At 36.5% G+C, this 72089-nt stretch overlaps 1 pseudogene; it reads right to left on the bottom strand.

Moving 5' to 3' along the window:
• Positions 1 to 16068: 16068 nt before the first annotated feature.
• Positions 16069 to 57636, bottom strand: LOC114505224 (annotated as a pseudogene).
• Positions 57637 to 72089: the final 14453 nt, after the last annotated feature.

The raw sequence follows: 72089 nt of genomic DNA, 5'->3' as shown, positions 1-72089 counted from the left end.
TTAGCATCTATTATGATTACATATGGTTTTTCCTATTTAAACAAATAATGTGGTTTAATAATAGGTTCCCCTATTATTAATAGTTAGCATTGATTATATAGCTAACTAATAATAACAATTATCATTGATTATGTGTTCCCTCTTTAGGTATTTTACATACATTATCTCATTTAATTCTCACCAAAAAAAACCCTGTTAATTAGATACTGTATTAGTTTCCTAGGACTGACATAACAAATTACCACAAACTAGGCAGCTTAACATGAGAAAAACTTATTCTCTTAAACTTCAGGAGCCTAGAAGTCCAAAATCAATATATTGAAAAGGCTGTATCCCCTTTTAAGTTTCTAAGAGATCATTTTTCCTTGCGTCTTTCACTCTTTGGTGTCTGCAGAGAATCCTTTTTGTTCTTGGCTTGCAGATGCATGACCTCAGTCTCTGTGTCCATCTTCACATTGCCTTCCTCCCTTGTGTCTCAGTGTTTTCTCCTTTTTTATCTGTAACAGGGACACTGTCATTGGATGTAGGATCCCTCCCTAAATCCAGGATGATCTAAACTTAAGATTCATAATCACATCTACAAAGTCCCCATTTCCAGATAAGGTCACTTTCACAGATACTGGGGGTTAAGACTTAAACATATCTTTTAGAGGTGACTAATCAACCCACCAAAGTTACCCTCTGTCCCCCACAACAAATCCATGTTCATCCCACAAGCAAAATATATTCTCTCCATCCCAACATCCCCAAAGTCTCAACCCATTACAGCATCAACTCTAAGTCTAAACTCTCATTTAAATTACATCAGCTCAGAAAGTTCCAAATCTCATCTTCTAAATCATCTAAATCAGGTATGAGAGATACTGTGCATATGGTCCATCCTGGAGCAAAATGTCTCTCCATCTGTGGAGCTGTGAACCTAGAAAACAAGTTACCTACTTCCAAAATACAATGGTGAGACAGGCATAGGATAGATATCCCCATTCCAAAAGAGAAAATGGGAAAAATAAAGGGGCCATTTGTCATAGGCAAATTTGAAACCTAGCAAGGTAAACTACATGAGGTTTCAATGTTTGACAATAATTTTATGTGGCTCTGTGTCTGCCCTCTAAACCTCCAGTGACTTCACCTCTAAGCCTGTGATGGATCTACTCTCTGGACCAGCAGCAGCTCCATTTTTGGCCCTTGCTTCCAGGCCCACAGGCTAGCTCAGTTGGCTTCTGCATCTGGGATGGCGGTTTGGTTGGCCTCTGCCTCTCTGGCCTCTGCTTCTGCATCTGTGACTGCCCTCAGAGTCATTCTTCCTTTTTCTTTTTACTTGTTTGGAATAATGTTGCTATGAACATTCTAGTGTGTCTTTCAGTGAAAGTAATCAAGTATAACTACTGTATTGAAACACCATTGATTTTTTAGTGTTGAACTTGTATTCTGCTACCTTGCTAAACTTTCTAATCATTTCTCAGAGTTTTTTATAGAGTACTTGGGATATTCTACATGGACAATCACATTGTCTGAAAATAAGGACAGTTTTATTTCTTCCTTTCTGATATGTGATGCTTTTTATTCATATATTCGCCTTATTGCACTAAGAGTTCTAGTACAATATGGAATAATAGGAGGGGTGAAAGTGAACATCTTTGTCGTATTTCAATCTTAGGAGGGAAAAATCAATATTTCACTATTAACTATGAATTTAACTATAGGGTATTCTTAGATACACTTTACCAAGTTGAGGAAGGTCCTTTCTACTCCTAAGTTGCTATGAGTCTTTACGATGAAAGAACATTGTATGTTGTCAAATACTTTTTCTCTCTCTTTTTATTTTGAAGGCTGATTATATGCTGAATTACATTGATTTATTTCTGAATTTTGAAGCCAACTTGCATTTCCTGGATAAAACCCACTTGATCAAAACCCACTTGTTATAATATGATCATGTCATATATATATGATTATTTTTACATAATCCTCAATTAGATTTGCTATTATTTCACTGAGTACTTTGCATCTATCTTCATGGGTGATGTTGGTCTGCAGGGTTTTTTCAGTCTAGTTTTTGCTATATCACATTAATGCTGAATTCACAAAATTACATGGAAATTATTCTCACCTCTTCTATTTTCTTGTATAGGAAAGAGCTTGTACAGAAGTGGTGTTTTTCTTTAAGTGTTTAGTAGAATTCACACAGAAAATTATATGAGCCTAGATATCTTTATTTTTTATGGGTTTTAACTACTAATTGAATTACTTTAATTCTAATAAAACAATTTAGACTACCCACTTCACACTAGATGACTTTTGTTTGTAGTTGTATTAGTTTTCTTGTTACTTCTGTAACTAATACCACAAACTTAGTGACTTAAAAAACACAAATCTGTTTCCTTACAGTTCTGGAGGTCAGAATGTCTAAATGAATCTCACTGGGTTCAAATCAAGGTGTTGGCAGGGCTGTGCTCCTTCAAGAGACTCCAGGGCAGGGGTCCCCAAACTCCAGGCCAGGGACCTAGTGTTGGGAACCAGGCCACAGAGCAGGAGGTGAGCTTGAATGTAATGCGCTTGAATCCCAAAATCATCGGCCTGCCCATGGCCCATGAAAAAATTTTCTTCCACAAAACAGGTCCCTGGTGCCAAAAAAGTTGGGAATTGCTGCTCTAGGGGCTTATTCATATCCTTGCCTTTTTCTGCTTATGAGCTGCATGCTTTGTAGTACTTAGCTCAGAACACCTACCACAATCTTCAAGGCCAGAATTAAAACTTCAAATCTCTCTGCCTCTGTCTTGACATCACTTTCTCTCTTATGAGAGACCCTGTGATTATGTTTGGATTAACTGGATGACTCAGGATAATCTCCCTATATTAAGATTCTTAATTGACTATACATTTGAAAAATCTCATTTTGCCATATAAGGTAACATTCACAGGTTCCTGCAATTATGATGTACTAATATTCTGGGAGGTGCATTTTAAATCCAACCATAATGGTTTTCTAGGCTTAGAACTTTTCATCTAAGTTGTTGAATTTACATGTATAGATTTGTTTCTAGAATTCCCTTAATATCCTTTAATGTCTGCAGATCTGTTATTATATCCCCAATTTCATTTTGGGTATTGGTTATTTTTTACAACTAAAATAAGGTTATTTATTTTTTCATTTTATTGTTTATTATATATTTTTTCATTTTATTATTTATGCTACTACAATTGTCCCACTTTTTCCCCTTTCACACCCCTCTACATGGCCTGCTCTCCACTTCCATAATCAGTCCCTTCACTGTTGTCCATGTCCATGGGTCCTTCATGTATGTTCTTTGACTAATCTCTTCATCTTCTTTCAATTAGTCCCCAACACACCCCCACCTTATAGTCATCAATCTGTTCAATATTCGTATGTCTCTGGTTCTATTTTGCTCATTAGTCTATTTTGTTCATTAGGTTCCACTTATAGCAGAGATCATATGGTATTTGTCTTTTACCAGCTGGCTTATTTCACTTAGCATAATTGTCTCCTTTTCCATTCATGCTGTTGCAAAAGGTAGGAATTCCCTCTTTTTTCTGTTGCATAGTATTCCATTGTGTAAATGCACCACAGTATTTTTATCCACTCATTTACTTATGGGCACTTAGGCTGTTTCCAAATCTTGGCTATTGTAAATGGCACTGCTATGAACAGATGGGTGCATAAATTCTTTTGAATTGGTGTTTTAGCCTTCTTTGGGTATATTCCTAGCAGTGGAATCCCTGGGTCAAAAGGCAATTACATTTGTAGCTTTTTCAGGAAATTCCATACTGTTTTCCTCAGTGGCTACACCAGTCTGCATTCCCACCAACAGTGCACTAGGGTTCCCTTTGCTCCACATCCTTGCCAGCACTTGTTTGTTGACTTATTAATGATAGTCATTTTGGCAGGCATAATGTCATATCTCATTGTGGTTTTAATTTGCATCTCTGATGGCTAGTGATGCTCAGCACCCTCTCATATGTCTCTGGGCTCTCAGCATGTCCTCCTTGGAGAAGTGTCTATTGAGGTCTAATGTCCATTTTTAATTGGATTATTTGTCTTCCTGGCATTGAGTCATATAAGTTCTTCATATATTTTGGAGACTAAACCCTTGTCCAATATATTGTTGGCAAATATGTTCTCCCATACATTCAGTTCCTTTTTCATTTTGATGATGGCTTCTTTAGCCATCATCAAAGATTTTTAATTTAATGTAGTCCCATTTGTTTATTTTTTCCTTTATTTCCCTTGCCCTTGGAGATATATCAGCAAAAATATTGCTACACGAGATATCTGAAATTTTACTACCTGTGTTTTCCTCTAGAAGTTTATGGTATCATGACTTATATTTAAGACTTTTATCGCTTCCGGCAAGATGGAGGAATAGGTGGGCGCACCGTACCTCCTCGCACAACCAAGAACAAAGCAACAATAATTTACAACAATGATTTGCAGTCATAATATCAGAACGGTCAGAGGATTTATCTAAATGGAAGACGGACAGCCTAGAAGTTGAAGTAGACCCGTACATCCAGACTGGTAGGGGACTACGAGCCGAGCGAGCAGGCGTGGGGCTGGCGCGGGTCGCAGGCGCGCGGAGGTCGGGGGAAATTTGGCGCAGAATCGGCGCGACAGGAATCCGGGACGCAGGAGCGAGCGCAGTGGTGTAGCGGTGATCCCTGAGTACGCAGGCGGCGGCTGGGGGAATCAGTGGGGCAGTGACTGGGGATCAGGGCAGAGCTCACAGCCCAGAAGCCCAGGGAAGTGTCTGACTCCAGGAGAACGGAAGGGTCACCATTGATCCCTCCTGTCCCCGCTCCCGCCCCTGCCCTCACATATAACGTCACAAGCTAGCGACTGGGGCGCCCAGCCCAGGTGAACACCTAAGGCTCCGCCCCCCACCGTAACAAGAGCGACCAGACCAGAGAAAAAATAAATAAATAAGTAAAATAATAGGAGAGAGGGGGAAAGACGTAAGATATGTTTCCAGCAGAACAGATCAGACCCCCAGGACTCATCCTTTTGAGTGACCAAGAAATAGCCAATCTATCAGATGCACAGTTCAAAACACTGGTGATCAGGAAGCTCACGGAACTGGTGGATTTTGGATCCAAATTACATGAAAAAATGCAGATTACCATAAAAGGGATGCAGGAAGACACACGGAGAAGAGCCAATTGTGAAAGGAAGGAATCTGAATCTCAAAACAACACAGTGGACCAGAAGGAAGATAGAATCAACCAAGCAGGAGAGCATGATGAAATGAGAATTCAAAAAATCGAAGAAAAGCTTAAGACCATCGAGGACACCTTTAAACGTTCCAACATCCGAATTATAGGGGTACCAGAAGGGGAAGACCAACAAGTGGAAAAGTTATTTGAACAAATAATAAAGAAGAACTTCCCCAAACTGGCAAAGGGAACAGTCTTCCAAGAAATCCAAGGAGCGCAGAGAGCCCCAAAGAAGTTGAACCCAAGAAGAAACACACCAAGGCACATCATAATTACATTAGCCAAGGTAAAAACGAAGGAGAGAATCCTAGAAGCAGCAAGAGATAAGGGGACAGTCACCTACAAAGGAGTTCCCATCAGACTGTCAGCTGATTTCTCAAAAGAGACCTTACAGGCAAGAAGGGGCTGGAAAGAAATATTCCAAGTCATGAAAGACAAGGACCTACATCCCAGATTGTTCTATCCAGCAAAGCTCTCATTTAGAATGGAAGAGAAGATAGAGTGCTTTTCAGATAAGGTCAAATTAAAGGAGTTCATCATCACCAAGCCCTTACTTTATGAAATGCTAAAGGGACTTATCTAAGAAAAGAAGATAAAGAAAAGACATGTATAGTAAAAGGACAGCAAACTCAAAATTATTAACAACCACACCTAAAGCAAAACCAAAAGAAACTAAGTAAACAACTAGAATAGGAACAGAACCACAGAAATAGAGGGCACAAGGGGGGGCTAGCAGTAGGGATGGGAGGAGGAGAGAGGGGGAAAAGGTATAGAGAATAAGTAGCATAGAATGTAGGTTGAAAATAGATCGGGGGAGGGCAAGAATAGTACGGGAAATGTAGAAGCTAAAGAACTTATAAGTATTACATATGGACATGGACTAAAGGGGGGGAAGGTGGGTGGGAGAGGGGGCACAGGGGGGAGGGGAGTGAAGGGGGAAATGGGACAACTGTAATAGCATAATCAATAAAATATATTAAAAAAAAGACTTTTATCAATTTTGAGTTTAGTCTGGTGTACAGTGTAATTTGGTGGTCTAGTTTCATGTTTTTTTGCATGTACCATTCCAGTTCTCCCAACACCATTTATTGAAAAAACTCTCTTTACTCCACTGTATGCTCTTGCCCCCTTTGTCAAATATTAATTGACCACAAAGGCATAGGATTATTTCTGGGCTCTCTATTCTGTTCCATTGATTTATGTGTTTGTTCCCATGCCAGTACCAGACTTTTGATTACAGTGGCCTTGTAGTATAATTTGATATCAGGTATTATGATCCCTCCAACTTTGTTCTTCTTTCTCAAGATTGCTGAGGCTATTCGGGGTCTCTTTTTTTTTAATTCCATATAAATTTTTGGAATATTTGTTTTAGATCTGTGAAATATGCCATTGGTATCTTCATTGGAATTGTGTTGAATCTACAGATTGCTTTGGATAGTATGAACATTTCAATGATGTTAATTCTTCCTATCCAGGAAGACAGTATATGCTTCCACTTATTTGTCTCTTCCTCAATTTCTTTCTTCAGTGTCCTATAGGTTTCCCAGTACAGGCCTTTTACTTCATTGGTTAAGTGTATTCCTAAGTACATTAAAAAACTACTGCACCTAATAAATTAATTCAGCAAAGTAGTGGGATACAAAGTCAGTGTTCAGAAATTAATGGCATTTTTTATACACCATCCCATTTACTGATACTCATTATTTTTGTTTTCTCTCTTTTTTCTTTGTAAGAGGTTATTGATTTTTATTATCAACAAGAAACAGTTTTGGTTTCATAGATTTTGATCTTCTGTATAGCTTTTCTGTTTTCAATTCCATTAATTTCTGCTGTTATTTTAGTATTTCCTTAACTCCTCTGGATGTGTATTTTTTTCTCCATATTTTTCTAGTTTCTTAAGATGATATCTTTCATTATTGATTTGGATCTTTCTCACTTTTTTCATGTAAGCATACAGTACCATATATTTCTGTCCAACAACAGCTTTAACTGTACATAAATTTTGATATTTGTATTTTTAACTTTTATTCAATTAAAATATTTTCTAATTATCCTGTTGTTTCCTCTTTGACCCAGAGATTTTTTTAGAAACATGTTACTTAATTCACAAGTGTCTGGAGCTGCTGCTTTTATAATTACCCCTTTAATGCCTTAGTATTATTTCATTCTAATTTATCTATTGTTATTTTGACTATATCACTTTGAATATTTTTATACTGGTTTCTCTAGGTATTAAACAACATGTACTTACATTTTCACAGTATACTTAGGATAAATATTTTACTAATAGGATTAGAATATAGAAAGTTTATACTTTTATAGGTCCTTTTATGCACCATATTTATGTCTTTATACCTTTATTCATTCCTGGTGTATATTTTCAAGATATATATAACTCAACATTGACAGTACTTGTAGTATGTCATCCCACTTCCTTCCAGTCTCCATACTTTCTCATGAGAAATCAGCAATTATTGGACTGTTACACAATCAGTAACACTTCTTTGTTCTCTGTATGCATTCAAGATTTTTTCTTTGTCTTTAGTTTTCAACAATTTGAATATGATGTGCTTAGGCATGGATTTGTTTGGTTTATCTTATTTGGAATTTTATAAGCTTCTTGGATGCATAGGTTTATATATTTAGAATTTTCAGCTATCGTTTTTTCAAATATTTTTCAGCATTACATGCTTGTTCCCCTACTTCAGAGACTCTCATAACATGAATTCTAGAATTTTAAAAAATATTATTAAAGATTTTATTTATTTATTTTTAGACAGAGGGATTGGAGAAAGAGGGAGAGAATCATAAATGTGTGGTTGCCTCTCTCACACACCCCCTACTGGGAGCCTGGCCTGGAACCCAGGCATGTGCCCTGACTGGGAATTGAACCAACAACTCTTTGGTTTGTGCTGGTGCTCACTCCACTGAGCCACACCAGCCAGGGCTACCTAGCCCTTTTATCACTGCTCCACAAGTACCTGAGAATTTGCTGATTTTAATTTCAAAAATGTTTCTCCCTGTTTTTCATACTTGGTCATATCTATAGATCTATTTTCTTGTTCACTGACTCTTTTCTCTGTCATCTCCATCCTGTTGTTGAGTCTATCCAGTGAGGTTTTTTTCAAATTTTAATTAATGCAACTTTCAGTTTTGTAACGTTTCCTACATATCTTCTGTTTCTTTGTTAAGACTTTCTAATGTAACGTTAGTATAAGGTTGCTCAAAATTTATTGCTCAAGTTTTTTTTTGTAATAGCTACTTAATTTTTTTGTTTTCACTTTGATTATGTTTCAGCTTTATTGATATATAATTGACATGGAACATTGTGTAAGTGTAAGATGTACAATGTGTTGATTGATACATGTATGTATTGCAATATGATTACCACTGTAGCATGAGGTAACACCTTCATCACATCACATAATTACCATTTCTTTTTTGTGGTGAGAACGTTTAAAATCAATTCTTTAAATATTCAAGTACGTAATACAGTATTGTTAACTATAGTCACAATCTTGTGCTTTGGATCTGAAGGACTTATCTTCTAACTGGAAGTTTATATTTCTTAACCAACATCTCCCCATTTCCCCCACCTCTCAGCTCCTGATAATCACCATTCTACCTCTGTTTCTATGAGTTAGGCTTTCTTAGATTCTACACAAAAGTAAGATCATACAGTTTTGTCTTTCTCTGACTTCCTTTTTTAAAGGATTTTATTTATTTATCTTTAGAGAGAGGCGAAGGGAGGGAGAAAGTGAGAGAGAAGAACAATAATATGTTGCTGCCTCTCACACACCCCCCACTGGGGATCTGGCCCACAACCTAGGCATGTGCCCCAACTGGGAATCGAACCAGAGATCCTTTGGTTTATAGGCCAGCACTCAGTCCACTGAGCCACAGCATCCAGGGCTCTATCTGACTTATTTCACTTAGCATAATGCTTTTCAGGTCCAGCTATGTTGTCACAAATGACATGATTTCCTTCTGTCTCATAAAATATTATATATAGCAATATAATATAATATATACTATATGTTATAATATATAGAATATTCTATATACTTGTATGTATACATATATCAAAGCTCATGTGTACATAATATGTTATTTATTCATTCATCTGTTATCATACACTTAGGTTGTTTCCATATCTTAGCTGTAGTGAATATGCTACAATAGCCACAGGAGTGCAGATATCTCTTCAATATTCTATTTTCATTTACTTTGGGTTTATATCCAGAAGTAGGATTGATGGATCACATGCTATTTTAATTTTTGATTTTTGTAGGAAACTCCATATTGTTATCCATAATGACTACAACAATTTACATTACCACCAACACCAATGCATGAGAATTCCCTTTTCTCCACACCCTCACCAACACTTGTGATCCCTTCTCTTTTTTATGATAGCCACTCTAACAGGTATAGGTGATATCACATTTTGGTTTTGATTTGTATTTCCTTCATGATTAGTGATGTTGTTTATCTTTATGTACCTGTTGGCCATTTGTATATTTTCTTTGGAAACATGTCTCTTCATTTCCTGTGCCCATTTTTAATTGGATTGTTTGTTTTATTATTATTCAGCTGTATGAGTTTTTATATATTTTGGATATTAGCCCCTTATCATATAGATGGCTTGCAAGTATTTTTCCCCATTCTATAGGATGCTTTTTCATTTTGTTGTTTCTTTTGTTGTGCAGAAGCTTTTTAGTTTAACGCAGTCCCACTTAATGACTTTTGTCTTTGTTGCTTGCATTTTGGTGTCATGCCCAAACAATCACTGTCAAGATCCATGTCAAGGAGCTTTTTCCATTTTTTGTCTAGGAGTTTAACAGTTTAAGATCTTAGGTTCCAGTATTTAGTGAATTCTGAATTAATTTTTGTATGATGTAAGATAAAGGTCAGGTTGCATTCTTTTGAATGTGACTATATAGTTTTCTCAGCATCATTTATTGAAAAGACTATCCTTTCCCAACTGAATATTCTTGGCTCCTTTGTCAATTATTAGTTAACCATATATGCAGAGGTTTATTTCTGGGTTCTTAATTCTATCCCATTCATCTTTATGTCTGTTTTTATGGCAGTTTCATACTGTTTTGACTACTATCACCTTATAATATAGTTTGAAATCATGAAGCATAATGCCTCCAGCTTTCTTCCTTCTCAGGATTGTTTGGGCTATTTGGAGTCTTTTGTAGTTCCATACAAATTTTAATATTATTATTTCTTTTTTGTGAAAATTGACATTGAAATTTTGATAGGTGTTACATTGAATATATAGATGCAATATCTGGGTAATATGGAGACTTTAAAAATATTGATTCTGGTGATCCATGAACACAGGATATCTTTCCATTTGTTTACATCTTCTTCAGTTTCCTTCATCAAGAGTCTTATAGTTTTCAGTGTACAGATGTTTCTCCTCAGTTAAATTTATTCCTAAGTAGCCCTGGCTGGTGTGGCTCAGTGGATTGATTGCTGGCCCGCAAACCAAAAGGTTGCTGGTTCAATTCCTAGTCTAGGGCATGTGCCTGGGCTGCAGGCCAGTTCCCCAGTAGGGACAAAAGGCAACCATACATTGATGTTTTTGTCTTTCTCCCTGCCTCCCCCTCTTTAAAAATGAATTAAAATCTTTAAAAAATTATTCCTAAGTATTTTTATACTGTTATGAATGCAAATATTTTCTTTATAATAATAGAGTCTTTATCAGATAATTCCAACATCAGTATCTTCTTGGCCTTTGATACCTGTTAATTGGCTTTTCCAGTGGGATTTATATCTTCATGTTTATTTATATGACAAATAATTTAGAATTTTCCCCTGAACATTTGGTCATTAGGTTATAAAACTATGTGTCTTATTTAAATTCTATGGTAAATGTTGATTTATTTTTTTCAGTCCTGTTAGGTTCAGGCTGCAAGTTCCAGATTATGGCCTATGGTTTCCTTGTCAGTTCACTTTTCACAGCCTTTGTAGTGCTCTTCAAATATGTCTTCTGTTAAAATATATGTCTTTGGTTTACAGTCTGTAATCTAGTTGGTAGTGTAAGGTTGGGTCAGCTCTCCAGTGATTTTGGTATTCTAATTTGAATTGGTTCCTCAAATGTATGGCTTGAGGTTAATTTCATAAACTTTATGGGGTCACTTTCCAATGACTTCCCTAGTATTTTCTAGGTTCAAATGAAACAACAACAGAGACCCACCCTGTTGGAACCACAGCTCCATTACATGAAAAGGAAGGTTACCCTTCCTCAAAATTTGACCCCTGCAGTCTCTCATTATTGGCTATTGGCTTTGCCACCACAAGATTTCCTGATTGCTGGTGCACAAAAGAGTAGAGGGAAAAAATGTGTGATTTCTGCTGAGCATTAGATATTCCCTTTCCTGACCCTTAATCTAAAGCTAGAGGGCTTATCTGGAGCTATCTGTCTGTATTATAGTGCTTACATTTAGGTGTATTGCTGTGGTGAGTTTAGGTTGAAGGAAAACAATAGTAAACTCACTGCCAATTTGGTAGTACTTCAAATTCTGACAGCCTTCCCCAATTTTCCTTCTATTCAACTTTCTCAAATAGCTGTGACATGCATTCTGTACATGTTTTATAGGTGTGTTCAGTGAGAGAAAGGAAAAAGTGTGCTTGCTCCATCTCCCCTGTAACCAGAACTGCTCCAGCATAATTTGAATATAAGTGATAATAAAAGCTATTTTTCTATTGTTTCTGAGCCTAAGGAGAGTTTGCAATCATTCAGCATTTATTTTTATGTTAGCTGTCTTATTCTTATAGTTTTCATTAGATTAAGAAGTTCTCTAATATCTTTAGTTTTTTAAGAATTATATCATAAATTTTATCAAATCCTTTTTACATATCTATTGAGATTATCATATTAGTTTCTCTATTATTCAGTTATGATAGTGAATTCAACTGATTGATTTTTAAAATATTGAACAATTTCATGTTTCTACAATAAACTCAAATCAATTCAATTGTAATTAATTATCCTTTTCATATCCTCTAGGATTTGTATTGCTCTTATTTTGTTTAAGGATTTTGCATTTATGTTTGAGAGCTTGATCTGTAATTTTCTATTTTGCTAATGGCCCTGTCAGGTTTTGGCATCAGTGTTATTCAGACATCACAAAATACATTGGGATTTTTCCTATGATTTTCTATTCTCTAGAATGTTTTGCATATGACTGGTATTATGTCTTCATAGAATTTTAGAACAAATTACTGGTTAAGCCATATGATTCTGGAATTGCAAACTGAGTTCCTTAATTGGTATAGGACTATTCACACTTATATTGACTCATTTTTGTGTTTTGTACTATTGAAGAAATTCATTCACATATCAAAATACACTGACTTGTAGCTATTCATAGTTTTGTTTAAAAAATTTTAATGCAAGTCTCTGGTTCTATTTTTTCGATTTGTTTGTTTTGTTAATTAAGTTCCACTTATAGCTGATATTATATAAAGAACAAACTGACAGTAACCACAGGGGAGGAGGGAGGGGGATAACAGGGGAAAGAAGGGGAAGGGGCTAGCTAAGGAACATGAATAGAGGACTCATGGGCATGGGCAATGAGGGGCATTGACTGTGGCAGTGGGGAAGACAGGGTAGGAGTGAACAATGGGGAAAAATGTGGGACAACTGTAACTGAACAGTAATAAATTTTTAAAAATTAATACATCTGTAGTAACATTCTCTTCTTCTGCTTTTATATTGCTTTCCTTCTACTTTGTCTGGGGTTTTTTATTATTTTTCTACCTTCTGAAGATGGAAGCAGATCATTGATTTTTATGCTCTCTCCTATTCTTATTTAAGTCTATATATGACCATCTAAACATGGATTTTAGCTGTGTAGCCCACCTGTTTATATATTTTATATTAACATTTTAAAACATGTATTCTAATATCCATCAAAATTTATTATTTTGGCTATGAGTTATCTAGAAACAAAATTTATTTCCTAATTTACAGACATGAGGCTTTTTTTTAAAGGCCAAACAATTTTTATTTTCTTTTTAAATATATTTTATTGATTATGCTATTACAGTTGTCCCATTTTCCCACTCCACCCTCCTCAACCCTGCCCACTGCCTCCCACTCACATTCCCCCCCTTTAATTCATGTCCATGTGTCATAAGTGCTTTAGCTTCTACATTTCCCATACTATTCTTGCCCTCCCCTGTCTATTTTCTACCTATTGCCTATGCTACTTATTCTCTATACCTTTTCCCTTTCTCTCCTCCTCCCACTCCCCTGTTACTAACCCTCCATGTGATCTCCATTTCTGTGGTTCTGTTCCTGTTCTAGTTGTTTGCTTAGTTTGCTTTTGTTTTAGGTGTGGTTGTTACTAACTGTGAATTTGATGTCTTTTTTTACTGTTCATATTTTTATTTTATTTTTCTTAGATAAGTTCCTTTAACATTTCATATAATAAGGGATTGGTGATGATGAACTCCTTTAATTTGGCCCTATCTGAGAAAGCACTTGATCTGCCCTTCCATTCTAAATGAAAGCTTAGCTGGATAGAGCAATCTTAGATGTAGGTCCTTGACTTTCATGACTTCAAATACTTCTTTCCAGCCCCTTCTTGCCTGCAAGGTCTCTTTTGAGAAATCAGCTGACATTCTGATGGGAACTCCTTTGTAGGTAACTTATCCCTTATCTCTTGCTGCTTCTAGAATTCTCTTCTTCATTTTTACCTTGGGTAATGTAATTATGATGTGCCTTGGTGTGTTCCTCCTTCAGTCCAACCTCTTTGGGACTCTCTGAGCTTCCTGGACTTCCTGGAAGTCTACTTCCCTTGCCAAATTGGGGAAGTTCTCCTTTATTATTTGTTCAAATACCTTTTCCACTTGTTGTTTTTCCTCTTCCCTTTTTGGTACCCCTATAATACGAATGTTGGAATGTTTAAAGATGTCCTGGAGGCTCCTAAGCCTCTCCTCATTTTTTTGAATTCTTGTTTCTTCATTCTTTTCTGTTTGGTTGTTCCTGTCTTCCTTCTGGTTGATTCCATTGATTTGAAACCCAGTTTTCTTTCCATCACTACTGGTTCCATGTGCATTTTTCTTCATTTCACTTATTATAGCCTTCATTTGTTCATCTAATTTGCGACCAAAATCATCCAATTGTGTGAGCATCCTGATCACCAGTGCTTTGAACTGTGCCTCTGATAGGCTGGCAATCTCTCATTTGCTTAAAAGTACTGGCTAAGGGGCTTTTAATTCTGTTTGAGCCATCTCCACCCCCCTTTGGTCTGGCCAAGCCTGTTACCTATGAAGGATGGAGCCTTAAGTGTTCACCAGGGCGGGGCACCTCAGTTGCTGGGTTGTGACATTGTAAGTGGGGGCGGGGTCCGAGAGGGAACAATGGTGCCTGCTCCACTCTGTCTAGGACTTCAGTCCCCTCTGCCACTTCCCACAAGCAGATTGGGCCCTTCTGGTGCTAGCTCCCAGGCGGGTGGGCTTGTGTACTTTCTAGGACTCTGTGGGTCACCCCAAGGAGCTCTCCTGTGAGGCTGAGAGATTCTCCCGGCCTCAACCCCCACAGGTGTTTTCAATGGGTGCTTGCTTTTAGGCTTCGTTTCCCGGCACTGGGTCCCTGAGTTGCGGGTCTGTGTCGCCACCCGGTTTTTGCCTAGTTTATCTGCACGTGAATGTGTGACTGTGGACAGCTAGTTGCCTTGCGCCCCTCACTGGGTCTGCGCCCAGGGTCTGCCACCCAGTCTGTCAGCTGCCCCTGTGCTTCTGGGGTCCTCCAACTGCTGCCTGCACCCTGCCCACCCACGTGTGCCAGCCACCACTTTTTCCTGCCAGGACCCCTCGACCACTCTCCGTAGGCCTCTGACTCTGCCCTTCCTTACAGGTCTGGATGAATGGTTGTCAGACTTTCGTTCAGTTCATTTATTTCTGTTCTGGTTGTTTTTTTGTTTCTAAATTTTTGTTGTCCTTAGTTTTGGTTGTGCAAGGAGGCACAATGCGTCTACCTACACTTCCATCTTGGCCGGAACTCCCACAATTTTATTTTCAAAAACAACTTTATTCATGACACATATTTTTTAAAAAACTCCCACCTGCTGAAAATGACCTAAAAATATAAACACAATCCACCTCCCACCTCCCTGCACACTTCCTCCCATTCCTTCCACATGAAAGAGGAGAAATTGCAAAGAAAAAACTGAAAAAGAAAAAAATGCTCCCAAACCCCCAAAACAAGGTAGTGCATTCCCCCAGGGGGTAGGGGAATTTACACTGGAGCAGCTGGAAGCAGAATGGAGATCTTCCAGCTACAGAAACCTGCAAAGAAAGACACTCAAAACAGAAAAAGACACACAGAAGGAAGCAAAATAGATCAGCAGGCAATCTGGAGGAACAAGGAGCCAGAAAAGAGGGATGGACTGGGTGGTTGACCTGGCAGGACAAGAGCAGGCAGGAGGGCACTGTGAAAGTGAAGGAGAAGTAACAGGAGGGAAAGTAACAAGCAGAACAACTTGTGTCCTTCCAGAGCCCTGGGTACAAAAAAACAAAAACCCTCCTTCCATCCATGCCTACTTATCCTTGAACAGCCCCCGAGGGGGTGAAGTGAGACAAGGAAACCGGGAGCAGCTTGCACAGTTGAGTCCATGGCGAATCTCCAGAGTGAATGAGCAGCCCCCTACCCCACTCCCTGAGCCTTCTCCTACCCCCCAAAGCAGGTCCTTCCTCAGCAGTTAGTTATGATATTCTCACCCCTTCCACAGTATATCTTTTTTAAAATATTTTTCCATCAAGGTCATCTTCTGGGGTTTTTTTTGTAATTATTTTTCCTTCTTTCCTATTTTTCCTTCTATCTCCTCTTTATACACATTGTTTTATTAAGGAGAATACCATGAAGTCTCTCTAGCCCAGCCCCTGTAGATGCAACCTATGGCTTAGTGTTAAAACCACTGTAGATTGAGATCGGGAACTGCTGTACTTAGTGGTCCGTGCACAGTATCCGGCTCATGGGAAACCTCGGTGTGTTGTGCTGATGCCTGGTCTGTTGGTTTGCTTTGAGGTCACCTTGATTTGTCTCCCTCTAAACAGGGACTCATCTGAGGCCAGGGAAGTCCTCCCTGACTCTGTCTGAGAACTATATATGCAAACCTTTTGGGATGGCCACTAAATTTGTCACAGAGTATGGTAACATAGTTAACTGAACCACAGCCATGAAAGTGTGCTTCCAGCTCCTCTGCTGTTGCACCATAGTCCACATTGCCAACATAGATGGAGCAGGCATCAGCCTCCATCTTCTCAATAGAGATGATCACTGGGCCAGCATTGCCTGGAGGTGGACTCATATTCATCTGCTTCTCTACTTTGTTCCATGGCTCCTTTAGCTTCTCCGCTTCTTCCTCCATCTCCCTGAGTTGAGTTTTGATCACTTCCAGCTCTGGGTCTTCAATGGCACCATCCCCCAGATCACCCTGGACCAGTCCCAACTCCTCCTCCACTTCCTGGCTGACAGGGACTCCTGAGCCAGGCCCAGGGCCCAAAGTTCCCACTGGGGTGCAGGGCCAAGGCAGCTCCTCTTCAGGCTCAGGCTCCTGCTTGGGCTCTGGCTTGAGCTCCAGCAGCAGTTCCTCAGACTCCAGGCCATTCCAATAGTCCCCTGCACCCCCTCACCCAATCCTGCCCCCACTCCAGGCACAAGATGGCACAGCCACCTGACCCTGAGCCCTGGTGCAGACATTGCCCCAGACATGACGTTTTTATAGTTATTATTTGTTATTCATTTGTAGTTTAATTCTCTAAGGAAAAAGAATATACAATATTTATTATTTCAGTCTTTTAAAGGTGTTGGCATATGCTTTATGGCCTATACTCATGTACCTGGAATATAATGTGTATTCTTTTATTGTTTATCTCCACTTTCAATATATATAGCAATTAAGTTAAATTTGTTAAAATGTTATTCAAATCCTCAACATTTATATTGCCTTTGTATATTTTTCTATCAATTAGAGACATATGTGTTAAAGTCTCCTATTGTGATTACTAACTTGTTTATCTCTCATTTTACTTCTCTCCATTCATAAATTATATATTTTGATAATATGCTATTAGGTAAATAAAAATATATTTTTATACCTTCTGGATAGGTTGGCTTTTTTATTATTATAAAATATACTATTGTATTAAATATGTATATTCCCATGCAGGTACTAGAAATATTGGGGCAATCACTTAGTAAATTATATAAATGTTTAATCTCTATGCTATAAACCTGACACATATATAAATAATACTGAATGTTCACTGTCATTGAAAAATTTTAAAAATGTTTCTGACTTTAACATCTAGTTTGTCTGATATTCATAAAATAGAACCTCATCTTTCTTTTGGTTAATGCTTGCATAGTATATCATGTTGCACCCTCTTACTGTGTATTTATATTTATAGAGTGTCTCTTACAAGTAGCACTGAGGGTTTTTTCTTTCCTTTTGAAAATTCACTCAGACAATTTTTCTTTGATAATTGGAATATTGACTCATTTTTAAATTTTATTTTTCAATTACAGTTTACATTAAATATTATTCCACATTAGCTTCAGGTGTATAGCACAGCTGTTAAACAATCATATCATTTACAAAGTGTTCCTTCTGATATTTCCATATCACCATACTCTTTATTCAATTTTTAATGTACTTACTAGAATAATTAGATTTAACCATCATCTTAGTCTTTATGTTCTATTTGCATTACCTTGACTATTTCTCTTTTTAATTTTTTTTCTGTCTATTTTTGTGTCAACATTTTTATTAGCTTTGTATTTATACATTCTTTTACTATTGTTTTGGTATTTACCCTAAAAATAACCAGTATTTTTGAGTTATTGGAGTATAATATATATTAGTTTTTCACCACTTTTCAACAATTTATGGTCCTTTTTGCCTCTCTCACCTCTGCATTGTCATTGTCTTGTACTTTAGATCATATATTTCAACATCACAAAACATTTTCATTTTTCTTATTTCATATTGTCAGTATTTGTTATTATTTACATACAGTACTTATTATAAAGAAAATTACTATTCATTTAAATATAGTCCCTCCTATGCCTCATACAGAATAATTTTCACATGAATCTCAGATTTCTCTAGCAACAAACAACATTTGTGGGCCCAGACCTATTTATACTCAAAAGCAACAGACAGAACATGAATAGCCTTTTCTTTATTATCATGAGGTCACATGTGTGTTTGCTTATACATTTCTACTATGAAACATTAAGAAATAAATCACTTAGAACAGCTAGTACAGAACATAAAATCCATTTTAATCTTTATATCAATTGGACTTTGTACAGTGAAAAGTGGATCATGTTTATCTACTTGATCCCCCTTAATTTTGTATGATCTCCTGATTTCTTCCAGCCTATTTTGAAATATATGATTCTTCCCTTCTACATTAATTTATTCATTGATGCTTCCTATATATCTGACTATGGTGACTCAGCATACTTAGAAATTATACCTGAATCTTTTTTAGTCACCCATAGATGATCCTTCTTACACTTCAGATAGAGGAATGGAGTTTATACAGTATATATAGAAGTAAGACTATAAATGCACATAGTCATGTATTTTTAATTTTTGAACCATATACATATGTTATATATTCAAAAATATAATTAAATGAAAAGGGAAACAGTCCTGGCTTGTGTGGCTTAGCTGGTTGGAGCATTGTCCCATAAACCGAAACGTTGCAGGTTTGATTCCTGGTCAGGAAACATACCCAGGTCTCAGGTTCAATCTCTAGTTGGGGCATGTATGGAGGCAACCAGTTGATGTTTCTCACATTGATGTCCCTCTCACTTTCCCTCTCCCTCTCCCTTTCTCTTTCTCTAAAAGCAATGAAAAAATAACAAATGTCCCCAGGTGAGGATTTAAAAAAACGTAAAGGGAAACAGTGAAATCTAAAATTGAATATAAGCCAAAATAAGCAAACATAACTGCATGTAAAATTGGTAGAATAACTACACACAAAAATAACTTTAATTGACTTTTGAACATAGGCTTCAGACTGTACATCTTTAGTAGAATATATTTTAGAGGCAAAGAAAAAGGCCCTGGCTGGTGTGGCTCAGTGGATTAAGTGTGAGCCTGTGAACCAAAGGGTCTCTGGTTTGATTCATAGTCAGAGCACATGCCTGGGTGGCAGGTCAGGTCTCCAGTGGGGGCCACGTGGGAGGCAGCCACACATTGATGTTTCTCTCACTCTCTTTCTCCCTCCCTTCCCCTCTCTAGGAATAAGTAAATTAATTGTTTTAAAGAATTTAAAAAGCAAGGAAAATTAAAAATCCTCTTAGTAATTTTACTCTTAGCAGCAATATTGGCATTGTAATTTTGAAGCTTGTATGTATATTGTAGGGTAAATCAAATAAAATAATGTTTATGTGCTAACCTTTCTTAAGAACCAAAGAGAAAAGACATACATTAAACCAAAACAATTTAAGAAAAATTGATTTAAAGTTTAATTTTAATTGAGCATATCCTTAAGAATTTATGATTTTCTTTATTGTTGTTGTCATTAGCATATTGCCTAGCTTGCTCCAGTGAAGGCCCAAATACAATGACACCAGTAACAATGTGCACACCTGGTCCCCAGAACTTCGTTTCAAAATACTATTTCTGATAAAAAAAAAAAAAGGCTATGGCTCCTTGTTGAAATGGTTTATTCCTGGGGTGGAATAGAGAAAGTGCAGGATTAGATATGGACATATGACTAGGGCAGAATGCAATGAAGAATATCGATAGTTTACAAATAACAGAAATTGGCATTTTTATAAACAGAGCTTTCGATGTTCAGCTGTAATCTGATAATAAAATGAAGATTTCAGACCTGAGGCAGTGAATTAAAAGTAGTAACAATGTATAACACATTTTACTTGTTTACCATATGAGGTTTTTTTTCTCTAATGAAATTTTATTGTGAATCAGCTTTCAATATGTTCTTAATGTTTCACATAAATCCACCTCAGTAATTATCTGATCCACTGAATCATTTAACAGTATTTTTGATCCGAGTTCTAGGAAGGGGGACCCCCCCAAAAGCTGGAATTATCTTCTGGATGGCAGGCCCTGATAGTACAGGCTTTCCCAACTGGGTGAGTGTTCTACGAACCCATCTGTATCAGTGCACCAGCTGGTTGTGTTGTGAGAGGCTGCATTCAGCTTCAATGAATTTTTTTTGAAAATTCGATGTGTTTGCCCATCTCATGATGGATGATTTATGAACACACCTGCCCACACCACATTGAGTGTTCAACAGTTTTTGGCCACAAACAGCATGACCCCCATGCCCCACCTTCCCTTTTCACCCAATCTTGCCTGAGGCAACTTTCTTTTGTTTCCCAGATGAAAAATTCCTGAAATGGAAATGTTTTGCTGATGTGGAAGAGGTGAAACAAAAAACAGCAGGAGCAAAAAATAGCATCAAAATCTACAAGATCAAAAACTGTTTTGAGCAGTAGAAAAAAGTCTCAATAGGTGTAGTGCATCAAATGGAGAGTACTTTGAAGGTGACCAAAGTTTAACATGTAAGAATAAATGCACAACTCTTTAAAAGATTTTATTTATTTATTTTTAGAGAGAGGGGAAGGGAAGGGAAAAAGAGGGAGAGAAACATCAATGTGTGGTTGCCCCTCACACATTCCCAGCTGGGGACCTGGCCCGCAACCCAGGCATGTGCCCTGACTGGGAATCAAACCGGTAACCCTTTGATTTGCAGGCCAGCACTCAATCCACTAAGCCACACCAGCCATGGCAAATCACAATTTTTCTATAAATAAATTCCAGTTTTGTGGGGTCCCCCTTGTATATTTCTACATTATCTTTGTAATAACTGTTTATTTGAGGTTGGCATGTCAAAAACATATTACTAAAGCTGTAATTAATGTTTTGGATGGCTCTGAGTAATCATATGGTATGTGTTACATCCCTCAATTATCCCCTGAATGGTATAATGGATATATTGTAAAATCTGTTGAATTCTAATTGTGGAGTAGAATGTGTTTGCATGTATGTGAAGGTATGTATTTATAAATGAATAATGCTGCAATTTGTTTTTCAAACAGCTATTCCTACTTTGTATCATTTATTGCCAGTGAATATATCCTGCACATAAACAAATTCTTTCTTAGTATAATTTGGTAACACACTAGTAATTCATAAAATTATCTTAGCCCTGAGAGTTTGATCTGGTTGAAACTACATTGTTAATTTGTTTAGATATTAGCCTTAAAATACATAGCTCCTTCCATACTTTTACTAATGCCTACTTATCTGTATGTTGAAAAAATGCATTGAATATTCACTTTATTGTTTTCTAATGTCTTTATTGCAATATAATTTATATAACACAAAGCTCACCATTTCAGTGTACTATTTAATGGTTTTTGGTACATTTACAGATGTGTAACCTTGTCAGTACCTAAATTTAGAACATTTTTATCACTCATACAGAAACCCCATACCAATTATAGGCACTCCCCATACCCTCTGCTCCCAGCTCCTGGCAAGTACATACTAATCTGCGTTCTGTCTCTATGGATTTGCCTATTCTGTACATTTCATATCAAAGGAATCATATGATAGGTAGTCTTTCTTGACTGGTTTCTTCCACTTTCCATATTTTAGAGATTCATCCATGTTATAGCATTAGTACTTTATTTAATTTTATAGCTGAATAATAATCCATTGTGTGGATACATCACATTATATTTATCCATTCATCAATTGATAGATAGTTGGGTTGTTTTCACTTTTTGACCAATATGAATAATTCTGTTATAAACATTGTTGTATACATTTTTATGTTAGCACATGTCTTCAAAGCTAACATATGTTTTGCATGCTATCTTGGGCATACACTGAGGTCTGCCCAGAAGGTATCCAGCCATGTAATGTGAAAAATAGACATTAATTGAAGAAGATGCAAGATATAAGAAACATTGTACATAGGACAATGATGTCTCAGTCCCCTTCAAAGTAGGGACCTTGGGACCTTACCCAGTTCCATTCTTCATCAGCTGCCTCCTTGTATTTTCCTGAATCTAATTGATGGTCTGAAATCTCTCCCCTTCATTATGAAGCTGACAATCACCAGTTGGCCATAGCTGCAGCCTCATGAATCATCCCAATAGTTTCAGCAGAAGAACGGTCAAGTTTAATGCACAATTGAATGCAAATTCATTGCTCCACTTGCTCAGTCATTTTGAATGTGACAGCCACACAGTACACATGCTCACTCAATTGCCCCCACTGACTAGTACAGCAAAGTTGTCATTGTTCACACATGCATATTCCAGTCTGCTCCCCTTGGCTGCCGAGTTACATCAATGTCACCCAAACCATTCTCATTATATTAACAATGGCTGGACTTTTTCTGGACAGACCGCATGTAATTATGAGTGAAATGATACTGTTGCATACAGTCATGCACCACATAACAATGTTTCAGTCAATTGCAAAAACACATTTATGATGGCAGTCCTGGAAGTTTATAATGGAGTTAAATTTACTGTAAGAAATGCGAGGATATGTGCTTCAGGAGAATTTTTTTTCTCTGATGGGCACAGTATCTACGAAACCTGACAATAGATTCCCTCTCACCCAGAGCACCTAGGTTTTGAGTGTAGAGATCACATCCTAATCAATCACTGACCTGTTTCAGCACAGAACAGCCTGTGCCTCCAACACTTCATATTCAGAGGGCACCATAGCCCTCCCAGATCTAGCTTGAGGGTCTTCGGTGTACATTGCTGTAAATCCTTGAAGACCTAAGAACCTGTAAAAGGACATAGGTCCATAGGAGCTACCTTAACATATAGTCTAATAAGGTGCACATAACCTTCCCATGTGCTGATATTTCCTGTATTTACCAGGCACAGTTGTTAGTGAATGGAGAATATTTAGTTTCTCTGTGTATCTTTTTGGTGTCTTTCTACACATTGTGGCTAAATCTGAGGGAGGGGAAACAGAGCACTTATAATCTATTAGTTTTTGGAATAAAATTTAAAGGTTTCTATATCCAATATTAAAATCATTTCGTATAACTTTCTAATAGCAATTTTTAAAGAAGCTTATGTGGTGGTGCATTTCCTTTAAAGGCTTACTTTCCTTCCTCCTATTTCCTTAGTTTGCATGACTGTGAAAATTCAGTATTCAGTTTTAAGTCAGCTGCAAATGACTCTTCTTTGTAACATAGGGATGGCGGAGAATTTCACAGGTCAACCATAGCCATTGCAAAGAGTCAGTTCCTTTTATGCTTTTCAAATTAACTGCCTTTCTGTCCCATCAATTGTCTCCTGGTTTTCAGGAATAAATTCAAGCCTCTGAGCAGCTGTGGATACTGATACTCAATTTGTCCAGAGTTTAAGGGATGTCAATCAAGGTCCTTTTTGTCAGTCTTAGAAGAATTTTCATTCCCTTCTAAAGACTCACATTTTTCTATCTCAGCAGGAAAAAACATGAAATACATTTATTACCATTTATGGGGATAGTACTACAGTACATACTTTCTGGAACTTCTTTAGGGAGAGTATTTTCAGTACTTGATTTTATTTGTAATTGTTACTGTTTGTGTTTAGCTAGATATTGAGATGGGGAACAAAAGGGATTTAGGCACTGAGCTTAATAACATGGGAAGAATGAGCCTGTTTGCCTCACCAGGAAACTACAGCTTCACCCCCCACGGGATTACAGCATCATGCTCTACCAAGGGGATTAATATCCCTCCCTTCCTCCCCCTGGTACCTGATTTTTGGGGTGCACAGGGAGTGGTGCTGGACAATAGAAGCCTGCCAGTCCAACTGGGTGGTGGACCCTATCCAAAACCCACAAAAGTTTAGGAAGTAGATGGGTCATTTTGAGAAAGCACCTGGTCCACACCCAAGCTAATATAACCCCTGGAAAATAGAGAAGTTTCTCTCTATCTCTCTCTTTCTCTCAACCCGTACTGCACAGTGCATGTACCTATTCTTTACATGGTCATGTGGCCCTAGCAGCCACATGGCCCATGGCCTCCAGCAGGGAGCCTGAATACCAAAGCACAGCAAAGACTTCAGCTGGAAATACACCCTAAGCTAGCTGGATGCTAGACTGTATTTTAATCTGAAGCATAGACTCTGGGCAGTGGTCTTCATCCTGGCCCTACTGAAGACAAGATTGGACATTTTCCATGGTGAAATAGATGGAGATGGCACATTTGAAGGTCAGGAGGGGAACCCCCTTAATTGTACATCATCCATAAACCATACCACAGGGCTCCATCCTCCCATGCAGGTCTCAGGAAGTTCTTTTCCTTTAGACACTGCAAGAACCCTACTTCCACAGAAAACATAATAATAAAATTTCAATAACCACTGTTGGCTTCTCTTTTAATAGAAATTTTCAAACTTATATACTAAAAATATGTTGTTGAACCAACTAGTATGTTTTAATCAAATAACAGAGGACTTATAATGAAAACAATCCTAGGCTCTACACTTCCCCCAAGGGAACCATTCCTAATATTTTAACTCCCTCTTCTGGTCCTCACTTCTGTCTCTAAGTAATATGCTTATACTGCTGAATCTTGACTGATCAATCTTTTGACTTCCTGATATAAAAGATTAGAAATAAGTTTACTTATACTCGACCAAGGAAATACCATGAAAATAAAATTACATCTTTATTTTAGTACCTGTATTTATTGTTTTTATAAATAATATACCCTACTGTCTTCTTCCATCACATATGAACAGGTCTTTCAATTTGCACTTTGTGAGATAAGAACATTAGTAGTTGTATTTCCAATTGAGTTCTCTTACTCCTTTCCATTACCTCACATTTGTTATGTATACCTATACTTTTTCACTGTAAATGTTAAGAACATTTACATAATTTTCAATCATAGAATGTAAATTGTCCAGACTTTGTCTACAGATTATTCTAAAAGTTGAAAATAAAAGAACAGTGTTTACATTAGTATAAGAACATAAAGGAAATGAATAAATATATATACTGTAACTGAATTTCTTATTTCACTCCAACTTTTTACTTTTGCTGGGGTTTCTTATTAAATACTCTTTATTGAGATACAAATCACATACCATAAAATTCACTATTTAAAGTGGACAGTTCAGGATGTCAGTATATTCACAGAGATTTGCTGCCATCACCATAATCTAAGATTAGATTTTTATAACTTCAGAAAACCCCCAAAAACAAACACAAAGCCTGTACCCATCACCACTTACTCCCAATACCCCTGAACTAATTATCTGATCCTCTTAATCTTTTCCTGTCATGTTTTCTTTTTGAGTTCCTTTCAGTAGTTTCTGCCCTTCTACACATTTGTCTGTTTTATCTAGTTAACTGATTTTTTGACATATAATTGTGTATCATATTCTCTTACAGTCCTTTTTATTTCTGTAAAGTCAATATTCTATTTCAGTCAAAGAATATATATCATATGATTTAAATCATTTTAAATTTATTGGGCTTTTTTGTCTTAAAATATCATTTATCATAGAGAATATTCCATCTTCATTTCAGAAGAATGTTTATTCTGCTGCTATTAAATTGTGTTTTATACATGTCGGGTAGCTCTACTTTGTTTCTAGTGTTGTTCGTGTCTCATATTTCCTTGTTTTAAGCCATGTCATCTATTTAGCAAAGGGAGGTATTTATGTGCCCTACTGTTATTACTGAATTGTCTATTTCTCTCTTAATTTTTTTCAGATTCTAATTCTTAAATTTTGGATTTAGGTTGTTAGGTAAATTTATGTTTATAATTGTTATATTTTGTAGAAAACAACTATTCTTATCATTATAAAATTGCATTTTTTGCCTTCAAGTGTATTGTATCTTGTATTAGTATATCTATCTACTTCAGCTCTTTTTTGCATATCCTTTGCATAGTAAATATCTTTACATCTTTATACATTCAAATAATTTGTGTCTTTAAAATGTATTTCCTACAGACCACATATTTGAATCATTCTTTTATCCATTAATGCAAAAATTCTAAACAAAATATCGGCAAATTGAATTTTGATGTATGAAAAACATAATATATCAAAACCAAGGAGGTTTGTCCCAGGTGTACATGATTCATTTAAAATTCAAAAATTAAGCCCTGGCTGGCATAGCTCAGTGGATTGAGCGTGGGCTGGGAACCAAAGTGTCCCAGGTTCGATTCCCAGGCAGGGTACATTCCTGGGTTGCAGGCCAGAAGCCCCAGCAACCGCACATTGATGTCTCTCTCTCTCTCTCTCTCTCTCTCTCTCTCTCTCTCTCTATCTCCTTCCCTTCCCTCTCTAAAAATAAATAAAAAATAAAAATCTTTAAAAAAAATTCAAAAATTAATAATCATTGAATAAAAAATCAATAATCATACATTCTTATTTTAATGTAAAAAGGAGAAAATACACTATGATAATCTCAATTGAAATATAATAAAACTGATAAACTTAGACCCTTACTCCTGATAAAATTATCAAGAAGTAGTTTCATTTTTACTTTTTTTAGGAAAATCCATACTGTTTTCCACAGTGGCCACACCAGTCTGCATTCCCACCAACAGTGTACTAAGTTTCCTTTTCTCCACACGCTCATCAGCACTTGTTGTTTGTTGATTTGTTTATGATGGCCATTCTGACTGGTGTGAAGTGGTATCTCATTGTGGTTTTAATGTGTGTCTCTCTGATGGCTAGTGATACTGAGCATGTTTTCATATGTTTCTGGGCACTGTGTATGTCCTCCTTGGATAATTGTTCTGGTCTTTTGCCCTTTTTAAAATTGGATTGTTTGTCTTCTTGGCATTGAAACTTTTGAGTTCTTTATATATTTTGGAGATAAAACCCTTGTATGAGGTACCATTGACAAATATATTTTCCCATGTGGTTTATTCCCTTTTCATTTTGCCAATGTTTTCTTTAGATGTGCTAAAGCTTTTTAATTTGATGAAGTCTCGTTTGTTTATTCTTTCCTTTATGCCCCTTGCTCTAGGGGATATATCCATGAAAATATTGATGTGTGGAATATCTGAGATTTTCCTGCCCTTCTACTGCTGGGACTACACCTCAAGAACCTTTAAACAGCAATTCAAAAGAACCTATGCACCCCAATGTTCATACCAGCACAATTTACAATAGTCAAGTGCTAGAAGAAGCCTAAGTGCCCAACAGTAAATGAACGGATCAAAAAACTGCACAGCAGGAAGAAATAAGGACCTCCTACCATTTGTGACAGCATGGATGGATCTGGAGAGCATTATGCTGAGTGAAATAAGCCAGGCAGTGAAAGACAAATACCATATGATCTCACCTATAAGTGGAACCTAATCAACAAAACAAACAAGCATGCAAAATGTAACCAGAGACACTGAAATAAATAAACTGACAGTGACCAGAGTGAAGGGGGAGGGGGATTACAGGAGAAAGATGGGGAAGGGTCATCAAGGAACATGTATAAAGGGCCCATGGACAAAACCAAAGGGGGTAAGGATTTTGTGTGGAAGGTGGGGGTGGGTGGGGCAGGGGAGAGTGGTGGGGGAAATCAGAGACAACTGTACTTGAACAACAATAAAAAAAGAAAAATATTACAGCAAATGTGAACAATTTTTAATGCTCAAAAAATGTTGAAGTTCATGGCCTTTATCTTCAATTTTGTAAAAATTTTCAACATATTTTTTATTAAATTATCTTACACACATGCATGTACGTGTGTAAAGTGCTCTCCCTTCCCCAAATCTTTCCTGGTGAGAAATCTAAATGAGTTTGCTTTTCTAAATATGTCTTCTTACTTTTACAATAAATCCTCACAAATATTTTACTGTGAAAAAAAAGATTGGGATTAAAGAGAACTTACTTAAATCTAAAAAAATCCTATAATAAAGCTACAGTAAACATTAAATTTAGTGATAACTAAACTCAATTCTCCTAAAAACAGGAGTATTGCACAGATGCTTATTATTACCCCTTTTATTAAACATTGTACTGGAGATACTAATCAGTGCTATTAAGCAAGAAGAAAAAAATAAAATGCATAAGAATAAGACAAAAAGAAATAAAGCTTTCCTTATTTGAAGAATTAATTTTACATGATTTGCATATGTAAACAATCCAACATAATTTATAATTAGTATTAATAAGTTCATTGAGCAAAGTTGCTTGATACAGGGTTGGTATTTTTTTAAGATTTTATTTATTTATTTTAAGGGAGGGAAGGGAGGGAGAGAGAGAGAGAGAGAGAGAGAGAGAGAGAAACATCAATGTGCGGTTGCTGGGGGTTATGGCCTGCAACCCAGGAATGTACCCTGGCTGGGAATCGAACCTGGGACACTTTGGTTCCCAGCCCGCGCTCAATCCACTGAGCTACGCCAGCCAGGGCTAGAGTTGGTGTTTTTAAAACTGTGTTTACTGGGTGACCATAGGCAAATCAGTGGATCAAAAAATGTGGTTCATTTACCCAATGGAATACTATGCAGTAGAGAGAAAGAAGGAACTCCTACCCTTCGCAACAGCATGGATCGAACTAGAAAGTATTATGCTAAGTGAAATAAGCCAGGTGGTGAAAGACAAATACCATATGAGCTCACTTATAAGTGGAACCTAACCAAAAAAGAAAAAAGCAAACAAAATATACCCAGAGACATTGAAACCAATGACAGTAACCACAGGGGAGAGGAGAGGGAAATAACGTGGGAAAGAAGGTAAATTGACATAAATGAACATGAATGAGGGACCCATAGACAGAGCCAAGGGGGGTTGGGATTGAGAGTGGGAGGTGAACATGGGTAGCGTGGGGGAAAGTGGTCATGGGAAAATGCAGACAACTGTATTGGAACATCAATAAAAAATTTTTTTAAATGAAAGTAAGCTGTAGTATGCAAAAAATAATACTATTTATTTATATAACAACTACAAATAGAAAATAATCTTTAAAATAACCAAACCATTTTTAGTAGTACCAGAAATATCATAAAATATATTTAAGGCCTGTAAAGATAAAATTAGAAAACATTTTTTGTGAAAAATCAAAGGCCTAAATAAGTAGAATTTATCATGTTCATATATAGAAAGGTACAATATTGTAATGATATTTTTCCCACAAATTGATCTTGTTGATGAATCCCAATAATAATCCTAGTTTTATTTTTTGTGGAAATGGACAATTTGATTATAAACCTACATGAAAATAAAAATAGACAAGAATATTCAAAGTAATCAAAGTAGAAAAACAAAGTTAGAGGACTTACATTACTGTATATAAAAAGTATTATAATGCTACAAAAATTAGCCCTGGCTGGCGTAGCTCAGTGGATTGAGTGTGGGCTGCAAACCAAAGCTTTGCAGGTTCGATTCCCAGTCAGGGCACATGTCTGGGTTGCAGGCCATGACCCCCAGCAACCGCACATTGATGTTTCACTCTCTCTATCTCCCTCCCTTCCCTCTCTAAAAATAAATAAAATCTTTAAAAAATAATAATAATATACAACACCAAAATATAAAAAATGCTACAAAAATTAAGGGAGTATGCTGTTTCATTGTTTCATATAGAACAATAAAATAGCCTAGCAAGTCTAGAATTGGAACCACATATACATGGATACCTGCAGTAAAATGTGAAGAAGATATAAATTTTAACAAATAAATTTGATTACTAATATAGAAAAATTAATCTTGTGTCCAACTAGTCATACATGAACATCAATTACATATGGATTTTCTTATTATTTGTGATGTATAAATAGGATTAGATAACAATTTCTTCAAATGGACACAAAAAGAGTGAAGCAAAAAGAAAATAAATAAATTTCTGTTTATCAGAAGAGACCTTTAAGAATGCAAAGTCAAGCAACAGAGTGGAAAACACTTTTGCAGTTCAAATGCGCTAGAGTGGACTTGTATCCAGATATGTCAATACATCCTACAAAGCAACAGGAAAAGCAAACAACCCAAGAGAAAAATTAACACTTGAACAGACACTTCACAAAGGAGTATAACCAAATGGCCTATGGACAAAAAGGGGCCACACACTAAACCTGAGAAGCTCAGGGGAGGTGTACATGGTGGCCTTACAAACTCAGAGAGCAAAAGGAACCACACAAGATGATGTGCAATTAAAACTCTCTAAAGGGAAAGGGTATACAGGAACAAGATAAAGGACACATGGACAAAAACTGGGGGGGGGTGGAAATGGGAGGGAGGTGGGGAGGGATGGGTGGGTGAGCTGGGATGGGAGTAAAAGACAGAAAACTGTACTTGAACAACGATTAAAATAAAATTTAAAAAAAAACACTCTAAATGAAACCTAGTCACAGTGGATAGTCATGTGCTAAGCCTCCATCTTCCTTGACAAAGGTCAATCTTTACTTTAACAGAGCCTGTCTGTTGTCTTTCTGCATCTAAGATAACACGCCTTTGAAATGTCAGGGTAATTCTTTTTTTCCAGAAGCTTCAAGGCACAATCTCCCACCACAGTAGAGACCACAGAACCCCTCATTGTTATTGTTATCATATTGATTGTCAACTGTTAACTACCCTGTACCCACCAATGTAAAAGAAGTGTGTGTCTATTCATTTTACATTTTATCCAATCCTAGAGATTTCCCTGCTTTGCTTTCTTCCTCCTCTCTAATCTATCACCAATGGATTTCATGTAACCCATTTATTCCTCCTCCTTTGATTCTAATGTATAAAATAGGGTGCCAAACTGACATTCTCTGGAGAATTTCCTCAATCTGTTGATATTTTGCTTCCCAGCAATTGTTGTCAGTTTGGCTCAAATAAACTCATAAAAATTCTTACAGGTTTGAACGTTTCTTATATCAACAGGCCAATTAACATATGCAAAGATGCTCTCCTTCATAAGTCATCAGAGAAATGAAAACTAATGCCATATCATTATACACTCATCAAAGTGGTTAAAATAAAAAGGATAAAAAATAAAATTCTCTCAGGGATGTGAAACATTTGGAACTTTCATGTATTGATAGTAGGAGTGTGCACTGGTACAATCATTTTGGAAACCATTAGAATCCATATGAACTAAACATATACGTACTGTATGATACAACAATGCCACTTTTAGGTATGAACCCAACAGATATGCAAATGTATATTCTACAAAAAATATATACAAGAATGTTTACAGCAGTGCTATTCAACTAACTCAAAGAAGAACATGACTCAAATGTCCAAAAGACAAAAATTGAGAAATAAATTATGAAATATGTATACAATAAAATACCATGCAGGAATAAAAATATATAAACCACTTGCCCTGGCTGGTGTGGCTTAGTGGACTGAGCACCAACCCCCTGTGAAGCAAAGAGTGGTTAGTTCAATTCCCAGTCAGGGCACATGCCTGAGTTACAGGCCAGGTCTCTGATAGGGGGGTGCATGAGAGGCATTGGGAATTGAACCAGCAACCCTTCGGTTTATAGACTGACGCTCAATCCACCGAGCCACACCAGCCAAGGCTAATTCATAAAGTCCTTATAATGATTACTGGAGTAGAGATGGTAATGATTGGAAGGGCATATGAAAGGGACTCCTAATACATTGTCAATATTTTGTTTTAAAATCTGGGTTCTGGTTATATGGTATGATCAATTTAAAATTTCACCAATATATGATTATTAAGTGTACAATTCTCTGTGCTTATGTTAGACTTTTTTTAAGGAAGCAATAAAGGACTAATGATAAGAAAAACCTCACTATAGAGACACCCAGAGAGTCAGTGTTAAAAGTATTGAGGTCAGTATTTTGAAACATCCACAATCAGATCATTTCTCTCCGCCACCACTGATAATGCCTTGTTGCCAGCATTATCTCCCTTCTGGATCATTGCTAACGTTGTGCTTCCACCTCTGTTCCCTTCTCATGTGTTCTGTTAGATATAATCCGGTCTATATCAGGTCTCTTCTCAAATTCTTTAAAATAAAAGACACAGTCCTTAAAATAGTCAGAGGGCTCTATGTAATATGGGGCTTTTATCTTTCTGATCTAATCTTATAGTTTCAACTCTTGCCAAAATGGGCAACCTTGCCATTCTTCTAGCACTCAGCCATAGTTCTGCTTCAGGACTATTGCATTTGCTGTTCACTTTGAAACACACTTCTGTCAGATATACATAGAGCTCATTCACTTGCTCTTTTCAGATCTTTGTAGCCTTCTCAATGAGGCCTTTTCTAATTATCTTACTGAAAATTGTATATCAATTTTCCTACTTCTCCACAGATTCGTTGTTTTCCAACTATTTTCCTCTGTAGCACTTATCACTATTTGATATATTGTATTTGTCTGTTTTATGTTCCTTTGCACTACAATGTATGCAGAAGTAGAATAGTTTTTGAGGATTTTTCAGAACTGCATATTTACTTAGATATACAGGATGCAGCAAAGGTAAATTTACAGTTGTGAGTACACAAAATGCATTGTTTATTCCTGTATTATTATTTATTAGTTATTGCATTGTTTTCCATATGAAAACCTGTAAACCTACTCTCCCCACCCCCATATACATATAAATAAATGTGTTTGAACTAATTAATATATAACTAATAATAATATATAGCAGTGATTTTTACACTGGTGTGCTACAAGAAGTCTTGAAACATGCCATACCTGACTATTTAGTCAGGGTCACTGACCTCTTTTCCCTCAGGTTGTCAAATTAAAAAAAAAAATGACAACAGCCAACACAACTATAGCTCTCCAGTGTAAAGGAATCAAAATCATACCCATTTTTGTCAGATTAGCAAAAAATACATAAAATTTTTTGGTGTGCTGCAGAATGTTAGTAATTAGTTTATGTCTACATGAGATGAAAAGGTTGAAAATCACTGTATATACTTTAAGATTACTTTAAGGTTTAAATTAATGTCTAATACTTTTCAGTGCTTTTCCACATGTACTGTCATTCGATTCTCTAAGCAACTCCATCATAGATGTACAGTATATATTACTATCCCATTTTGTGAATGAGGAATTAGATTTAGAACACATAAGTAATATATCCAAGATTACACTGCTAGTATATGATCAGATCAAAACCAAGAATTTGATTCTTCTCTCAGCTCTGTGCCCTTCTCACTACATTAATGCAGGTATATATCTAGAATTTTAAAATATGAGATCTGATAACTTTTTGAGTATCCTTTAGAAAAGGTATCTGCCTTACAAAATTAGAACCATCCCTTCTTTTCTCAATGTCCTTTAATGTCCTGTGTTTATCATTCAAGAGGAAAAATGGTAGGTTAGATTATGTCTTGAAATAACTGGATTAGACTTAAGTGCCTATTATTAAATATTTTCCATATACTCTCTAATATGGTTACCTTTCAAAGATACTACAAGCACTAGTCAAAAGAACACCTGGTCTTCTCCATTCCATGGAATACTGGTCTTTACATAAATAAATAGAGAAATAGAGAAATAGAGAAATAAATAAATAAATAAATAAATAAATAAATAAATAAATAACAGGTGTCAGAGGCTTAACTATACATTTTTTTTAAACTTTATAAACCCAAGCTCTTAAATCCTATTGTGATAAATCTGTTGCAGTGATTCAGTTGAAAAGTTAAGATTCTGTGTGGCAAAATATGAAAATATTTTAAGACTGTCATTTACAAAATGAATTATTAAAGGCCTAATTTGGGAGCAGATGGGGAAACAAATTTTTGTGGTTCTGAAAAGATTCTGTTAAGTGGATGTGTAAACATTTCACAGAAAGGAAATGCTGAATGTCTCCTAGAGTTGGGACTTTTCAGAACTGCATATACATAAAAATTCACTCACATATGTCAAATAAGTGTGTACATGTGTGCATATGTATAAATTTCTATATATTTTTTATTTCTTTAAGTGTTTCCTCTGCTCCTTTCTCTGCGTGTGGAACAAAGTATTCCATGTCAGATGTTTCACTCATGCTTTTCATTTCTTTACTCTTTTGTACTATCATTTTGAAAAATCCCCTGAATTAGTTGTCCAGGTCATTAGATCAATCTTTAGCTGTGTTAATTTGATTTTTTCTTCTGCCTGAAGAACTTCTTTAATACGCTCATGGTTCAGGTTTGCTGGTGATAAATTATTTCAGATTATGTATGAGGGTTTTTCTTTCAATATTTTAAAGTTGTTGCTCCACTGACTTTTCGTTTGCATTGTTTGATGAGAAATCTGATGTCATTCTTCATTTGATTCTTTATACATAGAGTATCTTTTGCCTCCCCTGGTTGCTTCTAAGATTTTCTCTTCACTGCTGATTTTGAGTAATTAATTTTGATATGTGTTAGTGTAGTTACCTTCATGTTTCTTGTGCTTGACTGTCGTTGAACTTTTGGGGTATTTGTGGTTATAATTGTAATCAAATTTGGAAAATTTTCATCCATTTTAAAAAGATTTTTTGTGTTCTCTCCATTTTGAGGATTCTAAGTACACATATATTGGCTCACTTGACATTTCCCATAGTTGACCAATATTTTGTGTACTTTTAAAAATAACTTTTATGAGTTCCTTCTGGAAGTTTCTATTGCTATGCCCTCAAATATATTCATCTTCTGCTATGTTTAATCTGCCATTAACCCCATTCAATACATGTTTCATCTCAGACATTGCAATTTTTATTGATGTAATGTCAATCTGGTATTTTTTGTATCTTCAATGCAACAATTTAAACATCTTTTGCATTCTTTTAAAATAATTATAGATATACAGAAAAATTGTAAAGATAGTATAGAGTTCCCACACATCCCACAGACATTTTCTTGTATTAACTAACATCTTATATTAGAATGGTACTTCTGTCACAATAATAAGAAATATTAATACATTATTATTACCTAAATTAAATACATTATTAGAGTTTCCTTATTGTTACCTAATGTCCTTTTAATATTCTCAGATTCTATCCAGGATATCACATTACATTTATTCACCATGTCTCTTTAGTTTCCTATAGGCAGTGACAATTTTTAAAACTTTCTTAGTTTTTTTATGACTTTGACAGTTTCTAAGAGAACTGGTTAGGTATTTTGTACACTGTTTATCAGTGGGGATTTGGCTGATGTTTCCTCATTTGTCTGATAATTAAATTAGGCTTAGAGATTTTTGGTAGGAAGATCACCCAGGTAAATTGCTATTATTATTATGTCTTATCAAAGCTACATGGCTTATCATTCACCAGGTTGAGGTAGTGTTTCTTAGGTTTCCTTCCTCTTTTAACACTGTATTTTTTGGAAGAAAGTCACTATCTGTATCCCATAACTCCCCTGGGGAGTTATACTCCATCCCCTTGATGATGGAATGCCTACCTAAATTATTTGGAATTCTTCAAAATGGGAGATTTGTCTCTTATCTTCCATTTATTTATTACTACACCATTAATTGTATAAGTATGGGCTTATGAATATCTACTTTATACTTGGGGTTATAGGCTAATATTACATTGTTTTGATATTTAAATTAGTCTAACTTTGGCCACTAGGAGCTGTTTCAGTTGGACCTCATATTCCTTGACATACTTCCATCTCTTTTGTATCTTTAGCTCTTAATTTCCATAAATAAAAGATCTTCCAGTCTCATCCTATATATCCTCAGCTCCAGTCCTAGAATCAGTTATTTCTTTTTTTTAAAGATTTTATTTATTTATTTTTAGAGAGGGAAGGGAGGGAGACAGAGAGAGAGAGAAACATCAATGTGTGGTTGCTGGGGGTCATGGCCTGCAACCCAGGCATGTGCCCTGACTGGGAATTCAAACCTGCGACATTTTAGTTCGCAGCCCGCGCTCAATCCACTGAGCTACACCAGCCAGGGCAGAATCAGTTATTTCTACAAAGAAACTTAGTTTCTTTTCTTGTATAATGGTATTAGAAACCAAGATCTGAGTACGAGGAGTACTTTTACTACTAGAATGTCTTTGCTTCTACACTCACTGAGCTGAAACAGCAAAGATACATGTATACTAACCATTTATATTCACACACATTAAATATACATACAGTGTATTTATATTAAGCTAAATATATGTTCATAATAATGTATTCAACTCTAATTCATTAGCACATGGATCATAGTCTCCTCTCCTTGCTCATCTATAACCACCAACTCCAACAGTAAGAAATCTGGCTCCCAACATGCACCACCAATTAACTTAATTGTTAAGTTTTTGTATACCTATATATAGTTAACCCTTGAACAATATTGGCTGAACTATGTGTGTCCTCCTATACATGGATTTCTCCAATAAATACTGTAAATATAATTTCCCTTCCTTATCCTTTAATAACATTTTCCTTTCTCTAGCTTATTTTATTGTAAGAATACAGTATATACTACATATAACGTACAAAATATATTTTAATCAACTGTTTATGTTACTAGTAAAACTTTTGGTCAACATTAGGCCACTAATTGTTAAGCTCTTTGGAGAGTCAAAAGATACAAATGGATTTTTGACCATATGAGGAGTAAACACCCCTAACACCCGAGGTATTCAACCGTCAACTGTAATGGTTTCAGAATTATTACCCCATAGTCCCATAAGAAACAACTCAATCTGAATACAGTATTTATGTACATTTCCTTTAACTTTACCTTTACAGACTCCATTTCTTTCCAAAGTTACTCAGGTCAGTACCATATTCTACTACCCTCGTCAGTGATGTTGTTTCATACATTTGTGGTACAATTATATATATTTTTAAGTACAGTCTGTATTCTCTCCCAGGGTACCTCAACCTTCTAAATGATTTTTAAATATTTTAATACATTAAAATGTACTATTTGTGTTATAAAGTTCCATGGGTTTTGTCAAATGCATAATGGCATGGATCCACCATTACAGTATCATATAGAATAGTCTTACCGCCCCAATATTAAATTTTTAAGTATATTTTGTTGGTTATGCTATTACAGTTGTCCCAATTTTCCCCTTTGTCTCCCTCTGCCCAGTACCCCTCTTCCCTCCAGCAACCCCCCCTTAGTTCATGTCCATGGGCCATGGATGTAAGTTCTTCAGCTTCTCCATTTCCTATACCATTCTTAACATCCCCCAGTCGATTTTATACCTACCAATTATGCTTCTTAATCCCTGTACCTTTCCCCCCATTCTCTGCCTTCCTCCTTCCAGCTGATAACCCTCCAAATGATAGCCATGTCTGTGATTTGATTCCTGTTCTGGTTGTTTGCTTAGATTTTTTGTTTGTTTTTGCTTTTTACATTCAGTTGTTGATAGTTGTAAGTTTGTTGTCATTTTAATGTTCATAGATTTGATCTTCTTTTTCTTAAATAAGTACCTTTAACATTTCATGTAATAATGGCTTGTTGATGATGAACTCCTTTAGTTTTACCTTGTCTGGGAAATACTTCATCTGCCCTTCAATTCTAAATGATAGCTTTGCTGGATAGATCAATCTAGGTTATAGGTCCTTGCTTTCCATCACTTCGAATACTTCTTGCCGGTCCCTTCTAGCCTGCAAAATTTCTTTTGAGAAATCAGCTGACAGTCTTATGGGAACTTGTTTGTAGGTAACTCTGCTCTTCTCTTGCAGCTTTTAAGATTCTCTCTTTATCTTTAATCTTTGGCATTTTAATATATGTGTCTTGGTGTGGTCTTCTTTGGGCCCATCTTGTTTGAGACTCTCTGTGTTTCCTGGACTTGTATGTCTATTTCCTTCTCCAAATTAAAGAAATTTTCTTCCACTATTTTTTCAAATAAGTTTTCAATTTCTTGCTCTTCCTCTTCTCCTTCTGGCATCCCTATGATTCAGATGTTGACATTTTTGGAGATGTCCCAGAGTCTTCTTATACTTTCTTCATATTTTTCAATTCTTGTTCCTTCTGTTCTAGTTGAATGTTTATTTCTTCGTTATGTTTCAAACTGTGGATTTGAATCCTGTCTTCCTTCACTTCACTCTTGGTTCCCTGCAGATTTTTCTTAATATCACTTAGTGTAAACTTCATTTATTCCCTTATGTTTTTGCCATACTCAGTGAGTTGTCTGAGCATCCTAATCACCAGTGTTTTGAACTCTGCACCAACTAGGTTGGCTATCTCCATTTCATTTCATTCTTTTTGGGGGTTTTGCTCTGTTCTTCTATTTAGGCCATATTTCATTGTTTCCTCAATTTGGCAGCTTCCCTGTGTTTGTTTCTGTGTATTAGGTAGAGCTAGTTTGACTCCCTGCCTTACCACACTTGTTAAGTTGTATGGGGAAGAGCCTTAGGTATTCACCAGAGTGGGGCAACCTGTTTCATTGCTCTGTGGCTCTCTCTCTGTGTGTGGAGAGGTTGGAGAGTAGACAATGACACTTCCTGGCTTTTGTAGGTTTGCCTGGCATTCTCCCCATTCTTTATCACTTCACCTACTTCCCGAATGCAACTGGCACCCTTCTAGCTGTTGTCTTGGTGGTGATTCCCAGAGTGGGTGGATTGGCATACGTGCCAAGCCCACAGGGACCCTTTAAAAGGACTGTCCTGAGAAACTAGCAGTTTCTTTCACTGCCCCAATTCTCACAGGTTTTTACAGCAAGAGGTAATGGGACTTTATCTTCTCAGTGCTGGAACCCAGGGCTGTGCGGTCTGGCCTGCGGCTGGGATCGTTCACTCTTAAGGTATCACTCCCTATTTTTATCCACCACATGTGAATATGGGATTTCCCATTCTGCCACTGCTGCCTCCTCCACCTCTCTGTGCCACACCACCTCTCTGCATGTCTCCGCCCTCCTATCCATCTGGATGAATGTGGCTTCTTTAAATCCTTGGTTGTCAAACTTCCATACAGTTCGATTTTCTGGCAGTTCTGGGTGTTTTTTGTTTTGATGTTAGTTGTAATCCTTCTTTTGGCTGTGCAGGGAGGTGAAGTGTGTCTACCGACACCTACATATTGACAAAAAGTCTTTAATGCTTAACTTTTTTTTAGAATATGGATTACAATATATAAAAATTACATTCCTTTCAAAAATACTATATTTCATTATAGTATTTTTATACTTTTACTTAATTGTATTGTTCTAATGTCAGTAATGACATTAATCCATTAAAATGCTTCAAATTCCCCAAAATACTTTTTTTCAAGTTTTCCTTGGAATGACTTTATGCATTCTTAAGCATGTTCACTATTATATCTGAAGTCCTTTTCATGTAAACATTGCTCACATTTTGTTATTTATGTTGGTGTGCAAATGGTTTAAAGTATAAGGATTTTCCACCCTGGCTAGTGTGGTTCAGTGGATTGAGTGCCTGCCTACAAACCAAAGGGCCACTCATTTGATTCCCAATCATGGCACATGCCTTCAGGCCAGGTCCCCAGTAGGGGGCGCTGGAGAGGCAACCACGCATTGATGTTTCTTTCCATCTCTTTCTTCCTCCCTTCCCCTCTCTCTGAAAATAAATAAAAATAAAATCTTAAAAATTGAAGTATAGGGATCTTCCTTATATTTAAATTTTGCAACGTCTCTAGAGTAAAGTGAGACAATTGAATCATCACCTCTGTCTTTAAAGTCATCAATTTTCCTCAAAAGGTTAACGTACAAAATGACAGTGATAACTAAGAAGACTTTGAGTCTTACCAGGAAGCCCAAATAAACAGGTAATGTGCCAAACAAAAGTTAATTAAACACTTGAGGGAGTCACATATAGACAATTACACAGAACATACTGAAATGACTCAGATACCATGATACCATTTACTATATTTTAAATAATTGCAACATTACTAAAAAAATAATCAAAGTTTTTAATAAAGTTCAAAAAAAAATTTGTTCACTTTGTAATTACACAACATGGAATGATGATGCTGCTACATTGAATTATGAGGCAAATTATTGTTCAGAATATGATACAGCAAATTCTGCTACTGGTACATCAAAAATAATATGTATTACCCAAATGATTTCTTGCATGCACTGAAATAAATTATGTTAGAACCTATATTTAGCCTCTCTAATATTCTATAAATAGAAAGGAATCATCTGTACTGGAAAATAGAGCATATATTGGATTTTGCCATGTACATCAAAAAGTGTTTTATTGGAAAATCCATCTGTTACCCATAGTAAATTTCAATTTGCTTTTCACAAGGTAGTTTTTTTGAACAAATGGTTAATATTGGTGTACATATCATCAAAAAGAAGCAGAAATGGAACTAAACAATAGTGATAATCATTAAAGGATTAGAGGAAGGACTTAGATATCAAATGAATGTCCTTGGCAAAGATATATAATGACATATGTAATTCATAAGAATAAGTAAAATAGAAAGTATATTTATTTCTTAATTTTTATTTTTTATTGTTCAAGTATTCTTGTCTCCATTTTTCTGCCACCATGTACCCACACCCCACACACCCCTACCTCCCACCCTCAATCCTTCCGCCCTTTGGCATTGTCCATAGGTCCTTTATACTTGTTCCTTGATGACTCTTTCCCTTCTTTCTCTTGTTATCCCCCTCCCCTCTGGTTACTGTCAACTTGTTATTTATTTCTATGTCTCTGGTTCTATTTTGCTTGCTTGTTTGTTTTGTTGATTAGGTTCCACTTATAGGTGAGATCATATGGTATTTCTCTTTCACTGCCTGGCTTACTTCACTTGGCATAATGCTCTCTAGTTCCATCCATGCTGTCCTGAAAGGTGGGAGCTCCTTCGTTCTTTCTGCTGTGTAGTATTCCATTGTGTAAATGTACTACAATTTTTTCATCCATTCATTTACTGATGGGCACCTAGGTTGCTTCCAGCACTTGGCTATTGTAAATTGTGCTGCTATGAACATTGGGGTGCATAGGTTCTTTTGGATTGGTGTTTCAGGGTTCTTAGGATATAATCCTAGCAGTGGAATTGCTGGGTCAGAAGGCAGTTCCACTTTTAGTTTTCTGAAGGAAATTCCATACTGTTTTCCACAGTGGCTGCACCAGTCTGCATTCCCACCAATAGTGCACTAGGGTCCCCTTGTCTCCACAACCTCTCCAACACTTGTTGCTTGCTGCTTTGTTTATGATGGCCATTCTGACTGGTGTGAAGTGGTATCTCATTGTGGTTTTAATTCACATCTCTCTGTTGGCTAGTGATGTTGAACATCCTTTCATGTGTCTCTGGGCCCTCTGTATGTCCTCCTTGGAGAAATGTCTGTTCAGGTCCTATGCTCATTTTTTAATTGGATTGTTTGTCTTCCTGTAGTGGAGTTGTGTGAGTTCTTTAAGAAAGTTTATTTATAAAGGCCATTATATTAGCTTTATGGGTTAAAATATAACAAGATGAAACAGTCTAGGTAAATTGGTCACATAATTAGAACTGTTAACTACCCTCCCTCTCCCATCTTACTAAAATGAATTACAACATATGAAAAGAAGTAAAAACCTATAATGATGCTGAAATGCTGAAAAGGTCTGTCAACAAATATAAGAAGATGCACAGTAAGAGTGTTTTCCTTGTGAAAAAACAAGTTTGGGAAGCAAATGGAGGAGATCTTGACATCTAATGCACTCTAATCATTTAGAGTGTCCTTCTAATACACTCTAAATCCCTGAGAGCAAGTAAACACAAGATGCATAAAGTTAAGGTGGACACTATCCTACTTCAGAAGTCATAGTCCCTTAAAGAAGAGAGTGTAGTGGGAAAAAGAAAATATGTGGGCACAATAAGCAAAAGCCAGTCCACATGTATATTTCTTCAAAGTGAGAAAATTTAAAATATGTCTGAATTTATGAAGAGATACTACAGATCAGAAGAAAAGGACCACTTCAGGAATTAGAGTAAAGCTGTTTCTTCTAGTCTTATGAAGAGAAACAAGAAAATGCCTTCTTTGTTTTTTCAGAGATCAGAAATCCTGCATTTATAAAACCAAAGCAAGTAGTTGTGAATAAAAACTAAACTGAGATCAGGAAACACAGCATAGAGAAGACTGCTAAATAAAGTAATAGATAATGAACTGCAAATTGGCATTCCTGTTTTTTAAAACTCCTTTTTAATTAAAAGCAGAATATTTCATCTATTATATAATACAATTATTTATTTCAAACCACAAATTTCATGTTTAATGATGAGGAAAAAACAGTGGTTTTTGAACCTGGTTGTACATTAGAATGACATAGAAAGATTTAAGAAAAATTTTGTTTTGATTCCCAGGTTTCAACAGAGATCAACTAAGAATCTCTGGAGGTGGTATCCAGATGTTAAGCATATTTTTTAGTTCTGGGGCAATTTTATGTACAGCCACGATTGAGAACCACTGCATCCCAGCATCATTTCTCAAACTGCTCCTTTAATATGCTAATATAAATTGTGACTCTGCCGTAGAGGGATGTGATATGCAAGACTTCCACAGAAACTATTTAATGTGAAGCATCTGGTTGGACCATGGCTCTGAAAAACACAATTTGGGAAATGCTGAACCAGATGTATTGTCATTCAAAACAGGAATGACACGAAAATGTTTTTAGTAATCATCTTCATTTAACATTCTGGACACCCTAGCCATTATACTCAGATAAGAAATGAAATGAGATTAAAATATTGGAAAGAAGAGGGTACAAACCATTAAAATATTGTGGTATACATGAGGAATCCAAGATAATCAAAGTGAAAAAATAGAAATAACAAGAAAGTTCAATAAACTTGCAGTTATAAAATTAATGTATTCAAAAGAAAATAATAGCTTTATCTTATACCATGGTTTCTCAATCTTAACACAAGTGGCTTGTGGGTCAAGCAATTCATTGACATAGAGGCCTGCCCTGTGCATTGTAAGATGTTTAGCAGCATCCCTGTCTTCTGCCAAGTAGTAGGCTGTAGCACTACCCTACTCCTACTATTATGACACAAAAATGTCTCCAGAGATTTCCAATACCCCTATGGCACAAAACCACCCCTGGGTATACAAAAGAAAAAATGAACTCATCAATAACAATCATCAAAAAATACATAATAGTTAAGAATAAGCTTAGCAAGACATTTTCAGAAACTATATAAAGAAAACTACAAGTATAATTAAAGGGCACAAAATATAAATATAAATACATGAAAAGATGTATACATTCTTAGATGGAAAATCTCAATACTGTGTATATGCAAACTCTCCCCAAAATTAATTTATGTGTTTAATACAATTCTAATCAATATCCCAGTAGACTTTATTGTGTATCTATATAAAATTATTTTTTAATTTATGTATAAGGCTGAGTAGGCCAAAATAATCAGATATATAATGAAAAATATTACTAATAAAAATAAATATGTACTATCAGATAAGAACTGTTTTATTTTTTACAAAATAAAAAATATTGGTTTTTTCTCAGCTTTTTAGAGATACATTGATACATAACCTTATATAAATTTGAGGTATACAACATGATGATGTGATATACATACTCATATATACTGTAAAATGATTACCATAATAAGACTAGTTAACACAAACATCACCTCACATAGTTACCATTTTTGTGTGTGCAGTGAGAAATTTTAAGATCTACCCTCTTAGCATCTTTAAGTATACAAAATAATATTGTTAACTATAGTCATCATTCTATATATTACATCCCCAGAACTCACTTATCTTGTAACTGGAAGTTTGTACCCTTTGGCCACCTTTGGCCACCCTACCCTTACCCTACCCCACCCCTCAAAGCCACCAATTGACTTTGTTTCAATGAATTTGTTTTTTTTATTCTACATATATGTAAGATTATACAGTCTGATTTATTTCAGTGAGCATAAAGCCCTCAAGGCTCATCCACATTCTTGCAAATGGTAAGACTTCTCCCTTTCTCATAACTAAATAATATTCCATCTTATACACACATGTGCACATGCTCACATGCATGCTTTTTTAAAAAATTCATTCATCCTTTGACATACACTTAGGGTGCAGTCACTAGGTGGGCTCTCTGGGTGCATGGGGCTTCTGGTTATGTTTCACAGTCAGGTGGACCCACTAGCTGGGCTCAGCAATCAGTTCCGGTCAACAGGGGTCACAGGCTGTTTTCCCTGGCAGGGCAGTTCCCCTAGTTATATTCCACAACTGGTAGGGCTTTGGGCCATGTTCCACAACCACTCCTGGTCAAGTGTGGCTTCAGGCTGTGTTCCCTGGCTACGTGGTGCCACTGGCTGAACTCCATATTCAAGTAGGGCTAGAGGCCTGGCTTCCTGGTTAGATGGGGTCTCCTACTGTACTCTCACAATCAGGCAGGGCCAAAAAGTCTGTGCCCAGAAATAGGCTAATGTGTCAGGTCAAGCTTTGCAGTTGGGTTGTCCACTGACTGCACTCTGCTGTTGGGTAAGGTTACTGGTTGAACCCTCTGGTCCTGTGGGGCTACTTCCTGTACTCCACCTTTGGGTGCAGCTGGAGATCTGCTCTGCGATTGGATGGGGTTGCTTTCCAGGATCCCTGGCCAGGTGGGTCCACAGGATATGCTCTATAATTGGGCAGGGTTTTGGCTGTCCCCCCTCCTTGGGTAAGCTGCAGGCAGTGTTCAGCAATCAGGCAAGGCTGCATTCTGGGCTCAGCTGCTGGCTGAGTTACTAGGCTGAGCTCTGCAGCTTGCAGCTAGGTGATACCATAGGCTCGGCTCCAAGGCTGCTCAGGGTCACTGTTCAGTGACTGCCTGGCTGCCTGGTTTTCTGGGGCCAGGGTCTGTGCTCAAGTTTGGGCAGAGCTGTTGGCTTGGTTCCCTGCTCAGGTGGACCGCAGGATGTGCTCTACATGGACTGGTGGTCAGTGGTCATGCTTCCTGGGGAGGGGGACCAAAGGCTATGCTCAGCAGTGGAGTAGAAGTGTGGATTTGCTTCCCTGCCTTGGTAGGCCATAAGGTTTGCTCTGCAGCTGCCAGGCGTCTGTGCTCTTACTTCCCAAGGGGGTAAGACTAAACTATGCTCAGCAGTTGGGTGGGAGAATAATTATTTTAAAACTATCATAATTTTTAAAAAGCCAAAGAAAGAATATACAGTGACATCTGTGGAACGACATATACAATCTAGAACCACACTTATTTTGAATGTCAAAAACATGAATAACATAAAATTTAGAAAAAAATATTTTAACATATGACCAAAAGCCATTATTTATAAAGTTATTTAAATCAGTAAAGAGTAGACACATTCCCTAATTAAAAGTAGTATAATGACATGATCAGCAATTGAAAAAATGAAATAAAATCTGACATTAATTTGGCATTAATTTTGCAGCTTCTTTTTAAAGAAGGGTTCATTGACTCTTTAGGTCACATCTCAATTATGTGCTCACATAGACCCTTAACTTAAGCTTCACAGCTTACATTAAAATTTTAATTTAATAATTAATGCAATTATTTTATAATATTTGTCATAACTATCTCTCAAGTCAGACTTTAAGATTTAAGTAGGAGCGCTAGACTTAATTCAGTGCTTCACCCCAGACACAGCACAATGTTTGACTCATAGTAGGTATTAAACAAATTTACCAAGAGGTATTAGAGTATGGTAAGTATGAGTTGAGACTATAGGGCCAGACTCCCCCAGGATTCAAAGTCCAACCCCAGAAACAACACTCACTAGCCATGTAGATATGTGACTTTGACAAGTCATTTAGCCTCTTTTTGCAAGTGCCTCATCTACAAAATAGGGTAGGTAACAAAAATATACCCACCTCATAGGGTTGTTTTGATGGTTATTTTGACACAAATATGTGTATTATATATAATATATATAGTGTATATTAAAACATTTAGCATAGCAGCTAGCCAAGCATGTTATATAAGATATATAAGTGTAAGAGATTTATTAAACTGATGTTGAATGAACCTTATTTAAATTTATTAGTCATTCACGCTAATTGTAGATCAGAAATTTCACAATCCCAAGATCCATATATCAGATAACATATACTACAGTTGACCCTTGAACAACACAGGGGATACACCTATAACCTTTAACTTCCCCAAAACTTAACTACAGTATTCTCTCTGTATTCATGGGGATAGGATCCCTCAGCAAATACCAAAATCCACAGATGCTGAAGTTAGCTATATGAAATGGCATAGAAGAATACATATAGTCAGCACTCCTCATCTGTGAACTCCCAACCATGGATGGAAAACAGTAGTTTATAAACAGATTTATTGAAAAAAATCTATGTATAAGTGGATCCGCACAGTCGCAATCCATGTTGCACAAGGGTCAATTGTATAAATATAATTCAAAGTAACCAAAGAAAGATATAATGAAAAATATATAGTAATACTATATATTGCTTGATATAGCTACCACATAATAGCTATAATTATTTAGTAATTACTATAATTACTTTATATAGTAATTAACATAATTGCTATATAATTACTCTATAAAGATATAATCATCAAAAAATTGAGATTAAAACAACGAAAGACTATGTCAAATCCTTTTTTCCTAATAATAATAATATGAGTAAAGAGTATTCCCATACACTCTAGTTAAGAGCACAACTTCATATATCCTTTTTGTAAGACAATTAAATGGCCCTCAATCTGTTTTTATCTTTTAGAAATTCAAATCTCCCTGGCTGTCATAGCTCAGTGGATTGAGCGTGGGCTGGGAACCAAAGTGTCCCAGGTTCGATTCCCAGCCAGGGTACATTCCTGGGTTGCAGGCCATAACCCCCAGCAACCACACAGTGATCTCTCTCTCTCTCTCTCTCTCTCTCTCTCTCTCTCTCTCTCTCTCTCTCTCTCTCTCTCCCCCCCTCCCTCCCTTCCCTCTCTAAAAATAAATAAATAAAAAATCTTAAAAAAAAGAAATTCAAATCTCTTTCTAGATATTTTTGTGAGAAAATATTAAGAAATGTGTTATGTATAGGATTATTCAAAATGTCAGCATTTATATTAGTAAAAATTTTGAAACTAAATATTTAACAATGGAATATTTCCTAAATAAATTATATATATCCATACAATAGTATACTAACCCTCCCTTTAAAAAATAAACAAATGTGTACTGTTAAAAATATTTAGTGGCACGGTAGGATGTTTATAATTTTTACAGTAAAACATTTTGTAATATTAAAGTAAATGATGCAATTACATTCAATATGCATAGAAAAGAAATAGGTTATGGTCTTAGTTTTTAAGGTTCTTATTTCCTCACTTGGCTTTTCATTATTTATTCAATTTTCAAACACAGTGAATGTACCGAAGACTACCAAACTATATATTTAAAATGGTTATGAAGGAACTTTTATGTTATGTGGTTTTTAACCACAATTTAAAATATATGTTATATTTTAAATCTAACATATGTATTTAAGACAGATCTCCAATTGTGGAGACTTGTTCTATTTTTTGTTAGCACAGGAATACTTCTATCCAAAAGGGCTGCTGGAATCAGAAAACAAAGGACAGATTAGGTGCATTATTACTTCACACTTCTTGGCCAGAATTAGTTAATTTGGCTATCATGGGCTCTGGGTAAAAGAATAAATATCTATTGGTTAGAATTTTGGGAAATATATTACTTAAAACATATCTAGTATATTAAGTATATATATAAAGACAATAAATAGGGCAAATATATATATAATCAGAATAAGTGACAATTTATATAAGGCACACAAATCTTAGCAGTAATTTAAAAACTAAAAACTTGCAACACATACCAGCAGAAAATGTATCACAGATATTGTAGTCTAATATAGTTCATGACAATAAACCAAAAATGTTAGACATTTAAAAATAAAAAAATGCAGCACTCTTTCTTTGAATATACTTTAGAAGTAATTTTTTTGAAGACAAAGATTACTTGTATTGAGAATCACTATATTCATTTCATTTTGACAGATCCAGTGTTTGATTTGTACTTTGTATTATATTTGATTTGTTGTCCAAGGAGAAGTGACACATATGACCCTTCCATCAAATCTTCCCATTTTCCCCATATGAGTAATATCATTGCAGCAAGTATGTAAGAAACTGACAATGTTTTCAAGTTGGTCTCTGCCAGTCATTTGCTAAGTGGAAATCCAAACGTAGGTATGGCCTCACTTTAAACAAACTTAAACTGAAATATAGATTTATAAGACAGACCTGTTAGTCAGTGACTGCTCACTTCATAAAATGATTCATTCCAAATTACATACTTCCCTACCAAATTTAAACTAGAATTAAATTTTGATTTGCACAAGTTCTCAGTAAGAGGTTTACTATACTGCTATCTATTACTAGGCATCTGAATTCATTTTATCTACAGGGCAGACTAAAGTAAGGATAAAGCTATACTTGGGTAAGAAGTAGCTGGCACTCATAGTGGTTTAGTTTAGATCACAAAAATCGTGTATAGAAGGTTAAAACTTTTATATTTTATACTATTAGTAATTAAGAGTAATTGAAGAATTATAAGTAAAGGATGGCATAACCATGCTTGAATATAAACATGATAATAAAGATTACAGGGGGTAAATATTAGAGACAATGACAAATTAGTAGATACCTGCAATAATTCAGATTTTGAACAGCTCAAATTGACCATAAAGATGGAAAGATACAGATCTGAGAATGATTTGGAAGATTAAATCTACAACATTTAATGACTAATTGTGTATTAAGGAAAGGAGAAAGTCAAGAATGGCTCTAAGATTTTTAAATTATTACCTGAGAAGGAGAATATAAGAAAAAGCACAGGGTTAGGGTATATAATTAATGTTCCTAGAAGACATGCAGATAGAGATATCCAGACAGATATGGAAATATGAGATGAAAGATAAAATCTTCTGCCCTGGAGATAATGTTTTAAAGTCATCTTATTATATAATGTGATGGTTGCTTTTATGTGTTGTTTTGGCTGGGCCACAGGATGCCCAGATATTCTGGATGGATTTGTGAAGGTGTTTTGGCTGAGATAAATATGTAAATCAGTGGATGTTGAGTAAAGCAGATGGCCCTCCATAATGCCAATAGACCTTATGCAATCAGTTGAAGGTGTGAATATAAAAAAAAAAAAAACACCAGCCTTATTGCACCACTTTATTGCAATGTCAGTTCTATAGCACATGATCTTCAGACTAGAACTACATCTACTTTCCTGGGTGTCCAGCCTACCAACCTACCCTACAGATTTTGGACTTGACAACCTCCATAATCATGTGAGCCAATTTCTTTTTTTTTTAAAGACAACGTGTTTTTTTAAAGATTTTATTTATTTATTTTTAGAGAGGGAAGGGAGGGGGAGAGAGAGAGAGAAACATCAATGTGCGGCTGCTGGGGGTCATGGCCTGCAACCCAGGCATGCACCCTGACTGAGAATCGAACCTGTGACACTTTGGCTCACAGCCCACGCTCAATCCACTGAGCTATGCCAGCCAGGGCCAAATTTCTTATAATAAAACTCTTTACACACAAACACACACACCCTATTAGTTCTGTTTCTCTAGAGAACTCTGACTAAAACATACATATATGTAGGAATGAGTTGCCATCACCTAGGAACAAAGTATAAAATACACCCCCAAAAGTAAAAATATTTAGAGGGTGATTGCAGCAAGAAGAGTGATGACTGAGAAGGGATTAAGAAATATAGCCCTGGCTGGCGTAGCTCAGTGGATTGAGCGCGGGCTGGGAACCAAAGTGTCCCAGGTTCAATTCCCAGCCAGGGTACATGCCTGGGTTGCAGGCCATAACCCCCAGCAACTGCACATTGATGGTTCTCTCTCTCTCTCTATCTCCCTCCCTTCCCTCTCTAAAAATAAATAAATAAAATCTTAATATATATATATATATATATATATATAAAGGAAGCCCTGGTTGGTGTGGCTCAGTGATCTGAGCACTAGCCTGCAAACCAAAGGGTCACCAGTTCTATTCCCAGTCAGGGCACATGCCTGAGTTGTGGGCCAGATCCCTAGTGGGGGGTGTACAAGAGGCAACCACACATTGATGTTTCTCTCCCTCTCTTTCTCCCTCCATTCCCTTGTGCCTAAAAATAAATAAAGTCTTTTATAAAAAGGAAATATTAAAAGAGAGGCAGCAAAATATATTATCCAAGAAGAACAGACAGGAGAGTATCAAGAAATAAATGACAATCAGAGTTAAGTACTGCAAGGAGGTACAGTTAGATAAGGACTAAAAAGTACCCGAGTAGATTGGGTAAGAGGTAGAAGTTAGATCAGCCACAGCATTATCCAATTTTGTATGAGATGCTGCGATAGCAGAATGTGAGAATAATGCCTGATATTTGTAAAGTACTTCATCATCTACATAGCCCTTCCACCTGTTTATTTATATGATTGAATCTTCACGACAATACACTGTGAGAGAAGGAAGTACAGTTACTGTCATTCTGAATTTGAGAAATGAAAGCTTGAACAAGCTTCCAAAAGCTTTACCTTTCAAATGTCAAAATCAGTAAAAAAAAAAATAATCTAGGTCTGCTGACTCCTAGTGTAATTCAGTTACACTATACTGTAAGAAACTTCTACCAAGCTACACTATATTCTAGAGAATCTGGATACATACTGGCAAAAAAACTTGGTTATCCTTGACATCAACATCAGAAGTCCTGGACTTCTAAAACGTTCCTACCTTGAATAGTCATTATGAAGTATTCATTTTTCAATCTAAACCTTTATAGAAGCTACTAATATTTTTGGTTCCTACCACCTTGTATGGTAATTACATTCCATAGGTTGATTACTATTTTGCATCCAGTCACACTTTATTTTTAAATAATTATAATAATATTAATAATAGTTAATATTTACATAGTGGTTACTACATTCTAGACACTGTTCTAAGCACCTTACAAATATGGGTCTCTCTGGAAAAATTCCAGCCATTACTAATATAATGAGAATGGGTTGCATGACATTGATGTAACCTGACAGCCAAGGAGAGGGGACTGGAATGCGCCTGTGTGAACAATGATGACTTCACTGTACTAGTCAGTGGGGATGGTAGATGCCATTGAGTGAGCAAGTGTACTTTGTAGCCATCCCATTCAAAATGACTGAGTAGAACAGCAAATTTGCATCAAATTTTGTGTTAAGCTTGAACATTCCTCCACAGAACTATTCAGGTGATTAAGAAAGCTGCAGCTATGAGCAACTGGTGATTGGCAGCTTTGTCACAACAATGCACCTGCTCATGCATCATATCTTGTGCAGTTTTTGGGTGAAGCATCAAATGACCCAGGTGATTCAGCCCTTTACAGACCACATTTGGCACCCAGCAACTTCTGGCTTTTCCCAAAACTAAAATTACCTTTGAAAGGGAAGAGATTTCAGACCATTAAGGAGATTCACGAAAATACAACTGAGTTTACACATCAACTGGGTCTATACATCAGCTGATGGTGATTAAAACTGTGTGAGGTCCCAAAGTCCCTATTTGGAAGGGGACTTAGGCATCATTGTCTTATGTACAATGTTTCTTGTACCTTGTATCTTCTTCCATAAATGCCTCTATTTTTCATATTACATGGCTAGATATTTTCTGGACAGTCCTCATAATTTATAATATGGTATATTACATTGATTGATTTTTGAATGAAAATCAATCTAGGATAAGCTCACTTTGGTCACGATATGCCACCTTTTTTAATATTAAAGAAGCTTAATGAAATGCAAGTGAACACAGACAAGTAAATAAAATAAGGAAAACAGTGCATGAAGAGAATGAGAAATTTAATACAGAACTAGAAACTGCAAAAACCCAAACAGAAATCTTTGAGCTGAAAAATACAATGATAGAACTGAAAACTTCAATAAGGAGCTTTAAAAGCAGACTCAATCATGCAGAAATAAAAATCAGAAAACTCAAAAGTAGGTCATTAACAATAAGGACTTCAGCAAATTTTATAGCAGGGAATTTGTAGGCCAGAAGAGTGGGTAATATAATCGAAGTGCTAAAACAAAAAATCTGACAATCAGTAATACTCTACTCAGCAAACATTTCCATCAAAAAAGGAGGTAGACATTCTCAAATGAGTGCTGGAGTTCTTGAGCACTAGACCTGCATTACAAGAAATGTTGAAGGGATGTCTTCAAATTAAAATGAAAGGACAGTAAATAACAACAAAAACATATGAAAGTATAAAACTCACTGGTAAAGGTAGATATATAGTCAAATTCACAATATCCTAATACTGTAACGGTGGTGTGTGAATCACTTTCACCTATATCATCACATTGTATACATAAATATATACAAAATTAATTTGACAAGCACACCTCAATAAAGTTGAAAAAAGACTATTAGAGAAAACTCATGTTTCTTTCACAAGCAAAAAAAGAAAAGAAATATATTGGAGGCATTCTATGTGCTTTGAACATTCATTCTAAATCTTTAATTGACATCATAATATTCATAATTATATATATACCTATTAAAAATAGCTACTCCAGATTTTATTTTTCTTATATGCCTTATGGTAGCAGAGTTGTGTTATATGTATGAGTTAGGATTTCAGACTAAAAATGTTTGAAACATACAATACTATACCATTATGTAGGTTTCTTTTTCTAGAGACATGGATGTGTGTGTGTGTGTGTGTGTGTGTGTGTGTGCGTGTGTAATAGGTTGTATTTTAGCTTTTTCATAATAGCTTATGTTAAGAGTACAGGGGTAAAATATGATTTTACAATTGCTCAATAATCACTTTTGCTCTATCCCCACATGGACCTTTTTTATCCAAGTGTGGGTTGTGTCAGCATAAATACATTAGGAGAAAATATCAGTTCTTGATGTAAAGATAAATTGGCATAAGAACAGAAACATCTGTTTTAGATATTTTATATTCCTATAAATGGTGGGTGCAGAGATTACATCTACACATCCACACATTCGCAGGTTGCCATGTGAAATTTTTTTCCCTACAAAAGGGATGAGTTGGGAGGAAAATGCTTATTTCTTTGAGTAGGCATTTGGCAACACTGCTTTAGAAAAAAGTGCTGGTGTATTTTACCGGCACATACCAAAAGAAGTACTGAAAGAGGTAAGAAAGACAAGGGAAGGAAGACATGGATAGTCAAAGGTATTCTTTACTATAAAAATAAGATTTCCACAGGCAAGATGTGAAGACAGAGAATCTAAAACAGAGGAATCAAGAAGCATAAGATACTTTAAAAAACATTTTGAACTGTAGAGGCAGCTAAAGAAAACTATGTGGCTACATTGGGAAATCTTTCATGAGTTCAAATTATTCTTCAGAGACATGCAAATATAGAAGAAAATACATATAAGCAAGAACAAATCTAAAATCTTCTGTTAGAATACGGTTAGAAAGGTTAAGCACAAAATATGCTTGAGACCTATAAAAATGCTGAGGACAGACAAGAGGGCTTTGGTAACAGTTTTAAATGTAAGAATGAAAACCAGGACAAGAGGGGGCCTCTGCTAGAGACATAATATGAACAGATGATAGAAATATATTGATTCAAGCCTATTTTGTGCCTAACATTTATAAGGAAAAAATACCTTCCTATTCGAGTCCATTAAATAAATGTGGTTAGGGGTGAAATGAGGCCCAATACATAGGAAAGAATAGTAAGAGAGCATTAGTGTTCTATCAATGCTTTAAACTTCCAGGCCAGATAGATTTATGTAAGGGAAATGGAACAAATTCCAGATGTAGTTATCAAACTTTTGTCACTAATCTTTGAGAAATTACAAGAATAGAAATATCAGAAGAATGGAACTGCACCAATATTTCTCTAATTTAAAAAAGTTGTTTTGACCCCCGCCCCCCAGAATTGTGCGGAATGTAAATCCTCCCAATTGTAGACAACCAGCATCTTTGTGTTGATCACTTCCCAATATTTTTATTAATAAACAAATACATTTATGACCATTTAGCAAAAAATAGTAAATACAAAGTGTACCTTCATTTAATAGAAATAAATATTGTTAAGGTAATTTAATTATCTTTATTAAAAGGGTTACTGGACTGATAAACTGGTAGTTAAGGGAAAATAGGTGGTATAGCATACCTACATTTTGGCAAGACATTAATAGAGTCTCTTATTTTATCTGTCATATAGGTGTCTCTTTTTTGGCAAAGCCACTGCAAATTTGAAACTGTATTTTTATCAAATGTTCCCTTGTGTCCTCTCGCTGGGTTTTGAACTCCTTTAGGGCAAAGATGGAGCCTTATTTATTAGTTCTAAGAACATAATAGATGCTCAATAATCATTTGTTGAATGAAAGAATGAACACATTAATGCATTAAAATGATTCAGTAAAGGATGGTTAACAGAAAGTCAAATGAATGTGTAGCTGGTTAAACAAGTCTGAAATGTTTTGATTAGCTGTCTTCTGCTTCTGGAAAGATGGAGTAGGTGTACTTTTCTATATTCCTCCTGCTAAGGACAACTGAAACCCATAAGTATTGTATGCAAAACAAACTTAAGAACACTCTGAACGGTGGAGAGAAGAAGGAATATTGGCTGAGGACCTCAGGACTAAAGGAAAAACATGATGGTGAGTTCCCTGGATTTTCTTTTTGCCTCATATATACCAAACTTAAAGCAAAAGATAACAACCAAGAATATGAACAAGAGCCAACTAAAGAAAGACGCCCATCCCCTAAATCTGTTGTTTATGGCTAAAGGACAAGGAGGGGGCCAGACAATCAACATAAAAAAAAACCCTTTTAAATAGTAACTGCTCTACTTCAGCAAAACACCAAAGAAAAACTGTGAGCCAGTAACTACCCACACCAGAAAACACAGTAAGTGGCGAGCCTAGACTTTACCTTCATTAGGGCTGTAATGTGGTATTCCAAACTCTCCACTGACAGAAGTGGACTAAGGAGAAGGCTAAGTAGTGAGTGAGTGAGGACTCTGGTCTGAATGGGGAAGTAAGGAAACACACCCTTCTCTTTACTTCCTGCATGATATCTTACTGGATACTGCTGGGAATATGGACTTCTACCCCACCAAGAAGTAATGAAATACCCCACTTCCTCTTCACTGCAGTTGTATCATAAAAGGTCTAGGAGGAAAATGAAAAATTTCACTATTATCCTGCAGTCATGATGCCACACATTCTCCTACCACTGTGGTGTCAGGAGAGGACATGTGAAGAACCACTTCTACCCACCGTTATGACAAGCAACTCTCAGTGTCAAAAGAGGACCTAATGAGGAGCTTGGACTTTGACTACCATTTGGCAGAAACTAGGCAGCACCCTACTTTCCTTTGGCAGACTGGTGTCAGATAAAGTCAGCAAAAACAGGTTTTAATAAGATACCTATTCTTATAACATCACACCCAAAATACTTAGGTTTCTTTTAAAAAATTACTCATCTTGCCAAGAATCAGGAACATGGTTAATGATAAAAGACAATTTGTCAGTGCCAAAACCAAGATGACACAGAAGATGAATCACCTGACAATGGTTTTAAAGCAGCCATCATAAATATTCTTCCAGGAGCAATTACAAGGTGGCTTGAAACAAATAAAAATATAGAAAGTTTCAGCAAAGAAATAGAAAGTCTGGGTAAAGAAACAGAAAATTTTTAAAATAACCAAATGGAAATTTCATAAATGAAAAATAGGAAAACTAGAATAAAAAGTGAATTGATAAGCTCAAAGAAGAATGGAGGGTGCAGAAGAAAGAATCAGTTAACTTGAAAAGAGAATAATAGAATTGCCCAATCTGAAAAATAGAGGGAAAACTAATGAAGATAACCTCAGGAACCTCTATGTCTATAAAAAAAGCATCTAACATTCATGCTATTAGAATCCCAGAAGAGAGGAGACAGTGGGCAAGCTTAAAAGAGTACTTAAAAAAATAATGATCAATGACCATTTTAATATGCAGAAAGAGTATTTGAAAAAAATCCAGCACATTTTCATGATAAAAACATTCAACAAACTATGAATAGAGGTGCATTTCTCAATCTGATAAAGAGCATCTGCAAAAACCCACAGATAATCATATATAATGGTGAAATACTGAACACTTTCCCTTAAGATAAAGAATATGACAAGGATAACCAATCTCTCTTTTTCTACTCAACATTTTTCCTGCAAGTTCTTGCTTGGGCAATTAAGCAATAAATTTAAATTAAAGACATCCATATTAATAGCCCTGGCTGGTATGGCTCAGTGGATTGAGTGCTGAGCTGTGAACCAAAGAGTCACTGCTTCGATTCCCAGTCAGGGCACATGCCTGGGCTGCAGGCCAGGTCCCCAGTAGGGGACACATGAGAGGCAACCACACATTGATGTTTCTCTCCCTGTTTCTCCTCATCTTCCCCTCTTCTCTCTCAAAAAATAAATAAAATACTGTTTTAAAAAGACATCCAGATTAGAAAGGCATCCTTTTATAGTAACATAAAAAAGTATAAAAATCTTGGAGATTGCCCTGGCTGGTGTGGCTCAGTGGATTGAGTGCCAGCCTACAAACCAAAGGCTTGCCAGTTTGATTCCCAGTCACGGCACATGTCTGGGTTGCAGGCCAGGTCCCCAGTAGGAACACGCATTGATGTTTCTCTCCTCTCTTTCTCCCTCCCTTCCCATTTCTGTAAAAATAAATTAATTAATTAAAAGACCACATTTGTGGGTGAGCTTGACCTTTAGGCTGGGTGGCAGTATGGATTGATTAAAACTACATTGTATGAGCTGCTGTGTGGGAGCTGACCCACAAAGTGGAATTCACCCTAGTACAGTCTGGTGCCTGTCGAATCCTATGGCACTTGTGGAGCTAAATAGGTAGTGTTCTTTTGTGATCTGTAGCCAGCCACTGAATGTATTGGTTCTGGAGCCTCTTGTGAGTGGCTCTGGTGTAGGTCAATGTCAGGTGTTGCCTGTAACTGGTGGAAAAGCCAATATTTCTTGAAATCAGTTTTCTTTCCCTTTGTCTCTCTCTTTTCCTTTTGGAATCCTTATAATGTGAATGTTAATATGCTTGATATTGTCCCAGAGGTCCCTTAAATCATCCTCATTTTTAAAGATTCTATTTACTTATTTTTAGAGAGAGGGGAAAGAGGGAAGAGAGAGAAATATCAATGTGTGGTTGCCTCTTGCATGCCCCCTACTGGGGACCTGGACTGTAGCCCAGGCATGTGCCCTGACTGGGAATCGAACCAGCAACCTTTTGGTTCACAGGCGCGCACTCAATCCACTGATCTACACCATCCAGGACTATGTCTTTGTTTTTTTTTTTTTTAATAAAAATAAAACAAGCTCTGGCCAGTTTTATTAAGGAAAAGTTTTGCATGATTTTCTTCTCTCCAGTCTGTTCTGGCATGCCTCTAATGATATCAGAATTACCTGGATCAATGACAGCCAGAATGCACACTCTGCAGTACTTTCCACACACTGTGCCCAATTCAATATTATTGCCACTGCAGTGATGGACACCAGTCATGGCCAACATCACATAGTACTCCATTTCAGATTGCCTAAAGGCTGGGCAGTTGTTGGTGAGGATGACCAGTTTCATTTTGTCTTGTCTGATTATTTTCAGTGTCTGCTTATACCTCGGCTTTTACTTTCCACTTTTCATAACAAGGTGGATCCTAGAGTTGATTGATTCCAGTGACTCCCAACCAAGAGCAGCCACCCAGATAGCCAGGGAGCAAGACAAGCTCTATCCTAACTTTTTAAATTGTTTTATTTTTGCTGTTCTGACTGAGTAATTTCTACTATTTTGTCTTCCAATTGACTAGTATGTCATCTCATATATCATTTAATCTTCTGCTGACTCCCTCATTATAGTTATTTGATTCTTTATTTCTATTTTTTTCATATGTTTTCTAGGTTTTTGTTGAAGTTCTCACCGTGTTCCTCCATTGTTCTCCTGAGTTTGGCCAGCAACTTTATTACCATCACTTTGAACTCTTTATAGGGTAAGTTACTAATCTCTGTTTCTTTCTTTTTTCCTGTTTTTTTTACCTTGTTCTTTCATTTAGAACGTATTTGTTTCCTCATTTTGTTTGACTCTGTGTTTGCTTCTATGAATCAAGTGAAACAGCTACCTCTCTCGGTCGTGAAGGAATGTCTCTTGTTTAGATTATATATCCCTGGTGGCTTTGGCAGGCTAGCTGGAACTGTGGAAAACATGAGTGGGGGAAGTTCTGGGATGTACCACACTGGAGCCTCTTTGTGAGGTTGGCTGGAGCTTGAGCTGGAGCAGGCCTAACCCAGTGGAAGACCCAGGACATGCCATGCTGGGGGTGCCTTGGCAGGCTAGCTGCAGCAGGATTGGAAATATTCTTTTGGGAATCTTAAGGCTACCTTGGCAAGTTTGGAGCTGTATATCTCTCCTAGTGTTGAAGCAACGATCTTGTGTAGGAGATGTCACATGGGGTCTGAAGTGCAATCCATCCTGACCACCAGAGCTGGGTGCTCAAGGGGTGTCCCCTATGTGATGTGCATTTGCTGATTGGTTCTAGTGGGGATCTGCAAGTGGAATGAGTTTGTAGCTGCTCACCTGCCACGTTTGTCAGTACCATGAGTGGCTGGGGTGGGGTAGGGAATACTGCTCACCTGCCACTGTTAGCAGGTATGAGTGAGAGTGAAAAAATGGCACCTGCCAATGTCAGCACCAGCAAGTTAGAGGAAGCCTATAAAAAATGGTGACTGTCACTGTTTTGTCCCTGGATACAGTCCCAGCAGATTTCTGCCCCTCTGACAGATGTCTCAAGATCAGCAAGTGACTCTTCATCACATACTGTCTGGACTCTTCTCCACCTGTTAACTTTTTGCACTGGGTCCTTAGGCAAGTGGTTCTGCATGCAACTCCTTGAAAGCAAGGTTTTGCCCTGGCTCATGTGGCTGTGGATTGAGCACTGGCCTGCGAATCGAAGGGTCTCTGATTCAATTCCCAATCAGTGCACATGCCTGAGTTGTGGGCCAGGTCCCCAGTAGAGGGTGCATGAGAGGCAACCACACATTGATGTTTCTCTCCCTCCCTTTCTCCCTCCCTTCCCCTCTGTTTAAAAATAAATAAATAAAATCTTTAAAAAATAAAATAAAAGTGAGATCTTCATTTACTATAGCCCTATTTTTCTCCTGGATGTGAGCCCAATTGGTTTTCAAAGTGTCCTTCCAATGCAGGACCCAAGGGCTGGGCTGTCTGATGTGGGGTACAAACCACTTAGTCCTCAGGGAGAAATTCTGTTAGCAATTGTTTTTTGAGATCCCTCCCAACTGTGAGTCCCTGCACAGATTTTTGGTGAGAGCATGTCTCTGCCACTCCTACCCATCTCCATATGGCCCTTTTATCCTTTTTGTGGAACAGGCTTTCAGATTGGTTTGAAGTGCTTTTCCGAGGATTTTGTTCCATATGTAGGTGTATATTTGTTGTGTCTGTGGGACGTATGTTCAGGATCATCCTAAGCCACCATCTTGAACCACCTTCTCAAGACCTACACTTTTTTTGTTCCCTGTAAGCACAATATGCTTCTACAGTGATATGTGGATGCAAAAAAAAATGCACACAGTCATAAAAGGCCACACAAATTTAGGGTACTTTATTAAGACTGAACAGAGAGTGTTCTAAATATGTGACAGAAAAAAATACTATCATAAAACTTAGCACTGGTCAAACCACATCTTTTATATTATGTTTAGCTCTAGGCATGACCTTTGGAGATGACAATGACAAACTGAGGTGTATCTAGGGATGGTGAAAAGAATGGTAAAGGATATGGAAATGGTGTCAGATAAGGAATGGTTGTGGGAAGTAAAGATATGTAGCCCAATGCAGAAAAAAAGATGGAATATAATAGTGGTCTTTAAGTATTTAAAGGACTATAATGCAGACAAGGAATTATATTTATTCTGCATAGTTTCAGAGGAGAGAACTGGAACTAACAAATAGAACTTTCACAATACATTTGACTTTAATATAAGGTAAAATTTCCTGACTATAAACGTTGTTTAATAATGGCTGATATGTGACATCATGTATTCCATTTTAGTGGAAGTTTTAAAGCAGAGGCTATATGAATATATTAGGGTGGGATTCTGTACTGTATAGAAGTTGGTCTAAAATATGGAACACAGTTTTTCTAAAACTTCAGAATGCATCTTTGTGCAGGGAACATCAGGGATGAGGCCTGACTCATATTTTCTTAATGGCACAAATGATTCTGATACAAATGGTTCAGAATCCCATTTTGAGAAACATTACTTAATTTACTATACAATAGTAAGTAATATGCAGAAGTGTATGTTTCCTCTGAAGTGATAATAATAAATTGGCCAATATAAGGAGATGAACAAAACTTTGGCTATTTTGAAATATTCTGTTAACTACAAAAGTATAAAAATCACCCACATAATAATATCTAACCCATAAAAAATGGTATAATCTGGGAAGAAATTTCATTAGTTTTTTTTCCCTGAAATTTTTTTCCCTGAGAATTTCTTGTTTTTAAAATATATTTTATTAGCCCTGGCTGGTGTAGCTCAGTGGATTGAGCTCGGGCTGCAAACCAAAGCATCGCAGGTTCGATTCCCAGTCAGGGCACATGCCTGGGTTGCAGGCCATGTGAGAGGCCACTACACATTAATGTTTCTCTCTTTCTCCCTCCCTTCCCCTCTCTAAAAATAAATAAATAAATCTTTAATATATATATATATATTTTATTGATTATGCTATTATAGTTGTCCCATTTTCCCTTCACTCCCCTCCATCATGCACACCCCTTCCCACACACATTCCCCCACCTTTACTTCGCGTCCATGTGTCATGCATATAGGTTCTTTGGCTTTTACTTTTCCCATAGTATTCTTATCCTCCCCCTGTCTATTTTCTACCTACCATCTATGCTACTTATTCTCTGTACCTTTACGCCCTCTTTCCCTCTCCCACTCTCCTGTTGCTAACCCTCCACATGATCTCCATTTCTGTGGTTCTGTTTCTGTTCTAGTTGTTTGTTTTTGTTTTTGTTTTAGGTATGGTTGTTAATCATTGGGAGTTTGCTGTCATTTTACTATACATGTTTTTTATCTTCTTTTTCTTAGATAAGTCCCTTTAACATTTCACATAATAAGGGATTGGTGATGATGAACTCCTTTAACTTGACCTTATCTGAGAAGCACTTTATCTGTCCTTCCATTCTAAATGAAAGCTTTGCTGGATAGAGCAATCTTGGATGTAGGTCCTTGCCTTTCATGACTTGGAATACTTCTTTCCAGCCCCTTCTTGCCTGTAAGATCTCTTTTGAGAAATCAGCTGACATTCTGATGGGAACTCCTTTGTAGGTGACTGCCTCCTCATCTCTTGCTGCTTCTAGGATTCTCTCCTTAATTTTAATCTTGGGTAATGTAATAATGATGTGCATTGGTGTGTTCTTCCTTGGGTCCAACCACTTTGGGACTCTCTGAGCTTCCTGGAGTTCTGGAAGTCTATTTCCTTTGTCAGATTGGGGAAGTTTTCCTTTATTATTTGTTTAAACAACTTTTCCACTTGTTGTTTTTTCTCTTCCCCTTCTGGTAGCCCTATAATTCAGATGTTGGAACCTTTAAAGCTGTCCTGGAGGTTCCTAAGCCTCTCATTTTTTTTGAATTCTTGTTTCTTCATTCTTTTCTGATTGGATGTTTCTTTCTTCTTTTTGGTCCACAGCATTGATTTCAGTCCGTTTGCTTCCCATCACTATTGGTTCCCTGTACATTTTCTTTTATTTCACTTAGCATAGCCTTCATTTTTCATCTAATTTGTGACCAAATTCAGCCAATTCTGTGAACATCGTGATTAGCAGTGTTTTGAACTGTGAATCTAATAGGTTGGCTATCTCTTCGTCGCTTAGTTATATTTTTTCTGGAGATTTGATCTGTTCTGTCGTTTGGGTCATTTTTTTGTCTTGACATGCCTGTTACATAGTGATGGGCGAAGCCTTAGGTGTTCACCAGGGCAGGGCAACCCACATAGCTGGGTTGTGACACCATATGTGGGGAAGGGGTCAAGAGGGAACAATGGGACTTGCTCTGTTCTCTGCTGGAATTCAGTCACTTCCCCCAATTTCTCCAAGCAAACTGGGCCCTTTTGGTGCTGATTCCCTTGTGGGTGGGTTTGTGTACATGCTAGCACCCTGTAGGTCTCTCCAGTGAACTTTCCTGTGAGGCCGGGAGTTCCTGCTCCCCCTTTGTTTCACCTGGTTTATCTGTATGTGAATGTGGGACTGCCCAACCCACTGGTGCCTTGTCGACCAGCTGCAGCCTTATGTGCTCGTTCCACACTCTGCAGCCTCACTGAGTCCACTATTGACTGCCTTGCCTCAAGTGCTCTCCACCACTGACTGCCGGACTCCGCCCCTCCTACCAGTCTGGATGCATACATCTTCTTTAACTCCTTGGTTGTTGGACTTCCATACTGTTTGATTTGCTGTCAGTTCTGGTTGGTTTTTGTTTTTTAATTGTTGTTGTCCTTTTATTGTTTGTGCAAAGAGGCACAGTGTGTCTACCTATGCCTTCATCTTGTCCGGAAGTCTCATTAGTTTTCATTAAAGACCAAATAAGCATGCAAAACATTGTGTGCAGTTTCCAAATATGTTAGGAAAGATAAACTTTCCTTAGACCTTTCTAGGTTCTTCAGCTGGAGTCAAATTAACAAAGACAGATTAACAGGAGAAAAACAAATTTAATGATACATTTATGGGAGCCCCATAAGTACACTATTTAAGGCCCAAGGACAAGTCAAGCAGTTGAAGTTTATATGCCTTCCTGAGATAAGAGATGGAATAGGGGTCTGTGGCTTCAAAGGGAGGAAAGACAATTCAGAGGAAGACAGGGAGAGCAAATGTTTGGTAAACAATGTTTTCCAAATCTGTAGAGACAATGAGACACAGAGAGGATTTTGAATAAACAGGCCGTACTGCGCTCTCCGCCAGGCTTAGGACTGCCAGTCCGTATTCTCTGCAGTTATTTCTGATAATAGTTTCCTTCCTGCCTCAGGCCCTCTATCTAAACCCTTTTAGGCAGTTAAAAGGGAGGTAATAAGCTCTTCTTGAGTCATTTTGGCCTTGATTGTCTCTAGCTCAATATAGTCCACATGCAAAATGGCACATTCTGGACAGACTTGTTCTGGACCCCTTCAAATACTATTTATTCCTGCTCAATTGGGGGAGGGTCGGGGGAGCTTAACTGGCAACAGTGATCAATAGCAACTGAGTATTTTATTGAATGTTCTGGAAGTCCTCAATTTATTTTAAAACTTTAACAAGATATTCTTTTTTCTTTTTTTAAAAAAGGACTTTGGCATAACCAGCATTCTTTGAATTATTATAGAATGAATTACCACTGGCAGGTAAATTATTCACAACAAATTAAGTTTTACCAGAGAACTCAAAAAGACCTTTGGTTTTCCTTTCTTTAAATTTGCAAAAGAAAAGCAACTAAGGTATTGGAAATGAAACTTGAATACTGATGTATTACTTATTCTCGTGCTATTTGGAAAAAAAACTCATTATTTTTACTTCCCTGCATGTACTTTCTCACCACCATTAGAGCTCAAATTAAGGGAAAAATAATTTCTCACAGTGTATGTTGAAAAGTACTTGATGAACTCAAGGAAAAGAAATTGCTTAAAATGAAGTTAGTTTTGTCCTTCCGTGCATGTAATTATTTAAGTACTTAGCATCACTATTTTTGCCTGCATTTATTCCTTTTTTTAAACTAGTTGTGAATGAGACATATATCAAGGGTTCCCTCTTCCATTAACTTGCAAAGGGTCTCACCTATCCAAAACTCTTGAAGCTATTTTTCTCAATGCCTATGTTTTGTCCCAATCCCTCAGAGTTCTGTTAAGTGCCAGATGACTGCTAATGTGATAAACAGTGTATCAATGACTTCTGAAGTCATTATCCCTGAGGGAGTAACATATGGACAGAATTATTGACTCTGTGGTAAATCCATGGAAGAGAGAATTCTGAACAAATAGATCCTATTGGCTCTCTTCAAATCACACTATTTACCAGTCTTTTCCTGCTCCTTACTAGATTGGTTTGGTGAGTCAGACAGAGCTTTGAGTGTGAGCATCCTGGCTTGAGTAGATGTCCTTCCCTGTACTCAGCACCTTGGCATTGAAATTTGTAGAGAATATTTCTGTGACTATACAAAAGTATCATGGACTTGCCTGAAATCTTAAATAGTTGCTATGATTCTTGCTCTTACTCACCAAGAAATGTCTTCCCAAGAGTATGAAAGAGAATATTGGGCACAGAGTCCATGAATGCATGATTTTTTTGTCAAATTGGTTTTGGGCCACTGAATTAATGTAGCAGCTGAAGCCAGACACTTCCTCCAGAGCCATCAACAGTTCAAAAAGGGATGAATCTGTCCCTAAAGCAGAGCAACCGAATAGTTGCAAGAAAAAATTCTTACCCAAGAGAATGATATAGAATGTGTCAATTTTTTGGATGATCTTTTATAGGGTGATCAAGAGGCTTTCATTTAGTGAATACATTTGCTCACTCAGTTTTGGAGAGTCGCCCTTCATTTATTCTTTCCCTTTGGAAGTACTTTTGAGTGCAAATTACAGCTATCAGAAGCCTTGAACTGAGAGGCTATTATTCTCCTCGCTCAGATTAAATTAATTTTGAACAGTTTAATGCAGCATGTCTGAGCGGCAAGTCCAAATGGTGTCAAATCTATTTCTCTGCTTTTTTAAGCTGCACCTTCAAGGGCAATATGATTCATGGTGAATGTGTTCTTCTAATGTCTTGCTAAGCATTATTATTTTCTTTCATTTGCAAGTCATGAGGCTACAAATGTTAACCACTCTCCTCCTAACATTGTATAAAGAATGCATGATTTAAGCCAGGCTGATTTTCCAAAAGGGAGCTTATTACATTTACTTGCTTTGCAAATGAAATAAAGAAAAATACTCTGGATCAAAGCAAGAAGTTTAAAAAGCTAATGAAACATTAGAAAGAGAACTGCTTTGAGAAGCACTGCGACATCATCACTGTTGTGTTAAAAAGGAATTATCTTGATCTGGGCCTATGTAATAAAATAAAGAGGTTTTAATGATTGGCTATATAATTCTGTTTGTGTTTTTGCAGAGTTGCAAGAAAAAAAAAAGGATATAAATTTACTTATCTTCTCTCTTCCAGTTCAGGCAATCTACTGTCTCTCCAGTATTCACTCTATCTAAAGTGTCATTGAAATGTGTAATGAAGTTTTCTCTGGGTTATTGTAGAGCAAACAGTCAAAGGAACGCCAATCGATTAATGACAGCGTAGAAGATGTGCTTTAAGCAGCTAGAGGTTTCAAAAACCTATCAACCTTGTGTCTAAGTAAAGTACTTAAACTGTACAGTCCAGGACAATGTTTTCTACAGCTCTATTCACTAGTCCCATGGATTAAGCAAATTAATATTTTTAAAGCTTTTGAACAAAGTTGCATGAAAATACTATATTGTAATCTTCCTATGATAAGCACATTGCTCTTGTCATACTGCTTTTTTTACAGATGAAATACATGTACATGAATTTATTAACTAAATAGAAATGAACAATTGATATAGTCCAAAAGATAAACATATATATAGTGTGTGTGTGTGTGTGTGTGTGTGTGTATACTTACAACATTGCTAAGAGCATTTGATATGGACTATCTTTAGTCTATATCAAAACACAAGAATGAATCTGTAACTCATGAAAACTTACCTGAGATTCAGGTACCACATTTGGAGAAAGATACTATAGTAATGAATAATATGCCCACAGTGATGGGGCAAGGGATGGGGGAGAATGAGAACTAGAGGGGCTGCCATATTAGTACATACTAAAAGGGTTAAATTTTAATTTTTAAATGCAGAGGCTGAAATCCAAGTTTGTAAGCTAATGAGGGGACAAAGTGAGTATGAGTACACAAGAAAAGCTATATGATCATTTCAATAAATGCTGTAAAAAGATTTGACAAAATATACTTCTGTCATACATTCTTAGAAAATTAGGAATAAAAGGAAGCTTCTTCATCCTGATAAAGGGCACCTATGAAAACTTTACAGTTAATAAAACTAATTGTAATGTATTCCATCGCAATTGTGTGTAATGTTCATGTTTGATGGATGCTTTCGCCCTAGTATCAGGATGAAAGACATGAAGACTTTCATTACTTCTCAAAATTTCACATGGATGAATCTCAAAATAAGTATGCTGAGTGAAAAAAAGCCAGACAGAAAGGGTACATGCTGTATGAGTTCATCTGTATAAAATTCCAGAAAATGCAAAGTAATCTACAGTGACAGAAAGTAGATCAGTGCACTGTGGAGAACAAAAGAAAGGAATTACCAAGGGGCATGAAGAAACTTTTGTGGGTGATGGATATTTATATGGATATATTTCTTGATTATTGTTATGGTTTCATGGGTATATACACATACAAGGGGGGACCCCCCAAAAGGAATTTATTTATTAAAAATTGAGTATTTATTCTCACATGTTTAAACTTCAGTCACCTTCAAAGTAATCTCCATTTGATGCAATACACCTTTTGAGATGTCTTTCCCATTGCTCAAAACAGTTTTTCAACCCTTTGATTTTGATGCCTTTTAGTGTTTCTGTCATCTTTTTTCACCTCTTCCATATCAGCAAAACGTTTCCCTTTGAGGACATTTTTCATCCAGGGAAACAAACAAACAGAAAAGGTGGCTCAGGGTGAGATTGGGTGAATAGAGAGGGTGGGGCACAGGGGTCATGCTGTTTTTGGTCAAAAACTGCTAACGCTCAGTGCATTGCAGGCAGATGCACTCGTAAGTCACCCATCATGAAATGGGCAAATGCACTGAAAGAGCACTAAAAAAAATTCACTGAAGCCAAATGCAGCCTCTCACAACAACACCAGTGGGTACATTGATATAGATGAGTTCCTAGAGCACTCACCTAGTGGGGGAAGCTTGTAGTACAAGGGGCCCACCCTCCAGAAGATAATTCTGTGTTTTTTGTGTCCTCCCTCATATACATATGTCAAAACTTCTTAAAATGTATACTCTAAATATGTCCAATTTCTTTTACACCAGAAGGTTCAGGAACATGTTACCTCTTTCCCAATTAGCAAAAGAGTCTGCTTCTCAGATAACTCAAACATACATCTCATTAGTTAGATTTATTTGCCCTGATAGGCATGGCATTAGTTATGCCCAGAGCCTTCAACCATTTACACTATCTTTGAATAGGATATATAACTTGTACCAATTACAGCCTAGCCCTAGAGCATGAAATGGGGTTGATCCAACCCAATTACATGGTATCCAGGAGCTAGATCAGGTTGAGGTATGAAGGATGTGAAAGTAAGAATAGATTTTATTCTAAATGTGACTAAAAGTCATTGGAGATTTTGAGCAAAGCTGTGAGATGATCAGTTTTTACTCCAAAGAAAAGATTACACTGACTGCAGGAAGAGAGAGAACGCAGAAAGATTAGTTATGACACATTTCTATATCCAAGAAAGAGAGACTGTGGTGACTTAGACTAGGATGAGAGGAGTGAAGGTGAGAATGAATTGGATTTGTGGAATATTTTAAAGTAAACGCTGATGCAACTTCCTGACAAATGTGTGTGTAAAGGAAAGAAAGAAATCAAGGATAACTACCAGTTTGGGGCCTGAGCAACTAGGAATATCAAGGCAGAAATAAGTTGGGAGCAACCAAGAGTGATGTTCCATGGTAAGTGTGAAATGTCTATTATATCCAATGAGAGTCATTGAATAGGCAGTTGAAATGGTCCTGGAACTCATGGCAGAAATCAGGAAATAATAGAGTATATCCCTAGAAGAGGAATTCCTGGGGAATTGAAGGAAATAACAGAGGCCAAAAGAGACCAAAATCTGACCTTCATGAAGTTTATATTCTACTGACAATGAGCAACACTTGTATAATTTAGCTTACAATGGGCCAGGTACTGTTCTAAGTACTTTGCATATAATAACATTTAATGTCCACAAAAATCCTAAGAGGTAGGTGTTACCATTATATTCATTTTTGAAATGAGGAAACTAGGGAACAGAAAAGTTAAGAGGTTTGCCAGAGGTCACACTGCTAGTGCAGTATAAGTGGAGCTTCAACTGAGTTTGATCCAAGGATCTGTGTTCTTATCTACCACATTATACTGTCACATTCTAAAGAACAATAATTGCCCTGGCTGCATGGCTCGGTTGGTTAGAGCATTGTTCCATGCACCCAAAGGTTGCAGGTTTGATCCTCAGTCAGGCACACACCTAGGTTACAGGTTTGATCCCCAATCAGGGTGCACACAGGAGGCAACTGACCAATGTTTCTCTCCTCTCTCTCTCTCTCTCTCTCTCTCTCTCTCTCTCTCTCTCTCTCTGTCTCTCTCTCTCTCTCTCTCTCTCCCTTTCCTCTATTTCTGAAATCAATAAATAGATCCTCAGGTGAGTATTTTAAAAAAGAACAATAATTCATAAATAGACAAATATGCAGGTATATAAACTTAGAGATACAGTTTTATGTGACAGAGGCATACAACATATGTCCAAAAAGGGAGGAGGGATAAATAAGCTCATAAGTAATTATGCAGCAGGTGCATTCTATTTGTTCCGTTCCCATGACAACCCTAAATGCTAGATTATATTAATCTCATTTCCACATAGAAGACATACAATTTGAAGGGGTTGGGCAGAGATATGTTTATAGTGTGCAATAGAAAGGCTTAAACCTTACGGTTATAATTTAACTATAAAGTAAATACAGATTATGCAGAATAAGTAAATATGGTACAAAATGATGACAAAAAGGCATAAAATTAACTTTAACTCATAAGTGCACCTCACTTGATACACAAATAGGGGGCTACTAAAGGGATATTCACACCACATCTCAGTGTTTCTTTGTATTTTCATAACACTAGCATTAACATTTTGTTCAAAACAAAATCAGAAATATATGAGTTAACATTTAAAAGGTGAATAAAAGGAGGACATGTGGCATGACTGACTTTATTTCAACTCCTTCAGTCATTGGAATTACTATGGTTATTTAGCAAAAAAAAAAGTCTATCTTTGGTGGATATTTTGTCATTTACTTTTGCCTACATTATTCATCATGAGTTACCCAGGGTTATCTCTGGTTATACTTACATTATTTTAATACAAAGGGGAAAATGCTCCTGATAATTTAGCTTTCCTCCATGGTCTGACTATACCTTTCCACAGCATTTGATTTGAAATATACTTAGAAATACAGCATAATCAGATCCCAGAAATAATTCACACTTTTGTTATCTTGTTTGATATTCTATAAACAATGTTGAATTTATCCAGACAAATCCATAGTATTTTATGGGTCAGATATAGTTTTACTATCAATGTGATAAGATGCATTGGTGGTCTTCAGTCAATCTATGTCCTTATGAGACCCCCAACAATCACTTAGCTGTTGAAATTAGTAGAAATCTTGTGATTTTATAAGTATCTAGCATCCAAGTAACTTTACGACCATTCTGTTATAATATTTGTTTGACCACTTCTTCTGTAATTAAAAAAAATAGTGAGAATATCAGTACATATGTTTAAAAAGTTATACTTTCTATAACTTACCATTAAATATTTTTGTTTTTATTTTTAAATAAACTTCATTGACATATATTTTATATACAATAAAATGTTCATAATTAGGTTTCTATATTTGGATTAACTTTGACAAATAAATACACCTGTGTTGCTACTACCAACATCAAAATACAGAATATTTCCTTTATCCCCAAAACGTTCACTTGTGCTCCTTCCCAGTCAATCCTGGGAGCCGAACCACCCAGAAAGATTGACCACCCATTCCGCCTTTCTCAGGACAGTCCTGGGTTTTACACGGAAATTCCTGTGTCCTGGGAAGCTTCTCAGCACCAGATGAAAGAGCATGGGGAACCATGATCTTCTTTTATCTTTATAGATTGGTGTTGCCTGTTTTAGAGTTTCATACAAATGGAATTGTGCAATATGTATTCTTTAATATATCAGCATAATAGTTTAAGATTCATCCATGTGGTTGCATATAACATTTCATTTTCTTTAATATTGAATTGTATTATATTGCATTTACCTTTTATGGACATTTGGTGGTTCTCATTTTTAAGTGCTATAAATAATACTGTTATGACTATTCATATATAGGTCTTTTTGTAGAGATATGTTTTCATTGCTCCTGTATAAATACATAACAGCAGTAATGCTGGGTCATAAGACAAGTATATGGCTAAGTTTATAAGAATCTGGAAAACTATTTTCCAAAGTAGGTATACCATTTTACATTTCTACAAACAATGTGTTTTAGTTTCTCTACATCGTTATTATAAATTTATATTTAATTTTAGCTATTCTAGGGGTTATGCAGCCAAATGTCATGATTTTAGTTTACATCTCTCTGATAACTAATGATGCTGAGAATTTTTCCTGTGCTTACTTGTCATCCAAATGTCATCTTGTGAGTGCCTAATAAGCATCACAAACAGTACATATATATCCGAATATTTGATATCCCCCTGCAAACCTTTAAGTCATCTTTGACTTGCTCTCACACCCCACAGGAATACCAACAACTAATTAAGTGTGCCCTGGATTTTAGGATATTTATACACCAACTCTTCTCACTATTTTATACCTATCCTTGTTCAAGCTACCATCATCTCTTCTCTGGACTAATGAAATTGCTTCTTAACTGGTCTCTCTGCTTCCACTCTCCCTCAGCCATTGGATTATTCTTCGAGTAGAAGCCAGGGTGGTGCTTTTAAAATAGATGTCAGTTCTGGCTGGTGTGGCTCAGTTGGTTGGCCATCAACCTGCAAAGTGAAAGGTCACCAGTCTAATTCCTGGTACATGCCTGGATTACAGGTTCAGTTCTCAGTCGGGGTACAAACAGGAGGTAACCAATCGATGTTTCTTTCTCGAATCAATGTTTCTCTCCCTCTCTTTCTCCCTCCCTTCCCCTCTCTTTAAAATAAATAAACAAAATCTTTTAAAATAGAATAGAATACATGTCAGATCATGTGGTCAACACCTAATGAAACCTGATGGCCCGAGGAGTATAAAATAATATACATAAGATTCTACATGATCTTGCCCTTCTGCAACCATTCTGACCTCATTTCCTACCACCCATCCTTGTTTTACTTCATTAAAGTCACAATGACTTCCCTGTTGTTCCTTGAACATGCCATGTATGTACCTGCTTTAGACATTTGTACTGGTTTTTCCTCTGCCTGATTTTTTCCCCAAGACATTCATGTGGCTTGTTTTCTCACTTCAGATGTCAGCTAAAAGTGTTTTCTTAACATGGAGGTCATTTTTGATCGCTCTATATAAAATCAGTCCCCAGTCACTCTCTATTCCCCTTTCCCTATTCTATTTTTCTTCGTACTAGTTATCTCTACTTGGCTGTTATATATTTATTTTTTTAATCCATTGCATTCCTTTTCCATAAAATATACACTTCAAAACAGTCTGTTTTTCTCATACTGGTATCCCTAGTGCCTAAACTATGCTTGGTATGATGACAGAACTAACAAACCTTATTGAATGAATAAATGTGAAGGGTTTCTCCATGCCTACCAAGTCCACATCCCAGACCACAGGTTAAGTTTTTCAAAGGGAGGAATCTTACCTCATTATTTTCATAGTACCTTGTATGATGTGCATATTAAACACTTGTTGATTGGTTTCCCAATATTTGAAATAATGTCCTATTATCTTAGTTAGGATTAAAATTAGCTAGGAAATGTTTGTGTCTAGCATTAACTTGAATTGATATTATAGAAATAACTAGTGCACTTGATAAGTTTAAAAATAGATGAAATTTGTCTTTCAAGTTCCACAAACATTTATTGCATTTTTGTACATAACATAAATAATTTAAGATGTCTTATATGGCATTTTCTATTGAACAAATTGATTTTCAGAGACATAATAAGTAACTCTCTTAAAGTCACAGATATAGGA

Source organism: Phyllostomus discolor, chromosome X (assembly GCF_004126475.2).
Source record: "Phyllostomus discolor isolate MPI-MPIP mPhyDis1 chromosome X, mPhyDis1.pri.v3, whole genome shotgun sequence".
Taxonomy (NCBI): Eukaryota; Metazoa; Chordata; class Mammalia; order Chiroptera; family Phyllostomidae; genus Phyllostomus; species Phyllostomus discolor.
Note: the sequence above shows the minus strand (reverse complement) of the source record. Positions and strands in the feature narration are given on the sequence as shown.